Below are 63,709 nucleotides of genomic sequence, written 5' to 3'. Positions count from 1 at the left end.
AGTTTTAGTCTATTTACAGAGTTGTGCAACCATCACCACAAAAGAGTATTTTTATCACCCAAAAAAGAAACCCCAAATCCATTAGCCGTCACTCTCCAGGCCTCCCCTCCCTTACCCACCTCATAACCCTTGCCCATTCCCATCCTAAACAGCAACTAATCGGGGTCTATAGATTTGCCTATTCTGGACATTTCACATACAAGGAATGGGGTATGTGTTCTTTTGTGATATGCTTTTTTTCACTTGACATAATATTTTCAAGTTTCAACCATGTTGTAGCATGTATCAATACTATGTTCCTTTTTATGGTCAAAAATAGTCCATTGTTAGAAAATGCCACATTTTATTCATCCATTAATCTGCTGGTAGACGTGTGAGTTGTTTCCACTTTTTGGCTATTATGAATAATATAATGCTGATATTAACATTTTGTACAGGTTTGTGTGTGGACATACAGTTCCAATTCTCTTAGGTAGATACCTAGAAATGGAATTGCTGGGTCCTATGGTCGCTGTGTTTAAACTTTTTGAGGAACTACCAAATTGTTTTCTGGAGTGCTGTCTCACTTTACATTCCAGTTGGCAATGCAGGAGGATTCCAACCTCTCCACATCCTCTCCAACGCTTGTTATTGTCTATCTTTTTGATTACAGCCATTTTGGAGAGTGCGACGTGGTATCTCATTGTGGTTTTTTATTTGCATTTCCCTAATGACGTCTTAAATTCAGCATCTTTTCACTATTTCGAAAGAAGCCACGTACAGAGACCTCAGCTCAATGCAAGTTCTAAAAGGTATTATTAATCCTAAGCAAAACAGTTTTATAGACTTTGGCTTTGATTTGCTAGAAAATGATGGTGTTTCAAAATCACACGCCTACAATTTCGGTTCGGTGAGATTTTTTTGAGTTAGTAACAGAACAAATTTAAGATGTGTAGCAGCATTCCAGGGATCATGAAGTGATTCTATACCAGGCAGGTAAGACAGACTTAGTGCCTCAGCTTGCAGAAAGGAAGCAAAACCAATCATAATTATAAGTTAGAAAGGAGGATTTAAGATAGGAGGGTTTTACATATCAGGATGGATAGCACTAGCTGACCTTGAATAAGCAAAGCTCTTTATAAAAATGGCCCGCAATGTTGCTGCGATATATAACCATAAATCTTAACCCAGATTTAAAATTTTTAAAATTGCAGTATGCTATTTAAGATCGTCTTTGAAAGCTAGATAAGGAAATAAATAACTTATCTGGGTCCCGTTTAGCCCTGAATCCTATAATTATATAATCACTGGCTAACATCAAGTTTTCCTTTAAGAACATAATAAGAGCATACTGTTTTAAACAACCCAGCGATTCATATGCCACGAGAATAATCAGCCAAGAAACTTATCTTTTTGTTTCAAAGCTGTTGACTTTTATGTAAGAACGCTATACTCCTTCCAGGTTGTGCTCTGGTAATTTATTCATTGGTATTACGGATTTTAACAAGTTTCTGACAAAGAACAGGTGACATAAGTTGGGAGTCATTAGAAGTTCAGCATAAAGTTCTTTTTGTCACCGTTCAAAATCCCCGGACAAGAGGAAACAGATGGGTTTGGTTACATTAGCCTTGCTGTGCCAAATAAACAGTCAAAGAAAACGTTAACTATCCTTTTGCTGCATGTCTGTAGCTAGGCTAGGAATGGTGCTTGATGCTAACCACGCTAGCTTGTCAGCTGCTAAATACTTAACAATAGAAGCTGGAATTTCAAAAATACGCAACATTAAAAAGCGTGTTTGAATCCCCATTGGATGAGTTTATTTATTTATGAAGTCATCATAAAATAGACGCTGATTAAGGGTGGAGACCCTGAACACATTGAGTAGAAGAAGGGGTCTGGATTCTTAGGGAAGTCTTCAGGAATCAGTTAGCATTCCAAGTGGGCTTTTAAACATGAGTACAATTGGGATTCTCAGAGGGAAGACAAAGCTAAGAGTGGCATTTACATCTTAAAAAAAAAAATCGTACATAGTTATGAGTAAAAGCTTCCTCTCGAGAAAGAGATGAAATAACATTCTCACATCCAAGAAATAGGTAAATGTCCATCGAAGTCGTTCAGGCAATAAGCAGAGCAGTTAAAAAACCACCAACAAGACAGAGATGCCTGCCTCTATAGGGCTAGAGGAATACACAGAGCAAATGAGACATAGTCCATGATAGTGCAAATGGAATGGTGTGGGCAGAAGCAGAGTCCGAGATGGGGGTGGAAGGACAGAGGAGAGTTGCGGGATGAAAGCCAAGCCAGCTCATTGTCCCCTCCTGGCATTCAGTCACATTCAAAGCAACAACTCGACAAAGACAAATCAGAAGGCTTTTGAATCTTTCCTGCGGTGTCACAAAAAGGTCAGAAGGAGAGTCTCATTTTCAGTGTATTTTACCAAGTTACAATTTACTGCAAAGGAGAGAGTTCTTAAGCTACAATGTTAATGGAATTTCAATTAAATTGATGGCCAGATCATGCTTATTTTTTTCCTCCTCTTTCTATCCCAAGACTCCTTTAATACCTGAAAGGTATTAAAAAGGAATCAGTTCAGAAGGATGAGAGATTTCAACAGGAAATGTCTGGAGGACAGAAAAAAATAAGCTGGACTGCATAGATGATAGATAGTCTGATAGAGGATCTGCAGTGAAATGAAGCCGTGTATTTGTGTGCATTGTGTGTGTATAATGATGTAAGCAAAAAACTAATGATACTGTTAACTTGAGGCGAAATAACAGCCATAGAAGAAAGGAACCTACAAGAAAGTAAACGGAACCCGTATGCTGCGTGGTTCTGCAATGAACAATATGTACATACTCAGGCTGATGTAAATAGTGATGAATGATTCAATCAAAATCAACGACAGGGCGCTATAAGGAATGAGGAAAGGGGAAGGTGTGAGAGACAATGGCTACATCAGCTCCCTGTTGAAAACTCTACCACTGCTTCTGACAGAAAAAAAGTGAAATTCCTGGCTGTGGTTTTGAAACCCCCACATCATCTGGTCCCTGTCTGCCTCCCTGATCTCATATCCTCCAGCTCTCCCTTTTGCAACCACCAAGGCATGGCACCGACGTCTTTCTCTTCTTCAACACGTCAGGGTCTTTCTCTCCTCAAGGCCTTGGTTCCTGATCGTTTCTCTGTGTGAATTGTTCTTTTGGCTGAGAATAAGTCCATCCCCGATACCCATTCTCCTCTTCTTCCACAGTAACAGAACTTTAGCTCAGCTCATGGCTGCCCAGAAGAGAAACCACATTCCAAGCTTCTCTTGCAGCTGGGTATGTCTATGAGACTACATTCTAGCCAAAAGGAGGTAGGCAGAAGAGGTGGGAAATTGCTGAACTGTGCCCTTACAGAGAGGTGACTTGCCCTTCTCCTTCTCCCATGTTGCTATTGGAACACAAATGTGGTGTCGCCATCTTGGACCATACAGATGGTGGAGCAAGAAACTAGAAGGGGCCTGGACCTCTGGAAGACCTACCCTCAGGCTATTATATAAGGCAAAAAAATAGACTTCACTCCCTTAAACTACTGCAGTGTCTGTTACCTGCACCCAACCTGTATCCTAATTAACACAGCTCTTACCATAGATCTTCACAGTGCAACTCAACTCAGATGCTGTCTCAGAGGAATGTGTCTTGACGACCTTACCTTTGGTCTTTTTAATCTCTATTACCATGTTTTTTTTCTTTATAGCACACAACAGCATACTAAATTATTTTATCTAGTTATTCATTTTGTAATTGTCCTCGAATTTTTCCTAGAATGTAAGTTTTGTGAATGCATTGATCATATTTGCTTTGTTCATTGCCTGGAATAGTGCCTGGCCCTCTGAATAATATATATTTGTTGAATGATTGACTGTATCACACTGCAAGTTAATAGGTAAAATAGATGAATCAGTTAAAAAAAAAAAGTGTCAGGGTGCCTGGGGATGGCAGAGTCGGTTAAGCATCTGAGTCTTGGTTTTGGCTCAGGTTGTGATCTTGGGGTCATGAGATTAAGCCCTGAGTCAGGCTCTGTGCTCAGTGCAGAGTCTGCTCCAGAATCTCTTTCTTCCTCTCCCTCTGCCCCTCCCCCTACTCAGGCAGGCTCTCTCTCAAATAAATAAATAAATCCTAAAAAAAAAAAAAGTGCGGGGCGCCTGGGTGGCTCAGTGGGTTAAAGCCTCTGCCTTCGGCTCAGGTCATGATCCCAGGGTCCTGGGATCAAGCCCCGCATCGGGCTCTCTGCTTGGCGGGGAGCCTGCTTTCCCCTCTCTCTCTGCCTGCCTCTCTGCTACTTGTAATCTCTGTCTGTCAAATAAATAAAATCTTTAAAAAAAAAAAAGTGCTATACCCATAAATATAGAGATAAGTTTGGAGAAATAGCAGATAAAATATTCTTAAATGGCTGCTTCTAGAAACCAGGGCTGAAATGGGGACAGGTGACACAGGGTGCTGCTGCTTTTTATTATAAATGCTTTAACATTATTTGATTTTTTTTTAAACTTTAGAAGAGGTCAAAGTTAGAAATAAATCAATAAAACACTGTGGAGTCATCAAGTGATGTGTGGAAGAATGGCTAATAACGTGGAAAGACAGCCACGATGTGAAAATAAAGCGAGTGGGTTACATAACAGATCGGTATGTAGAGCAAGATCCAGTTTGGTATATGTACAAAACACATATGCATAAAAAAGACCATATTATAGTCAATGCATATGGCAAATTCCTAACTTTAGAGGGAAGTGGATATTCAATTTTTTATTAATAGAATCAGTTTTTCCTCATTAACAATGTTGAATGAATATAAGACTTCAGGTTTGAAGGGATACCGTGTTGCCACAGGCCTTGGCCAAGCCCTTGCTTTAGCCATCTAATGAGAAGTTTTACCCATTCTAAGAGCAGTAAGGAGCCACTGAAGTATATTAAGCAGAGCTGATGCGGAAAAAAAATCGGTTGTAGGTAGATTTTTCTCCCCTGTATTGTGGAAATGGTTTGGAAAGGCAAGCTTTGAATCACAGAAATGAATTAGGAAGCAGGTAAGGCCATCAAGGCAAGAAAGGAGGGATAGGAACCTATTATAGGAGAGTAGCAGTCTGGTAGAGAGAAGGTGGCTGTCTCAGAAACAAGAGGGTGCTGGTAGCAGGATGGGTGGTGAGAGTGAGAAGTGTCCAAGGCTGTGAGCTCCTGGAACGCAAAGACCTTCTTGACCTCATAGATTGCTCCATCCCTGGCCCACCTAGCACCGTCTCTGGCCCATACTGCCATGAGTAAACGTTGTGATCTAAAGAAGAGGAAAGAATCAAAGATGAGGCTCAGAAGTCTGATGACGTGGGGCACCTGGGTGGCTCAGCAGGTTAAAGCCTCTGCCTTCAGCTCAGGTCATGATCTCAGGGTCCTGGGATCGAGCCCCGCATCAGGTTCTCTGCTCAGTGGGGAGCCTGCTTCCTCCTCTCTCTCTGCCTGCCTCTCTGCCTACTTGTGATCTCTCTCTCTGTGTCAAATAAATAAATAAATAAAAATCTTTAAAAAAAAAAAAAAGAAGTCTGATGACATTACGTGGGTGAGGGATGGGGTGTTCGCTGAACAGTGACACAAAGACCGGCATGGGTAGAAGGAGACCAGGGAGGAGCTTGGACTTGCATTGTTGAAATTCCTGATGCTCCTTCATCGTGAACACCTACCATGATCTCAGCTAGAGATAGGTTTGCGGTCACCAGCATAAAGATGGTGCCTTGAGTCAGAGAAGGGCATAGTGCTTCATTAGAAGAGTATTGGGTGAGAGGAGAAGATAGGACAGACCCTCTGAGCAGCTCCCAAATTAAAGGACAGTTGGCTAAGGAGGAGAATCAAAGGAAGTGACCTGAGAGGCAGAGGCGGGGATATCTGGCATCACAAAAGAAGGGAGAGTCCGCAGTGAGAACAGTTGCCAACAGAGCATCGGGATTAGTCCTGAAAAACACCCGTTGCGTTTAAGACAAAGGGGTTGTTGGTGACATCGAGTGGGGGATTTCAGGATGTCCAGAGCAACTGGAGATTGGGAACCATTTTACTTTGTTAAGGAGACTGGTGGAATGATCTACGACCTTTCCTCCTTTTTAGTTTTCTCCCCTTTATTTTGAATGTGTCTCTGAACTTGTACCCACCGCTGCACTGTCACCTTCTTATCAACGTTCCACAGGGAGGTTTGGCAGCAGGGAGGTTTTTCCACTTGGTCACACTGGTAATCTGTGCACTATCAGGAGGCTGACAGGGACTTGTTTGTGGTGGTTCTGCATGGGGCTGTTACAAAACCAGTCCTCCAAGTACTTGGCTTTTCCCGCTGCATGATTATACCCGTAGTTCCTGCATGTCCTTTCCATCTTTCCTGGAATAAAGACACATACACATGCACAAATCCAGAAAAAGGATAATCGACTTTGTGATATCAAAAATTACACTGCCAGGGGTGCCTGGGCGGCTCAGTCGGTTAAGCAGCTGCCTTCGACTCAGGTCATGGTCCCAGGGTCCTGGGATCGAGTCCCACATCGGGCTCTCTGCTCAGCGGAGAGCCTGCTTCTCCCTCTCCCTCTCCCTCTCCCTCTCCTTCTCCCTCTGCCTGCCACTCTGCCTACTTGTGCTCGCTCTCTCTGTGTCAAATAAGTTAGTAAATAAGTAAATAAATAAATATTTTAAAAATTAAAATTACACTGCCACCATAGTCTAGATTATTATTATTTTTAAATATTTTATTTATTTATTTGAGTGAGAGACAGAGAGACAGCATGAGAGGGGAGAAGGTCAGAGGGACTAGCAGACTCCCCGTGGAGCTAGAGCCCAACGTGGGACCCGATCCCGGGACTCCCGGATCATGACCTGAGCCGGAGGCAGTTGTTTAACCAACTGAGCCACCCAGGTGCCCCCATAGTCTAGATTATTATTATTATTTTTAAGATTTTATTTATTAATTTGACAGAGAGAAATTACAAGTAGATGGAGAGGCAGGCAGAGAGAGAGAGAGGAGGAAGCAGGCTCCCTGCTGAGCAGAGAGCCCGAAGCAGGACTTGATCCCAGGACCCTGAGATCATGACCTGAGCCGAAGGCAGCGGCTTAACCCACTGAGCCACCCAGGCTCCCATAGTCTAGATTATTGATTGACATTTCCGTTGTGTATTTTCTAAACTTTCTTGCCCAAGGATGTTCTCATGCCTGGCTATTTTCTAAATATAGCCTTTTCCTCTTCTTCTTTCATCCCTCAAGCCATTATTTCTCTTTCTATCCTAGCTCCGTAATATTATTACTTTTCCTTTATAATCAACCAACCCTGTTTCTTGATTCTCCTTGAACAACACAAAATCTCTATCATTTTTCTCATCTTTCATGATTTCCTCTTTGTAATAAGTCTTGGAAGCGGTGATTTGGAAAATTATATTGGAATATTAAGGGCATGTTGATTTTGTGGTAGAGTGTACTGTGTTCAAACGAAGTGCTTCTAATTATATACTACCTGTTTTATCATCAAAACATTCATTCAAAAAACACTTCACTGAGCACCTTCCTACTGGTGGGTCCCACACATGGGCCGTAAATACCCATAGCAAATACAAGCCCCAGCAATTGTGCGATACATTTGTGAATGACTGAGACCTCAAGCAGCCACTGACAGGCGGTTTGGGGGACAAGATGAGATGAGATTAGTCTTCACGCTTGGAGAATCCGGGAGATAAAGCCACGGTCGGTCGCATTCCACAGGGGGAGTGGTGGTCTCTGTTACAGCAGCCCAGACAAGGGCAGCTGAAGCGATGAATGGCAGGTCTTGAGTACCTTTTAGTGATGAACAGGAGTGGATAAAGCACCCCACAATCCACCATGCCTCTCTGGTGATGAACACCTCTTGACTGGAATAGCGACCAAACAAAGGGAAAGGGGGGGGTTTCAAGTTCCATTTAAGCCTGGTGAAATTAGCCAGAGGAGCTGGGAATATAACACCATTTTTTGATGGTCTGAGGGGCCAGGGGTTAGCTCTGCAAAAATTGTCATCATACAACTTATAATTAATGTAGGGCTCTTTCAGAAGAAATCTTGCTTAGGCCTCAGATATAGTAATGAAAACCTTTGGCTTAATGTCCTGAGGCTATAATTTAGGCCTGGCTCTGCCACTAATTTTGTGACTTTTAGCAAATTAATTCATTTCTCCAAATTAACGAAACCCAGTCTCAGTTTCCTCCACTACAGTTGAGAGAGCAGATTGCTCTCTAGATCATGCTTCTACAATTCTGTGTGTCTTTTAGCTCAGTTTCTTTCTTTCTTTTTTTTTTTTCCAGAGTGTTTCATGTTGGTGTTTCATGTTTCATTTTTCCAGGGCTTAGACATAATGGTATTTATCAACCTAATTATTGCAATGAATCTGTTCTACAGTATTAAAATATGTCAGATGAGAAAATGTTTTGTGTACTCCTCACTTAATATTTACCTTTTTTGTGTATAAACAGCAGAACTCCCCTGGCTTAGATATGGGATCACGGAGGTGGACCAATGGGGAATCAGTCCCTTGTAAGGGTATTAACTACAATATGGTTATATTAACTCTAAAATCGGGCCAGATGCCCACAGCAACAGAACAGGCTGTCAGTAAGTGGTGGAAAGAGAGAGCAGAACACATTCATTCTTTAGTATTCTCAGGGTATAGTCAACACGTAGGAACAAAACAAACCCACAGAGGTAGATTATTGATTTTGATCAATAAGGTGTTGGTACAGATCATTGGTAAGACCTATGTATTATATCAATTGCCAAATGATCATTTATGGTTCAGAACTGCCATTTCCAGAATCACCTAGTGATGCTTTGCATTAACAGGCTTTGGCAGGACTAAGGGACCTCTTTGATGATTCCCTGCGTGGATATCACACCACAGTATCTGTGTGGTACATAAAATAAAGTGATGGTCCAAGAGGCATCAAAGAAAAGGATGCATTTAAAGGTTTGAGGTGGTTATGGGGAGAATCAAAAATTGAAACATAAGGAAGTTGAATGGCCCTGAATAAGAACTGCTCATTTTGACTCGTAGGAGAAAACTTTTGCATCCAGGATTCCCTCTATAGGCTTAAGATAGTCACGTTTCCAGAGGGGGGATGGGTCTATTCGCAATCAGGAAAAGCAAGACCAGGCAATGGCCCCTAGTAGGGGCACAAGGAAACAGAGCTATTTTGCTTTTGAAAAAAAGAGTAGCTTTTAAAAGTTGCATTTCTCTCTCTCTCCCCTTTCTTTTCCTCCTCCAGATTATTCTCCAGAGGCAGCTCCTCAACCACAAAAATCAGGGCTCCAAACAGTGCCAAGGGTCAAAGCCCACTGCTAAAGCTCACCCATTCTTGCAACTCCTTTCTTCCTGACCACATAGCTAAATGTTCAAGAGATAATAAGCATTTCCCTCTGTTTTTACCTAAAGGGGTCCATAGAGACATTTTTTCATCATTTCCTGGCTTGGTGAGAGAGGATGTTGTCAACCAACTGCCATTTTACTGGTGAGATTACAGTGTCAAGACCGAAGGGCAGCTGGTTTGCTTCACCGATAAAAGAATGAAAGCCCTTTCTTGTAAATAGCTTTGTCTGTGTTAGCAACCTCTTAAATCGTCTTGCTACCCTCACATTCCCCAACTGCAGCTTCAAAAGCTCTGCTCCATTCCTAGGCTATGTTACCCTGGTGACTAATCTTGATAATCAGCTCTTGGAGTTTTCCTTGGAGACAGTGTCTTAGCACCTGTGTATGATGGCTTTGAATGCGGTGGGACAGATGACTGTGGCCCGTGGCAGGTGTGCCTGTGCCTGGTAATGGTGGTGATGGGGTAGGGTGGGGAGTTGAGGGGGAAATGCTCCCTTGCTATGATCCGAACAATGGTGTGCTACTGAATTTTGCCACCACTTTGTATCACATGTATGATGGTTAACTTAAACATGTGAAAGGGGATTTATTCCCAGCCAATGCTGAGGTGCTGGAGAGGCGGCCTCTTGGCTTTTTGGAAGTTCTGAATCTCACGTCCAAGTTCTGCTAGTTGTTGACACTGACCTACTTTGTCTTCTAAAAATGGTCATGTGACAGAGTTTGCAACAGTTTCTGGAAAAAGAGGTAGGGTGAGAGGAGAAAAGAGTATAGTGCCTAAATGAACCAAAAAAGGAGGAGTCAGAGGAGGAGCGAAAGAGAAGAGGAAAGGGAAGAGGAAGAGAGGAAGGGAGAGGGAAGAGGAAAAGGAGGAGGAGGAGAAGGGGGGGGTAGTAGAGAGAACAGGAAGGGGAAGAAGGAGAGGGAGGAGGGGAAGGAAGGTAACCAGATGATGAAATGAGGCCAGTTTGTGGGGCGGGGGGCGGGGGGCATTTGCCGTTATATCTTCCCAAAGCTTCCAGAAACTTCCTACTGTGTAATGCTTAGGTCACTCACAAAGGGGTCTTTTAACTCCTCATGGGTTTCTTTCTGAGCTTAGGCAGAAATTACTCCAGATGGCAGCTTAGTAAGTGGGTGGGAAGAGATAAACCAGCTCTCCCTTGTTCTAGGCTTTCTCAGAGCATGGTCCATGGGCCTTTCTTAGAGTCACCTAGGGCTCTAGTTATTAAAAAAAAAAAAAAGAAAGAAAGAAAAAGAAAAAGGACAGATTCCTGGACCTAAATCATATCTTCTGGGGTGGATTCTGGGGATTTGTAATCTTCTGGTGTTTTTACTTCTGTATTTAAGGAGGAAGGGCCCCAGATGCTTCTTAATGCCCATAAAAATTCACAAACCACTGCTTTAATCCATAGGACTCAGAGCTCTGTTTTTCTCTCTGTAAAAGATAGCATTTAACAGCTTTTTAGCGTTTGAATCATCAGCCAAGACACGTGGGTGTTGCTTAGCTCTAAGCATCGTGAAGCATTAGAGAAATATGTGGGTACAAATACTGAAAGAGAAAACTGTGGCTACATCGTTATGACACAGAGTCAGAGAGCATAAAAGATATTAGTTTAATAGGTCACTTAAAACAGTGGGAACCAGGAACCACATGAGCCAATGGCTTAAGCGCCTAAGTAAGCACAGGTCCTGAGAAAGATGGTGCACCTGAAAACGGAGCTCCAAGAAGGAAGTGGCTTTGCTGGGGATCCCTTCACAGGCTGCCCTGCAGTGAATTTCCAGCACATGGCTCAGCACGCACAATGTGTGGGCTGCCAGGCCAGCTACTGTAATCTAATGCAGAAACACATCACGATCTAGTGCCTAGCCAGTTGGCTGGCTTATCCCCATCCTACAAACCCATACTGCCATGTTTTCTCTGGTGGGCTCGATGGGCGTGAGCTTCCGGAAGCTACTCATAAATGACCCACAAAGCAGAGGGAAATCAGGATCATGGAGGGGGCCCAGACTGCCAATGGTGTGGTGAAAAATAAAACACAGAGTGCATGGAAAGCCTGGTGTCCTAGAATACTGAAGGCAACAGACAAAACAGCCATGTAGAAGTCCTTATGCTTTCCATTTTGTGTCCCATAAGGATACATCCATTAAACATCATTTTTCTCTGGTAGGAGTTGAACAAAGAAATTCCTGTATGCGTTTTAGCTTAAACCAAACTAAATCTATTAAAAATAGGATCTGAAAAACAATCTGAGGGTTTTGAAGGGGCGGGGGATGGGAGGTTGGGGAGAGTCAGATGGTGGGTATTATGGAGGGCACGTATGGCATGGAGCACTGGGTGTGGTGCATAAACAATGAATTCTGTTTTGCTGAGAAGAAATTAATTAAATAAATAAATAAAAATAGAATCATTAAATAAACAGGATCAAAGAATCAAACATTCTGAGAAGAAAACAGTCAATGGTAGCTTGCTTTTGGTCTCCAAAATTAAAGATTTTTGGCAGTCAATAATTCCCTTTGAGTGGATTAAGTGAACATTTTGTGAGGTGATGAATAGAAAACAATTCTGGGGGCGGCTGCCTGGCTCAGCTGGTAGAACATGCAACTCTTGATCTTGGGGTTATGAGTTTGAGCCCCGCATTGGGGGTAAAGATTACTTAAAGATAAAATATTTTTTAAAAAAAGAAAGGAAACAATTCTGGTTTTTTGTTTATGAAGGTTTATGTTGATAAATCAGTCCTCTGCTTTTCCTTCATCCTAGTAGGGTTTGATAAATACTGCTTACCTATTGACCCTACATCCTTTTGTTGTTGTTGTTTTCTAACAAAAAACCTAGGTAGGTGACTAGGGAGATGTGCCCAGCAGGGACAGAGGAAGAAAAAGCTGGTTAGGAAGAGGGAACAGCAATGTGCATACATCTCGAGGCAAGGAAGAACTTAGAGCCTTTCAGGAGCTAAGGGGAAACCAGTAACTGGAGTGTGGGAAGCTCAGGGACGGTGACCTTGATAGTGGGACTGCCATCGCGTGGGGCCTGGGTGACGGTGACAAGGCAGCTAGTTTCCATGTGGGTGATGGAATGCTGTCAGAAGTGCTGGGAGTGACCTGATCCACATGTTCAAAGATGTGACTTTGTTTCTCAAAATTTGCAATAAATAAAGGTAGAAGAAGAAGAAAATAAAATAGTCCATATTTTGTTGTTATCCTGATTTTTTTGGTTGGTCAACTATTGTTGCTGACAATTAATTGATTAGACTTTATATTATTTTATTTTATTTATTTATGTTTAAAAGATTTTTATTTATTTTATTTGACCGAGAGAGAACGAGCACAAGCGGAGGGAAGCAGCAGAGGAAGAGGGAGAAGCAGGCTCCCCACTGAGCAGAGAGCAGGACAAGGAGCTCCATGCCTGGAGTCGTGACCTGAACCGAAGGCAGACGCTTAACCGACTGAGAGACCCAGGTGCCCCTAGACTTTGTATTATTTTTAAAAGTAATAAATACAGGTACCCCCCACTTTTCAAAACTTCACATTCCACCACTTTGCTTTTCTGAGGGTCCTACCTGAGTCCTGCTCTCACTAACCATAAGAAATCCAGAGGGGCTTTTTGCTTTTGGGAAAAAAAAAGATGGAAAGAGAAAACGGGGGTCTGCATTTCTTTGGTGTTTGGTGGCAATCCCTTACAGAGGCAGCACACCTGAGCAGTGAGGGTGTCGATGCTAACTTGCCCCCCTGGGGGTGACAATCAGCATCTTGGCATGAAGCCTCCAGAGCTCTGAACTGTGTCTGTGAGCAACTGTGCTTTATCTCCGTTTATTTTGTGCACCCGTTAGCAGGATGAGTCTGTCCTGGGCATCAGAAAAGCCTAAGGAGTATCTGGCTGGCTCAGTCACTTGAGCGCTCCACTCTTGATTCTGGCTCAGGTCACGATCTCAGGATCCTGAGATCGAGCCCCGCATTGGGCTCCACACTGGGCGTGGAGCCTGCTTATGATTCACTCTCTCCCTCCCTGTCTGCCTCTCCCCAACTCACCCTCTTTTTAAAAAAAGAAAAAGAAAAGCCTAAGGGAGGTTATCTTTTGATTCTGGAAATGCTCAAAAATTTTCCATGTAAATGAACGGTAATTACCTCCAAGCTTTACAACATTGGCTCACGTAGGGTTTCATAGGAGCAGTCTACTCTTGGTTGGTAGGGGTGGGGGTGGGGGAGTGAGGGGGTGAGCAACCTGTGCTTAAAACAAGGACCACACTTTGGGGTGACTAAGCATCCATTGCCAGCCACCAGCCCTGGACCCCCAAGTCATGATAGACACTCGATGATTTCTTCTTGCTAATGCTGCTTACTCTACTTCTGTCTGGAAAGGAAAAGATCCAGATAAGGAATATGAATCCATGATGTCTGTAAAACATTATTAAAAGGGATACAAAAGGAGGCTAGGAACTCAGTGAATAGAAACCACAGAAAAACTTGTCATGGAATAGGCGTTCAACTTCTGAGTTGTTGACTACACACACGAAGCCACTGTTAATGATTTGTAATACTCCTTACGACATAAGCTTTTTATCTCTTTACTTGTTAAATTTTGCTGTTATCAGACTCCATTAAGATTACTGACTAGGGCTCCTGGGTGGTTCAGTCAGCGAAGCGTCTGCCTTCAACTCAGGTCATTATGCTGGGATCCTGGGCTCCCCTCTCAGTGGGGAGTCTGCTTCTCCCTCCCTCTCTGTCCTACCCGCCCCCCCCCGCACTCATGCTTTCTCTCTCATTCTTGCTCTCTATCTCAAATAAATAAACAATATCTTTAAAAAAATAAAAATAAATTTTGAAAGTTTACTGACCATTCATCACTTACATATTTTGGAAGAAAAATCCATTGTATTTCCAAATATCATCCCTTTCCTCCCTGCTTCTTGCCATTTCTGTATTTATCGTTGCTTTGGTAATCAGTCCATTCATCAATTTTTCAGGAGCCCAGCTTCAAAATTCCACCCCCCCCATACTCTCCCAAATACAATTGTTGACACTCAGAAACATAAAGAAACTTAGGTAAAAATTTTCCATGTACATGTGACCCTAATTCATCCAGTGTAAAAATGACCTTTGAGAGTAAAAATAAGAGAAAAAAAAAATCACTGTTGAGAGGGAATGGGATTTCAATGTTGTACCACTTCCAAAGCATTAGATATGTCCCTTAGACATTCCCGGTGTCTTTTATTAATCCATTGGGTATTTCACTCAGAAACTTACTTAAATCCTTTTTGAGCACAATTATGCTTTCAACCTGTACCTCTTAATGGGGTGAGGAATTCCTTGATTTTATAGGTATTTGGAAATGTGTTTATCTTAAATTCACTTCCTTAAATTATACTTTCAAAATGTCCCTAGTGCTCTATGCTGTCTCCACCTTAGCTCAGTGATCCCCTCCTTCTGGGGTGACTTTGCAGGGGGAGGGACAACAGCATTCCTTTGTACTCCTAGGAGAGGGGTTGAAGAGGCGCACTCTGGGGAGAGGGACACCACCCAGACACAATCAAAAAGGAGCCTGTACAAACTGTAGCCTGGGTTTCTTAAGAGAAAGGAAATTAAAGCTTGTTGGAAAGCCTAAGGACAGGAGGTGACCATAGTCACAGGCTGGGGAGTCAGGCAGCCTGGGGTGCAGTTCTTGTCCTTGCTAGCATGTTGTTTAACGTCTCTAAGCGTCATCCCTTCTTCTGCAAAATAGGTTAAAAATTAGTCCTCATTTCCTGGGGTGCCTGTGTATAAAAAAACGAGAAGATGGGTGTATACTAGGTGCTCAGCACAGGGCTGCTGTGTCAGAGGTCTAGAACGTTCATCTTGATCGGCTCCAGCTGGCTCTGACTTTACAGAGGGTCATCACCACGGCAAGCTTTCATCTATAGGACTCTGGACACGGCAGCCCCCCAGGCCCGTCCCGTGCAGCTCTGACCCCTCTCCAGTGAAGCTTGGAACATGGCATTGAAATCCCCTGATGGTGTCTTGAGTGTGCTATGGTTTGTACAGAGTTTCAGTTGCACACGCCTTCCCCAGGACGTGATGTTTCATTAGTATTTGTTTTCACCTGTGGGATTTTTAGCCCATGCTTTCAGAATACTCCATTACGACTTCGCAGGAGTCGAAGTGATCGCTGGATCCAGGGTTACTGAAGCATGGTTGCTTACACTGAAACTTTCTATTTCCATTCTGTCCACTCTTGGAACTCAGCAAGCCCTTCTACCATTTATCCTTATCCACTTGGCATTCCGCTTCTGGAAAAACTTAGCATGATGTACGAACTTGGAGATTCCAATTCTGGGTCATTTGTAAAAATTTAGGACTAATTCAAGCACACATTCCTAAGAAGTCACTAATATTGGCAGTTTCTATTTAGAGAAGAATCATCCATCTATCCCTAATCTTTGAGTTCCCAGCTCTTCTGGTCTGGATTTATTTTATTTTAGGACTAAAGCCATGGGTCCAGGCTAATTTTCATGTTAGCTTTACATGGTTAGGTCCATCTGTATTTGAGATTTGACTTTTTGCACAATTAGCTTTTAGCTCCTGAGAACCATTCCTGAGACTCAGTACAGACCTCAGGTTGGAGACACCAAGTCTGACCCCCAAATACGCAGCCATATTGGCTCTTCTGCTGACTCTCCTTTGCTGGGCATTGTGCCAACATGCATGCTCGGACTTCACTAGGGGACACAAATTGCAGTTCTATTTGTCTTAATGTCTTTATGCCCCCGAGAGTTCTTGTCATGAATTAAGTAACATAGCTGAAATTGATATCTAACTTGATCAACTTCAAGTGCTGGAAAGCCTGAAATCACCAAATTCCATGGGAATCATTCGCAAAGCTTTCCTTCTGTTGTTGTGTTTTGTCAGTCCTGAAATATTAGCCAGGTGTGGGTTTCAATCCAATGAAAGCTATGTGCTTCCTGCATACAGCAGAGTAAGGAAGTCATGAGCTTCCTTCCCTGCTAGCAGCTGGGCCTTTACCCTGATGACGGGAACAAGTGCGGCCACTCTGGTTTTTTTTTTTTGTTTTTTTTTTTTTTAAATTTATTTGACAGAGATCACAAGTAGGCAGAGAGGCAGGCAGAGAGAGAGAGAGAGAGAGAGGGAGAGAGAGGAGGAAGCAGGCTCCCTGCTAAGCAGAGAGCCCGATTCGGGGCTCAATCCCCATGGTCCCATGGTTGGGACCATGACCTGAGTGGAAAGCAGAGGCTTTAGCCCACTGAGCCACCCAGGCACCCCCGCTCTGGGTTTTAAAGATTTTATTTACTTATTTATTTGAGAGAGAGAGAAAGAGAGAGAGCATAAGGGGGGTGGGGCAGAGGGAGAAGGAAAGAAACTCAATCCCGGGCTCAATCTCATGACCCAGAGATCATGAGCTCATGGCCTCGGCTTATAAAGAGTCCGAGCTTAACCCACAGAGCCACCCAGGCACCCTGCCATTCTTCAGTTTAAAAGCCAAGAGTGAATCCTGCATCCTTGATACTTTTTGTTCTGACTCCAAATTCCAACAATATACATGAAAGCCAAGCCTCTCTTGCATTAAAATGCATGATGGACAGCAATCTCCCTCTCGCTTGTCTGGTGCACCATTATTTACAAATCCCTGTCCCACTCCCACTGCTTCCCAAATCCAGACCAGTATGGGCAGATAACCCATGAGCCTTGACTCAGAAGAACCAGGTCTGGACCAGCTGGGAAAGTTCCTGGGGGGAAAGCTGGGGTAGAAGAACCCACCTACTGTTTCTCTGTATCCTTCTATCCTCCTGAATGCCACCAATTCTCCCTTTGTGTGTTCTACTCAGCAACCTAATGTCCTTCCATCACAGGGGACCAGCAAGGTGCTAGGGGATTAGACAACTCCACACCTCTCACTCCTTCTCCATATCAGCCTTTGAAACCCTCGAGTCTTCTGTGAGCTTTTCAAGGTTTCTTGTTATTTCATCCAATGAATCTGGGAGTGAGGAGTCCTAGGTTCAAGTTCTCATTTTGCTACTAACCGAGCTACCTCGGGCAAGTCCTTCGACTTTCCCCTCCCCCATCTTTCAACCTCAGTCGGGAGATGAGAATGTTAGATCTGATGGCATCCCACACTCCCTTTAGCTCTGGGACTCCATGGAGGAAGAATCTTGGAGTGTCTGCTCCGAATGAGACAGGGAAACAGAAGTCCTAGAGCCCCCCCATCAGTAACTATGGTATAGTCCGTGCCCGCAGGCATACCAACGAGAGTCAAGTTTATCAGTCTCAGGCTATGTGTTATGAAATGCCTGAGCAGCTAACTTTTGAGGCTCACAATTTTGACTGCAAAGCTTGAAAATAATACTGATTATAGTTTGTAAACAAATCTGTGAGCTCTGGGGAGGCCAAATATCAACAGTCTTTTGCAATTTGTTGGCACAGGGACAGACATCTGCAAATTGTAGATATTTACATAGATGAAATACAATACTCGAAGGGGATTAGACGGCATTTCAGTAAAAATGAAATGTCCAGTCACCATATTATAAATTTAATTCCAACCAGAATCTTTATTAAGCCTTTTGGGGCAGGAGGACATGGGGATATAAACATTTTAAAACTCGGCTGCTCTCCAGAAGCCCGCAGTCTAAAATGCAGCAATGTTCTTTCCAGTTGCTGAGAAGAGAATGTCCTATTTTAGTCACATTTAAGTAACTTTAATTGAACCATTAACTCCTTGTTAGCTAGTTCTTGAGATACCGAGAAAAAGTCAAGGCATGTACAGGTATCTAGAAAAATGGCTACATTTTGGGGTGTGTATTCTCGGCCACACTTGACAACAAGTCAGGGTCGTCATTTGACCGTGGCCCTTAGGGTAAAGCTGTACACATGGGAAGCTCTCGAAAAATGATTGCTGATGGAATGACCTTGAAATTCCAATATACCGGAAAGTCAATTTTAATTAAAGGAAATGATCAGCACTTATACACTTCAAAATTGTATAAATCGTTTGGATTTCCCTTGCTTTTCTACCTAATCTCCATTTTACAAATAAAGAAACTGAGGCTCGCGGAGATTCATTTGCCCAAAATCACCTTGTCAGGGCATCAAGAATCCTCCACCTTTAATTTTAAACTCCATAGTTCTTTCCAAAGTCCTGATGGTGTAAACCATAGATAAGCACAGACATAAATACGGATAGAGATATTTCTCCCAATAACTGTATGTTTTCGGAGGTAAGGAAGTCCTTGAGAAAGAACAGCATTTTTCTTCCGTGATTTTTTTTTCCCCCTCTGCATCCCCTCCCCTATCTTCCAGGCTTTCCTATATACCTTGTTTTGATTGCATGTGTCGAATTTTTTAAAAAATTTATTAATTTACTTGATAGAGGGAGACACAGCGAGAGAGGAAACACAAGCAAGGGGAGTGGAAGAGGGAGAAGCAGGCTCCCTGCTGAGCAGGGAGCCCAAGGTGGGGCTCAATCCCAGGACACTGGGATCATGACCGGAGCCAAAGGCAGACACTTAGCAACTGAAGCCACCCAGGTGCCCTGCATATGTTGAATTTCTGAAATATCGTACCCAGATAAAACTTTCAGAAAAGCCAAAAAACACGATCTTGAGAATATATTTTTTTGAAGATTTATGTATTTATTTATTTGAGACAAAGAGAGAGAATGAGTGGATGGGAGGGGCAGAGGGAGAGGACTGAATCCTCAAGCAGACTCCCCACTGAGCAGGGAGCTCGACAAGGGGCTCCATCTCAGGAACCTGAGATCACAACTTGAGCCAAAATCAAAAGTCCATCTCTTAACCGACTGAACCAACCAGGCCCCCTGAGAATAATTTTTAAAAAGTCCTTCAATCTTTAAGTATTCCTTTTGGGGCCGCCTGGGTGGCTCAGTGGGTTAAAGCCTCTGGCTTCAGCTCATGGGATCGAGCCAGGCTCTCTGCTCAGCAGGGAGCCTGCTTCTCCCCTCTCTGCCTGCCTCTCTGCCTACTTGTGATCTCTGTCTGTCAAATAAATAAATAAAATCTTAATAACTAACTAACTAAATAAATAAATATTCCTTTTGTTGCCCAATGTGCATTATTGACCTGGCTTCTTAACCAGCCTGGCATCTGGCCTGTTTTTTTATTTCCCTCTACTGCTACCTACTGGTGGTAGGTCTGCAATGGCATCTTCCAGAACATAGACCACGTGATCCATCATGTTTCTAGGGTCAAATTCTCCATGAAGACCTAAATCAGTGATTCTCAACTCTGGTTGCATATTAGAGTCAGATGGGATGTTTCCAAAAATGCTGATTGCCAAGCCCTTCCTCCCCACAAGGGATTCTGATTCAATGCGGTCTGGGAGGGGGCACATGCATTGGTATTTTTTGAAAAGCTCACCAGAGAATTCGAATACGCAGCCAGGATTGAGAACTACTGACCTTCTCTATCAAATGTACTAGTACAGAGACAATTAGGAAGGTTAATGTAACCATGAAAAATATGCATTCAATTTTGTCATATATAGACTGGTTTTCTAATTTATGAACAATTTGCTTCAACTCTATGTGACTTTAATGAATTAAGAAAGATTGAAATTATTTTCTCTGCAAACTTTTAGGATTTTCCTCGTGACTAAACAGGAGTCCAGCCTAAAATGAGTCAGGCTTATTATTTCTCACATTTCATATTTATAACCTATGATATAAACAAATGCTAAAAATAAAATGAATTATGAAAAATGTATGATTCAGAGAGATAGGCTTGCATTTCAAATTCGTGTTCCTATAAAGTTAGTGTTCCTTTACCACGAGTCTGGGTTAGACTAAGAAATCAGAGGCTTTCTTACTGTTTTACGCAGACAGATTGAAAAGGTAATTTATCAGAGATTGAATTTCTGTTCGGTCATGAAGAAAACCGAAATTTGCAGAAGGAGAAAATAATATATGATTTAAACACACACAGACTCACACACACACACCATACACACATCATGTATAGATCTCATGTATTTTCACAAATTGCAAATGAGTGGGAATAAGGGTTTGATCTTCTTGGAAATGAATTTAACAAATGATTCACAGAACATATGTTAGAATAAGTAAATATTTATGCTATGTTCCCAGGAGATGTTCCGTAGGCCTGCAGGTTAGGAAATGTCTCCATACCATAGTCGACCCCAATCCCAGACCCAAAGGAAGACATGTCTTACTTATTCTATGAATGTCAGAATCTTTAATCCTTACCTGTACCTGCACGGCCTTGACCCTTTGACCTGCTACACTCCCTGGGATCAGGGAAACTGTAGCTGGGGCATTTTCTCCCTCACTGTGTGAACTTTCTGGGAAAAAAACCAAAACCTAAAACTGAACCCAAACCCAAGAATCCCACCCAGTATCTTCTTAGCTTAAAACATTTTAAGAACACACAAGGGATTCATAGTCTTGTTAGGGGGTGTTTTCGCAGTCTAATGGGGGAGGATTGTCACTGTTATTAGTCTCCATGACAATTTGTACTGGAAAAAAAAAAGTTACATAATATAATCCATTCCTCAGTAAAATGAATCTGAAATTTCCACTGAACTTAAAAGATTTCCAATAAATTCAACTCTTAACGAAAAAATAAGGAAATGGTGAAGAGAGGCAGAGTAAATTCAGTTGGTTTTAGTCTTATTGCCTGATTTCAACCAGATTTAAGTTCTGAAAATATTGTGCAATTATTTATTTCCATGGCTGAAGGAATGAGTTGCAAAACTAGGGAGATGGGATCTTGAAATAATCTGAAAACAATCCCCCAGCCCGGTCTCATCCTTTTGTTATCTATAGGATTAGACTGTAGTTCTGTGACTTTCCTAATGTTATAATTTTGGATTGGGCAAGATTCTATTTCTGATCACTCAAAACAGATCTCGGGGAAGTAATGTGACTTTGTGAACTTCTGTTAAAATCATTTTGTACATGGAAGGAAATAATTTCAGTGCCCTGTGGTACCAAAAAGTAGACAGCCAGCTCTACATTCCTGAGATTATAGTGTGGATGTATCAACCAAAATGCTATCACTAAGATAAATTCTTCCACCTGGTTCCATTTAAAACCAAATGGGATTACTCACAGAGATCCAATCTACTTGACTTAAACATCAATTTCTTTGGGAGGGAAGGTTCATTATCTGGAATCCAGATGTGGGTTTAAAATGGAGCTGGTGGGGAACCAGAGAGCTTATCCCTTAGCTGGGGTCTTGACAGTGTTGGAGCTCGGACTTAATCCAGATGTTTTGCTGTTCGCCAACACCCCACCGCCTTGGGAACCCTACTGGTTGAGTTCATGGGTAACATTACCCTCTTTTTGGTTCTTCTGAAAAATGCCAACCTCTGCAAGTTTTTTTTTTTTTTAAGATTTTTATTTATTTATTTGACAGAGAGAGATCACAAGCAGGCATAGAGGCAGGCAGAGAGAGAGAGAGAGGAGGAAGCAGGCTCCCCGCCGAGCAGAGAGCCCGATGCGGGACTCGATCCCAGGACCCTGAGATCATGACCTGAGCCGAAGGCAGCGGCTTAACCCAGTGAGCCACCCAGGTGCCCCCCTCTGCAAGTTTTTAACTAATTTCTTTCTTTTTTTTCTGGATGGTGCACTGTATCATGTAACGTTAAATTCAGAGCTCTGTGTATCCAAAAGAGATTGCTAGGAAATGTCTGATCCCTTCCAGCTTCCTTGCAGAAATGCAGCAAAATTATGAAGTGAAAAATGCCTGAAATCTTTACAAGGGTACTCATGTGGGATTACTACTTCTCAGGACAAAAACAAGTTATTTAAGAGATTACATTTGTCAGGAAGGGAAAGATTAGGCTGACAGTAGAAACCACAATCCAGCAAGACCAAAGATTTTAGGAATAACAGAAAATCTGTGAAAGTGTTTTGATATAGTCAGCATGTTAAGTGTATTAATTATTTTCAAACAATTAAAATATATGTATTTCAATGAATTCTGGACCACTGAAAAGAAATTTTAAAAAAGAAAAATGTTAAAATAAAATGAATAAAAAATAAAATAAAATATATGTATTTAATCAGTAGCATAGTTATACTTAACTATAGAGTAAATACATTACCAATTTTTAAAATATGTATACAGTTAAATAATAATCAGCATGCACAGTGATTAGAAGAGTTTATTTTCAATTCAGAAGTCAGTCTTAGGAAAAAAAGTTGTAGAAAATATACTGTCTCTGTCAACTTTGATGGAAAACACATCTATTATTATAAATTCTTTCCTCTTTTTTAAAAAGATTTATTTATTTATTTAAGAAAGAGAGTAAGAAGGAGAGAGATAGAGAGCATGAGACAGAGTAGGGTCAGAGGGAGAAGCAGACTCCCCCATTGAGCAGGGAGCCTGATATGGGACTTGATCCTGGAGCTCTAGGAACATGACCTGAGCCTAAGGCAGTTGCTTAACTGACTGAGCCACCCAGGCACTCTATTATTATAATTTCTATGCTGGAGGAGATGATTTTACCAAAATACAAGCTCTATGAGAGCAGCAACTTGGGCTTTTTTCGTTTATTGCTATAGCTTTGGTGCCTTGAATAGTACCGAGAAGGTAACAGGTGCTGGAAATTACTTGTTGAACCAATGGCTTTTCTTCAACAGGTGTAAGTTAGTCAACGAGTAGCCAGGACTAGAAACTTGGGAGGATTTACCAAGGATTAAGAACATTTCATACTTGGATCTTGGTCTTACTTTCAGGTTGAGGTTGATCCTGCATTTGGGAATAAGGAAGGGATTTCAGCTTTGACTCTGATTTCTGTTTTCCAAATCTTCAGCCCCTATGTTTACGGGGCGGTGTTCACCTTGACGATCTGTAATGCCACAGATGACAATAGTCTCTACTCCTTCTTCCTGTCTCTCTTCAGTGTTAGGTATTTACTACATATTTGTAGAGTTGCACTGGACTGTGGAACTCCTGTCTTAAGGGTTGCTTTCTATTTTTCTTGGCAAATGTTAACCTGGAAACAAATCGACATCAGGCCTCAACACATAGACATCTTGTTATTCAGGCCTGCCACAATGATTAAGTTTGGTTTTATTTCCAGACCTGAAACGAAAAGCAGTTAACATATGGAGAAATGCTGCACAACTCCTTTGCACTTGCCAGTCATTTTCAAAATAAGTGCTATCTGCAGAATTTCCCATGCAGTTTGGTGATAGATCTATGTTCTATCAAGATGCTCTGGTTAAGGGGCGCCTGGGTGGCTCAGTGGGTTAAAGCCTCTGCCTTTGGCTCAGGTCATGATATCAGGGTCCTGGGATGGAACACCCCATCAGGCTGTCTGCCTGGCAGGGAGCCTGCTTCCTCCTCTCTCTCTGCCTGCCTCTCTGCCTACTTGTGATCTCTCTCTCTGTGTCAAATAAATAACTAAAATCTTTAGGAAAAAAAAAAAAAACCAAAACAAAAAATCCCCCACAAGGTACTCTGGTTAAGTATTTCAACAGGAGGCCCCCTGCAGGGCCAGGTGGTTGACATCAATGGGCTAAATTTGCTCCATGTAACCCCCCACCCAACCAGGAAGACTCTTGTGAGACCCTGTGGCTGAATTTTTGCAGGACGGTGCCAGGGGGAGTTGGGCACCCAAGGAGAGGGTACAGAGAGTGCACTTCCTTACCTCCCTGCCACACCTTCTGTCCTTACATAGTCCTCAGAGTAGGTACAGTCGTCATCATTACATGCCAACTTTCAACACCCTTTACTTCCTTTCCAGGTAGGAACCTTCACAATCTAGGGTCACGGGATATCCAGTTTTCCCATCTGAAAACACTTATGGTTTTGCTGGGTATTCATCTTGCTTTTTAATAATGGATGTCTTGAGAGAGTCCAAGCAAATGCAGTGTGTGATAGTAGAAGTTGTACCCGAAGGGTACTGAGTCTTCAAGGGATTTGCTCCTGCCATACACTCTGGCCACAAAGTCCCCTACTGGCTGGGAGCTCCAACTTGAAGGCACAGTATTTTTTTTTTTAAGATTTTATTTTTTTATTTGACAGACAGAGATCACAAGTAGACAGAGAGGCAGGCAGAGAGAGAGGGGGAAGTAGGCTCCCTGCTGAGCAGAGAGCCTGATGCGGGGCTCAATCCCAGGACCCCGGGATCATGACCCGAGCTGAAGGCAGAGGCTTTAACCCACTGAGCCACCCAGGCGCCCTGAAGGCACAATATTTATGCCATGAAGTTGGGTGGCGGGTTAACGGAGTCTTTGCCACCTTGGGGGAATAAAAGCAGGTAGGGATGCTTCCTACCTTAATGGTCATCTAAAGAGTGTTTGGTTTTTTTCCTGAACTAAAAAGGCGCATGATCGAAGGAGGCTTAATGTGAAGCCAGATCACTTCTTGACCCCCCAAACCATAAATTCACAGCCTCTGATTGTTCTATTTTGTACAAGGAGGTGAGAAAGTGACTTCTATCACGCCATTGCTATACGAGAGGTCTCGCTTTAAATTCTTGAATTGCTTGGAGCACATGGACCAAATACATGCTAGAACTAACAAAGCCTCTAGCCTAGAAATTTTCCGATACAGTAACACATAGAAAGAGTTGTCTTAGTTACACAGCACAAAGAGAATAGCGGAGAATTAAAAACCTGAGAGAAAGAGATAGAGGGGAAAAAATGCCAATAGGTACATAAGAAATGCATCTAGGTAGTAATAATAATAAAACTTGGGACTCTTTACTAAACCTAATGAAATTCAAGGAAATTTAGACAAAGATCTCAAAGACCTATCTTCCTCTGAAAAATCCCTGAGAGATACATTCTCTGTAAAAATGATTCCTGTGACTGCAGTCTATCAGATGGTATTAAAGGAATAATCCTGCTAATTCAGTTACCAGCCAACCTCCCATTATTGTCTTTTGATACAGAGAATAGCCAATTTTTTTTTTGAGAATAGCCAATTTAACCAGCAAAAAAAAGTTTTTAGATAGTAACCTTAAAAAGGGGAAGAAAGGATAATTTTCCAAAGGGAAAGTAATTACTGGAAACCACCTTGATTTTATGTTGACATTAGGACTTAAAAACAAAACATGAAATCTACTGACATCAGCAAAACTGAAATGATTCGGGGAATACCCAGAAAAGGCCAAGTTAGAGGAGTTGGATTTGTCATTCCAGCAAAAGGTAAGGCAAGTTTTAGGAATTTGGGGGAGGTATCTATAAGGTTTTGCATTTCTTAACATTTTGTGGGGAATATCAGCTCAGGTAGACTATCACCCCAGTGCGTCAGAGCCCCCGGCATATCCCTCTCGTAACCCATCTGTAATGTGCGCCCTGTTTCTGGGTCGGTCAAGAGCGTGGAGCCAGATTTCTCCTGCAACTTAATAACTATGTGACCCCAGGCAAATAATTTCACTTCTCTGCTCCTTCATTTTTGCAGGAGTATAATGGAGGTTATCAAAGAGGTAGGTAACCGCTTAAGATTGATGTGAAGATTCAATGAAAGTATGCTTCCAAAGGGCTGGGCACAATGCCCGCTGTACCCCAAACACAAAATAAATGGTTTGTTTCACGGGGCGTCTGCGTTCCTCAATAATCAAAATCTTTCTAAAAATGGTAATTTTCATTATTGTTATGTACGCTGATATTTTCACTATCTTGCTTATTTCAAACTCATCTTTCTCCCTTTACTCAACCTGCTTTCTCCCTCATCTTCCCAAATATCATTCATCGTTTTAGGCCAAGTTTAAGCCTGGTCTGTTCCAAGGGGCTTTAGACATTCCGTTGTAGGCACCTCTTGTTCCTCTGAAATCCCACATTGCCTGTTGTTTGTACGTAGATTTTAGCATTTAAATACATTCTTTCTTATGTTACTTAGGTTACTCCCCTCGGGATAGACATATCTCTCTGAGTGGATTTAGAATGACAGGCCTGAGGGTAATCAAGGATTCCTTGAAAGATTAGATGATCATTTCTCCAACAAGGTAGTATTATTTCCATTTTACAGATGCAGTAACTGAGGCCCGAGAAGCAAAGTATACGCTCTAGGCCCCAGGTCAAACTAAATGAAAGGTCGGTAGGACTGTTCCATGGGCTTGGGAGCCAGGCCAACCAGGGTTTGAATCTGTGACCTTGGGACATGACTTATCCTCTGTGAGCTTTTGCCTCCTCTCCTACAAAATGAGGTTTTTCACGTGTGAAATGATAGCACTTACCTTGAAGTGTTGTTTGAAAGGTTAAATGGAATACCGTACATAAAGACCCTGGGAAGGGTCTACGTTGTTCAATAGATGCTCCAAAAAACAAAACAAAAAACAAACAAACAAAAAAACCCCAAAACCAGACCCTTTCCATTCCTTTCTGTAACAGTAAGAAAAGAAAGCACTTTAAGGCACCTTTTTAAGCTCCAAACCTGTAAAGCACTGAGTAAATACTTGTTTATTGACTGAGGGCCAAGTGGAGGATATTTGCTAATGAAGAATGTGAGAATTCTATTATCCCAAGAGTGTCTGAGCAACATGCCTTTCTCCTGAGTTTGAGCGCTCTCAAAGACCCTCACACAATAGCAGTGACAAGACACAGCTTGCTTGCAAAGAATCCAGACTTATGTGCAATAACATGTTTATTGACAAATATCCTTAATAGATTTACGTGCCCCAGAGGACGTAGGTACAAAGTGATGTGGAAACACAGACAGGCAATCGGTTCTACCTGAGCCAGACGAAGGATGATACTTGGTTAGACCTTGTGGGGGCAAGTGTTTAAATGATAAAAAGTGAGTAAGTGCTCCATTAAAAGTGCTCACAGCTCTGGGGTTCGCTTTGCTTTTATTCTTTTCCATTAATTCCTGAATCCTAGAGAGTTAATCAGGCAGTTCTGGTATGGTTTTAATGATGCAGATTGTCTACATTCTCAAATTCAGCAAAATGGGAGGGAAGGATTGTGGGAGGCAGAGGTGGCTATGGAAAAGCTCTGAAGCAGTGAATGATGGGCACATGCCTCCCAGCCCCCGTCAGACCTGGCGAAGAGAAGCATCTTTCCTAAACCCATGATGACACTAGTATCAAGTCTATTTATACAGCTCAGTAAATAAATAGTGCATTAAAAATGGTCACAGCACTGCCTAATAAATCCACAGCCCAGCTCAAGCTTGGCTTATGTAAGCTGAGAGAGTCCTGGCAGACTTCTCCACGGTCTCACCCACTTTGTTTGGAAGTGTGAGATATTAATTAAAGAAAAGCGGGATTATTGCATGCAGGCTGATTAGAGCTGGCAGCGGCTTGCTAGCCATCTGCAATTGGCGAAGAATGATTCCTCCCCGCATTTCTCCCTTGACTCCAAGCCTTACCCCTTCTCTGCTTTGCTCATTGCTAGAGCTTCTCCTCTCCTCACTGTGTCCTCATGATTTGGTCGTTGTTCAGGCTCTGTGAAGACGTTTCTACTACAACGTTAAATTTTGTGATTTTCGTGGTTTTTGTTTTGTTTTGTTATTGTGGGTTTTTTTGTGTTTTGTTTTGTTGTTACTGCTGTTGCTGTTAGGGTTTTTTTGTTTTTGTTTTTGTTTTTTTGGGTTTTTTGGTGCTAAGATAAGTTTATGAGAAAGCAGGATCCGATTAGCATATAAGGCAAAAAATATTTGATCAAGGAGTTACCTTTCTTTGGAGCACAAGAAATCCTACCAGTCCTAAATATGACTGAGCAAAGATAGCAGTTATGCTTTCAAAACAGCTCCTAGACGTCTTTAGAGTAGGGAATATGCCTTCTGGCTCCTCTTAGACGGGATCAATAGCTACTTAGCTATTTGTAATTTGAGAAATAATTTGCCTTAGACGATTTATTAGTATCTTTCCTCTTTCTTCTGCTCTAAGTTAAGACTCAGTGTTATTTACACCTTAGTATGAATGAGTCTTTAAGCAGTTTCTCTAGTCCTTGAGGTACTTTTATTTACTTTTTTAATTTTTAAAAATATTTTATTAATTTATTATATATAGAGAAAGAGAGTGTGAGTAGGGGAGATGCAGAGGGAGAGAGAGAATCTTAAACAGACTCTACCCTGAGTGCTGAGCCCAATATGTGGCTCAATCTCACGACCCCGAGATCACGAACTGAGCCAGAATTAGAAGTCGATGCTTAACTGACTGAGCCTCCCAGGTGATCCGAACTACTTTTAAGATTTGATAGTTATAAGAATTATTACCTATAAGAGAGTTAAAGATTTTTGTTAATCAGGTAATCAATTGTTTCTTACATAGGGATGCCCTTACCATCTTCACATTTGGTAATGTTTTAGAAAAGGCTGCTCCATCTGTCCCTGGGGAAGACTGTACTGCCTTTAGTCTTCATCAGTTCTAAATGGAGCCTGTCTCCAAGGTTGGGGGAAATGCCTTGGTATCCAATATCCAATTTCCCTACCCGAGTTGAGAGTTTATAAGTGAAACTTTTTTATTGTTTTTAAAGATTTTATTCATTTATTCGACAGACAGAGATCACAAGTAGGCAGAGAGGCAGGCAGAGAGAGAGGAAGAAGCGGTCTCCTCGCTGAGCAGAGAGCCCGATGAGGGCCTCGATCCCAGGACCCTGGGATCATGACCTGAGCTGAAGGCAGAGGCTTTAACCCACTGAGCCACCCAGGTGCCCCATATTTTTGTATATTTTTGTTGAGATATAATCTATATATCATAAAATTCACCTTTTTAAAATGTACAATTTGGTGGTTTTTAGTGTATTCCCAGAGCCGTACACGCATCCCCACCATCTAATTCCAAACATTTTTTACCATCCCAAAAAGAAATCCCATCAGTATCCACGGGCAGTCACCCCCCTCATTTCCCTCTCTCCCCTTAATCTACTTTCTGCCTGTACAATTGTGTGAATTCTGGGCATTTCATATTAAACAGGATCATATAACATGTGGCCTTTGTGACTAGCTTCTTTCACTCAGCCCAATGTTTAGAAGGTTCCTCCATCTGTAGTGTTTGTCAGTACCTCATTCCTGTTTCTGACTGCATCATATTTCTGCATATTATACGGACAGATCACATTTTACTTATCCCTATATCCGTTGATGGACACTTCCATTGTTGCGCCATTGTGAATAAAGGTGCTATGAATATTTATGGACAACTTTTGTGTGACTATATACCTCAGTTCTATTTGCCAAGTTTTTACCCCTGAGCAATTTTCACACCCGTATCCTTAATTAAGTTATCACCTCCTTGAGGTCCCATCTTTTGTTCTTGTTAATATCACCAGTGTGTGGCACTGCGCCCTGCTCCCAGAGGCGCTCCAAAGGTACTGACTGGTGAGAGTTCAAAGAGCTCGAATTGTATAAGGACTAAGGCGTCCTCTACTACGGACTTTGAGAACTTCTCTGGTCCTGACAATTATATTGTGATGGTTACACTGGGGGATTGACCAGAGGTAAAATTCTAGCACCTCCCCCACCTGTAAGAGAGGAAGTCACCTTTCCTATGAAGCTTTTCCCAAACCTACTACATAGGATTAGTCTTTAAATTATTTGCTCATTTAAGGGGCACCTGGGTGGCTCAGTCAGTTAAGCATCTGCCTTCGGCTCAGGTCATGACCCCAGGGTTCTGGGATTGAGCCCCACATCAGGCTCCCTGCTCAGCGGGGAGTCTGCTTCCCCCTCTCCTTCTGCTCCTTCCCATGCTCGTGCTTTCTCTTTCGCTCACTGTCTCTCAAATAAATAAATACAATTAAAAAAATTTGTTTACTCATTTAACACTTAATTTGTACTTTAACAAAGGATTTAGGATCACGGACTTGCCTCGTAGCTCTCTATGTGTATGTTTGTATCACCCCCACTCAAGGAGAAGGTTTGCAAAGTCAAGGATCCTTTCATTACTCATCTTCTGTCCAGGACCAGCCCAGCAGACTTTGTTAACGGAGCTGGGCGTTCATCACTGGTTAACGTGAACGTTACATGGATGCAGATGACCACCTAAAAGGAGAGATGTGAAAAATGCTGAACAGTCAAGAACAGGAGCCTCCAGAGAATTCTCCCGGGTCCTGAAACATACGGTGTGGACTTTTAAGGTTCTCCTGGGCGAGCGGCCCAGAAGATGAATGGATATTCTTGAAACCAGTGGTGGATGAAAAAACTGAGTCATTCCACACATTCCCTGTTTTCCCTGGGAAAGTGCGCTCCAGGCTCGCCGTCTACATCTCTGAGCCTTGGGGGTTATCCTCTTCCGGAGCTTGAGCCGCCTCCTCCTCCAGGAGGCTTTCAGCGCGGTGGAGAGCTCAGCTTGCGGCCTCCAGAGCTAATCCATCTGGTTTAACTTTTTGCTCTGTCATGTACTAACCACGAACGAGTTCTTTAACTGCCCCATCCAAAACATGGGGGTGACTGTACCTCTGGTGTCACAAAGCTGCAGTAAGATTCCATAGCGTGGCCACGCTGGACGGAAGTCACGACACCAGCCCTCCTTTCCACCATCATGGCTTGCGTCTCCGAATGCCTGCATCACCACACGGTTTGGTAGTTCATTGTTCTGTAATTTTTCTCACTGAGTACTTTGTACTTGGCTTCTGATCATGTTCCTGGTGGTCTCACCCACGCGGACCACACTTGGAAACCAAGAGGCAAGCAAATGACAGCACCCTAGTCATCACTGTCAAGAGAACGGAGCAGCCCACATCAGTGTCACGGAACCCTATACCAGAAGCAAGAGGGCATTGGTCACAAGACCTCTCACACTCCGAGCCTATACTGACTCTTTGTTTGCGGAGGTTTAAAACAAGCCGCACCGTCTGCTTCCCCAGCCCCCAGCACGAACACAAGCAATCCGGGATCACTTGGTAGAGGAGGAGATAATCTTCAGGTCTCAGTACTCCTTAGGAAATATGCAGGATGTGGCGAAGGAATACCACCGCCGAGGTAGAGGAGTTGAGAAAGGGAAGAAAGGGCTGGCAAGTTTTAGAAAGATGATGATGAACATAATTTAAAAATTAAACTTACGGAATAGTGCTTCTTCAAATGACATCAGGTAAACCAGAAATCATGACGAGTCATTTTTCCCTTCTTTACCACGTCATAAACTCTTGTGAAAGGGTTTTAGATCTTGTGTTTGTGTGACTGTGTTTGTGTGTTTATGTGTATGTGTGTGTGTGTGTGTATCTCTACAGCTCCCAAGTCAATTTACTCCGAGAAATCTGCAAACTCTTGAGAAAACAGATTACCTTAAAAAGGCCCACAGTTTGGCTTTAAAAACCAATTGGATCTGGCCCCGTACCCCCAAAAAATAGGTTACCAGAATCATTGATGTATTTGAAAACACCATCAAAAAGAATGCTTAGGAATTATATAATATAACCCCCAATTTAGTGATTCCTTCTTTCAAATATATTGGTCAAGCACTCATCATGAATAACACACTGTATTTACATGCTAGGATCATGACGGTGAATAAGGCAGACGTAAATTGTTTACCCCTCTTGGGGGTTTAACATTCTGGAGTGCCGCTGTCCACCACGACCTCCTGTGAGGATAGTCTCTATCCGTGCTGTCCAATACTGCAGCCTCTTGCCATACAGGGCTACTGACCACTCCAAATGTGGCTAGTGTTAACTGGAAAATGCAATTTGAATTTTATTTACTTTTCGTTAGTTCAAATTGTAAAAGTCACACGTGGCTAGTAGCTACCGAATCGGGCAGCTCCAGAGTCCAGGACTGTGAGTGCAAGATTCCCATAAACCCTTAGTTTTCCAGAATCATCTAGCCAGAGTTGGTATTGACAATGCCTTCTGAGATCGTTCCAGATCCTTGACCATAGACAAAGAATTCATTAACTCAGACGGTTTTAAAGAGTTTTTCTGATAAAACACATTTCTTGCATATCTGGAAATTCAGCTTCACTAAAGAACTCTGAGTTAATCCACATTCTGAATCTGAAAGGCCTCTCCCTTTGGGCCTGTTTATGATACTTTAAATTCTCCTTATCCTAAAAGAAACTCTCTTGGCATCAGCCCTGAAGAGAAGGGTTGGGGGTGGAGGGCCGTTGTGGGCTTGGGCTTCTCAGCTTGGTAAAGAATTATTGTTACCTGGCGCCTGAATGGCTCAGTGGGTTAAGCGTCTACGTTCAGCTCAGGTCATGATCCCAAGGTCTTGGGATTGAGTCCTGTATCAGGCTCCTTGCTCCCTGGGGAGCGAGCTTCTCCCCCCGCCCCTCTCCCGCCACTCATGTGTGCTCACTTTCTCTTGCGCAAAAATAAAAGCTTTAAAAAATAAGGAATTATTTCCCACCTGTCTTCTCTATCTCTCTCTCTCTCAACACACACACGTACCTATACATGTGTGGCTCACTCTACATAACCCCAGATGCCTTTCTGGAACCCACTCGAACATGTCAGCAGCTTCAAGGAAGGGTGGATGTGTTTGGCCCGGCGCATATCTCACCAGCTGCTGTTTAGAATTGACTGAGCCGTTTGTGTCCTCAGCAGAGAGACAAAGTGGGAAGACAGAGACTCCCTCTGGTGTGGGTTCTAGAGGCGAGAGGCCATGAGGAGCAGCGAGCGCCCAGGGAGATGGTGAAGGCCTTGAGGTGAAGCTGTTGGCCTGGGAGCTGGAGGCGTGGCCCGGGCCTCAGGGAGCCCAGGTCAGCCTCTTTCCCGTCTGGGCTCTGGTTTCTTCCCCAGCCAGACTGCAGCGCTGCACCAGAATAGCTTATAATCCGTTCTTGTTACTGCCTTTCCTCCACAAGGATGCCTAGAACAGGGCCTCCCCGTGGGGATAAGGGTCAGTCACTCTGTGGGCCCAAGCCCCACCTTTGCCCATGTTTATCCACCTGGAACCAAGTTAGAATGAACATCAAGACAGTTCTGGAAGCAAAGAAGTCACAGGTGGCATCTTGCCCTGAGGAGGGGTGTGGATGTGGCTGGGGGTGGGCAGTGTGAGGCAGTCTGCCCCATCCACTCTGCTCTGGGAAAATTATATGAGGCACACATCTGTTCAGCCCTGGCCTGGAGACCTGCCCCCGCCTCAGCAGACCATCCTCCAGCTCTCAGCCGAGGGACAGAAGACAACTCTAAAAGCTGGGGGACACATGCCTTGATCACCAGACTTCCGGGCCAGTTCAGTCAGCAGCTTTCCTTGGGGTCATTACCTTTGTTGGGAGGAAGAAAGGCCCCTCACTGGGCAGAGACCTAGGTTGAATCCTGGGGGAGAGTGGCTGGCCCCTGGCTCGGGGAAGGGGAGGCACGGAAGAACAAAGCCTGAGGAGGAGGAATGGCCTTTAGGAATGGCTTTATGGGAAGCCAAGCACCAGGTTCCTGTCTCCACCCAATGCCAGCTGCATCTAATGGCCTGTGGCAGCAGGGTCAGGATCCCACGGTCTCTGGCAGGCCCTGGTTAGGACATCTCCCCACCCTCACCCCCCAGCTCCGGGGACCAAGAGCAAGGAGTGACTCTGGGCTTCTCACCTCTGGAACAGGTTTCTCTTTGGAGGAGGAGGCAAGAGGTGGCCACCGTTAGCCTTTTCCAGAGTTATTGAGAACTGTGGGCCCTTGCCCATCAAAACCACCCACATGCCTACTCCAGGTCCTGCAGCCTCTCAGAAGCCACTTTGCCTCTTACCATGACCCGGGAGCTGATGCCCCTCAAGGGTTCCTTGTCCACCTAATCCAATCATCTGGACGTGGTCTTTAAAATGCAGATTTCAGGACCCAACCTGGACCTAAGGAATCAGATTGCATTGTGGGTGGGGGAATCTGGGAATGTGCCCTGAGGCTTCCTCTTGGAAGCAAAGCCCTCAAGTGGGAGGAGCCCCTAGAGCAGGACCCGGCTTAACATGCCCCCCCCCCACTCCCGGCTTAACATGCCCCCCAGCTGATTTGGCTACAATAGGAGGGCTGGCGGGCCCAGGGCTGGCACTGCGCTCTCATGCTAGAGGGCAGAGAAGAGCCTGGGAAGGATTTAGTTCATCCCAGGAAGGGCTTAGGGCCTGGTGGCTAAGCTCTGTCCATCTAATTTTAGCTTTTATTAGCATTGTGGTGTAGACTTCTGAGCAAAACAACGGGAGGACCTTTGGGCTTCAAAGGAGTGTCTCTCCCCACATTGCTGGTTGCTGGACAGTTTTACTTTGATGGTTTTGCATTTCCTTTCCTGAAGTGGCTTGGTTTCTTACTTTGAAAGATTAAACAAATATATATATTTATGTAAATTCTCTGTTTTTATATAAACCTATTTATTTAAATGTATGTTTATATAATAAATGTAAATAAGATATGATCTATTTCAATAAGAAATATGAATTTATATAAGTATATAAAATTTACTTATTTTCCACACTTGTATTTTTTTAAATAAAAGTGACATGCTCATTGCAAAAAAAAAAAAAAAAAAATTCAAACATAATAGAAATGCCTCCCCCACATGGCCAACTGTGCTCCTACTTCTCAGAGATGATTCTTCCCGAACAAAACAGCATTGTCAAAGCAGCAGCTGCGTAACCAGCACTGAGTGCTCACTGCGTATCAGGCAGTGTCCTAGCTGCCGACCACACCTCACCCATTTAAACCTCACGACAACTAGATGAGTTAGGCATTTCTCTCTTATTAAGGTTGGGAAAATTTTGTATACATATATACATATATGTAAATACCAATAATTTATTTTTGTAAAAATAGGACAAAGTCATGCCTGCTGTTCTGCAACTTGCTTTTTTCTTTTTCTTTTTCTTTAAGAGTCTATTTATTTATTTTAGAGAAAGAGAGAGAGCACAAGCAGGGGGAATGGCAGATGCAGAAGGAGAAGCAGGCTCCCTGCAGAACAAGGAGCCCGATGCGGGGCTCAATCCCAGGATCCTGAGATCATGACCTGAACCAAAGGTAGACACTTAACCGACTGAGTCACCCAGGCACGCCGCAACTTGCTTCTGTCATTTTTACTATATTGCAAACATCTTTCCGTGACTCACATGTAGAATATTTAACATCTTCAGAGCACCCAATACCAGGAAGTGGGATTCCCAGGAAGTCCTCATAATTAAGCAATCCCTCAAGAATTTATTTTTTATTACAAAAAGTGCTGCAGTGAACATTACAGAACAATCTGGGTTGGGTGAGTATTTCCATTGGACAGATTTCTGGAAGTAGAAACAGTAGGTGAATCCACACACATCAGATCATTACGTTGTATACCTTGACCTGATACAATGCCATGTGTCAATGACATTTCAATAAAACTAGGGAGAAAGCAGAGTCTTCAATCCAGCTTAAAAAAAGAAACAGGAGGTAAGGATTTTTAGACAATCTGGATAACAGATCTGTATTTGGATGTGTCTTCTGTCTGCTGAAGGTCTTTTCAAACCTCAGTCCAAAAACAAAGTGAAGATCAGGACATCTGTTTCTCAGATTCTTAGATTTCTTAGATTCTTGTTCTGCCACTACACAGCTATGAAACTGGGAACCACAGAGGATACAGCTTTACTATTGTTCCTTTCTGACATGCTGTGTTCTGTTAGTTTTGGGCCTACAACAGAGTGATTCAACAATCTTGTACCTTGCGCTCTGCTCACCACAGTTAAGTGTGGTCACCAAACAATATTATTGTGGTATCATTGATTCTATTCCCCAGGCTGCGCTTTCCATCCCGGAGACTGCCTTATTTGATAACTGGAAGTTTGTACCTTTTATTCTCCTTTGCGTACTTCTCCTGTCCCCTCCTTCTGTCTGGCCACCACCATTTTGTTCTCTGTATTTATGAGCCTGTTTCTGTTTTGTTTGTATTAAACGTTTGGGGCCTTGATGTCTTCTGGCACAAAATGACAACGTGGTAAGACATATTTCCTGAAGCCTCCTTATGCTCTAACATTTCCAGATTTGATCAGTCCTTTCACTCTCTGCCTCTGTTTTCCTGTTTATGAAAAAAGACTTGATGTTTTTGGCCTGTAGGATCAATTACTGTATCAATTAGTTAAGACTTTTCCAAACTCAGAAGTGTTAAGTCATTGCCTTAATTCCTTGTAGAGAAAACAGATCTTTACTGTATATGACCTGAAATTTCTTTGACTTCTAGAATAGTTACTGGGTCTTTAAGAAAACAAGATAATTATGGAGTCCAAGAGGCGACTCTGCCTGGCATTTTGGACCAAGGGCATGACAAGGAGCAGGAGGTGTTTGGGAGGACTGATATGATATCACATCTCTCTGGAACCTTGCCTTCCTGGAATGAGCATTTCCAACCGTATGTTCCCAACAGAGAAGGGATTAAGTGGGGGTACCGCCTCAGAGAGCACACCATGTTCATCTTAGATGAGGGACTTACCCAGTCTCGGTGGTGTGGGGGACAAAGTCTGAGATATTGAGGCCTTCCATTTCCTCAGTGTTCCACAGTCATTACCACCCTTGGCCCTCTCAACATCCCGGATGCAAATAGCCAGAGAGGGGAGTTATCCCCGCCGTTGAGATGTAGATGCCGAAAATCAGAGAGCTGTGTTAACTTGCCTCCTCTCACACAGCGGTGAGGGGCAGAGCCCCTGCAGAGTCCAGGGACCCTCTTTGCTCCTCTGCGGGTCTTGGCCTGTTACTCTCCACTTCCTTTGCACTGACCCTTTCTAATGGCCGGACTCCTCTTCAGTGTCTTCCCGGGTCCAGACTTACCCAGTTGATAAGGTACAACATGCTCATTTTTTAAGGAGCACGTGCAGGAGACAGCATGAAATTTCTCCGAATTTGGGATCCGGCCAATGGTGAGTTTTATTTTCTAAAACACAAGAAAGAAGGAAACTCAATGACTAAAGATTGTCCTTATGATTGTTTGTTCTCAGTCTGTCCTCAGTAACACCCTCTGAAGCTGGTTTTGAAGAAAACCCTACCATGAACCACAAAATCTGGCCAGAGGAGCCACGATGACTTATGTATTCAGGTGGAGGATGGATTTTACTCTCTGGCGGCCGCCAGCCTGAGCCTTTAGGGTAGACCCGATGGGCCCAGTTGTACCAGGATGTAAAAGCCTCTTGAAACTAGATAATCAGCACAAACAAGGCTGGACAAGCCCCAGACAAGATCAGGGGGAAATTAAAGTTTGATGTGTCTCCCCTATAATCTAGCATCTCCTCCTTTTTTTTTTTTTATACACACCCCTTCCCTCCAACCCTTTAAATCTCACATGGTGTCCTCTCAATGTCCCTACCTTGTCCTCAACCCAACCTCCTCGTCTCTCAACTGTAGCCCAACAGGAGGGAAAGTGGATGGGATCAGTCCAAATGCTCTAAAACAATTAGGGCCCTTGGCTGCCCCTCCTTTGGTTCCACACATCCCCCTCCTTCCAACATTCTTTTCCCTTCCAAGGACCAGCTATTTGAATTTTTATAGAGAACTGGACATCCATTTTAACATAAACAATAGTCAGGAATGGGAGGGGGGATGGGAAAGTAGAAGTTTTTGATCTCCCAGATAACCATGTTGGCGAATGTCCCATATTTCTCCGTAACATCTAATTGTTATCCAGTAGAAAGGGACAGGCAAAGTCAGCACGGAGAAATGCTGTTGTCACCTCCCACACAAGATGCTTCACAGTCTAGAAAGGAAGTCTTGGTGCTCTATAGTCAGGAGTGCCCAAGTGAACTTGCTGCATTTGCTCCCCAGAAAACCCTTCTCCACACCCCTGCCCTTTTTTTGGCTTCAGAGCTGATGCCTTGCTCTTTGGGTCAGAGTAGTGTTTGGTAACATTCAGAAGATTATATTGAACACTTGGCTGCAGGGTAGGTTTCTGGCCAAGAAAATATATTTTAGTCCCTTGATTGTTGGACTGAGCCCCTGACATCTACTTCTTTTCCAAACTTCTTTCCGGTCTTCAAAACCCAAGCCAGACACCACCTTCTCTGAGACGCCTTTCTGGTCTTCCTCAGATAGATTCACTCCTTTTCCCTCTCTGTTCCCATGTCCCTCTGTTCACATCTTAAAGCACACACTGTACTGTAACTAGCACATAACATGCCTATTTGATCCATAATATGTGAGCTCCTTAAGCTTTGGCCGAGGCCATTTATGTAGCTCTAGGACTTAGCCCAGGATCCAGCATAAAGGAAGTGTTCAATCAATGGTGAATGAGTGACTGAAGGGAGGAATGAGTCCTTGCCCTGCCACTAACTAGTTATGTTCCTTAGATAATTCTCTCACCCTTGCTGGATTTCCCCATTTAGAGAATATGGATATGTTTTTTGTTTAACCAATGAGGTTATTGTGTAATGCAGAAGAGATAAGAATTGTAAACCCTGGAAGAAATTGGAGAGATCATCTAGCACAGTGGTTTTCAGGAATTTTAAGCCAAGGAACGTTTCTTCCGGGAGAGCTAACAGAGCCCATGTGGGAGTAGATAAATGACAAATGTAGATCATTCTTGTTAAAGTCTTATATGCATACTGTCCCCTTCTTCACCTCTTCCTCAAGTCCTTGTCTCTTACGGGCCCAAGGATCACAGGTTGAAAACCAACTATCTCACTGTAGAGAGACAAAGGTGAAGCCCAGAGAAGAAAATGATTTTCCCAAGGTTATGTGGCATGTTAGAAATAAACATAGGCCGGGGAAGGAATTTGCCCCACCGAACCAGCACCCACAGGCAGAGCCATGGTGAGCCTTTTGAAAACATACATAGTTAATACACACTCACACGTTCTGTTTAATTCTTCCAATAACTCTGTGAGGAAGATATGGCAAGGCCAATTTCTGAGTTAAGGAGCCTGAAGAGTTAAAAAGGGGATCCTGGCCAACATGCCCCAGCCAATAGTTGGAGAAGGAAAAGCAGTAAACGCAACAGAGTGTCTAGTGTGGGCCAGTCCCATCTGTAAGCATGTGATACCAATTATGACAGTTAATTCTCCAACAATGAGTATGAGCCTTACCCCCAATTTTGCAGAAGAGAAAGTTGAGGCACAAATTGGCTAAAGGAAATGGAACACACACCCTGAGCCAATGGGATTCCCTTGCAAGCTCCTTCCACCACCTCATGCTGTGTCTGAGGTCTCCACAGTCTCCTACCCCTGGCCGTCTCCAAATACTCCTTTATATGAAACAATTTTAAAAGCTTCTAAAATAACATTCTGTTATTTGCAAGTATTTGCATGCACTGTTTAGGCTCCACCCAAGACCTTGGTCTTATTCCTGGCCAGGGCCAGGCAGCAGGACTCACCTCCTTCTGGACAGACCGGCTGAGAAACAAGGAGGCCTCGTCCAGACCATGGGGCTTCAGGTCGTTCACGGCCAAAAGATGATCTCCGTGAAAAAATAAGCATCCCAGGCGTGGGGGGCCTTGCCACTGAGCCACACTGCAATGAGACACGGCATTCAACTCAAGTGTGAGACTGTGCCCGCAGGACACAGACTAGGGTTCCCTGATGACCATCCTAACAATCTCAGCTTCTTAAGCTATTGTGCACCACATCTGACGCAGACAAACTCCACTTTCTTTCGGAATATTCTCATCTGTCACTACTGTTGGACCCGACCCTTCTTCCAAAACCAACTTGAATCATAACGACTCGACATAGTCCTCCTACATTCCCCTTCCTTTAATGACTCTCCCTGCCTCGGGACTTCTAATGCACGGTGGGAACACCCATTCCCATGCATTTTATATTTAAATCACATGCATTTTATATTTGCTTGTTTATGTGACTTTTTCACCAGGCAATGAGACCCCAGAAGGATAGCACTACCTTCAAAAAATATTTTTTTACAGCCACTTAACTCCAAATAAACAGAAGATGTTTAATAGGTATTTACTGAAAGGGAGCACGTGATGATTACACAATGACTATCTAATGAACAATATGTGAATGGAGGATTGAACAAGCCCAGGCACAGAGAAGTCAATGGTTTTAGTCAAGTATTTACGGAATCTCTGAGATTGTTAGGAAATTTGAAAAGTGGAAGATCGCGTTTCCTGCCCTCTTACAGAACTTGTCACCCCTTTACATTAAAGGGGTTTCTTCCCATGTAAAAATGTAATCGTCCACCCAAACAAATTGCAAAGGTTTTAAATCAAAGGTTTAGAATCAAATAAACAGTGCTGATTTTAAGAAAATTCTCTCTTTTGCTTCTGTCCCTGACCAAGAGGTGTCTGGAAGTCTTTGACCTTGGTCCTACCTTTTCTTTTAGACCTTAGATTCTTGTTGACTTCACCCATTTCATTCATTTATCCCATAGTCATTGCTCAGTGATTAATGACTTAAGAGTCATTGCTCAGAATGATTTCCCTGGACCATAACTATTCATTTCTGCTTTTCTTTACCTTCCAAGTATCAGAAACTTGCTGCTTACTGGACTTTTGGGTCCTTCTATCTGCAACCCACAGCAACACCCTTCTTTCTGCCTCTAACCAAAGACCTTTGGTGATAACAGCAACACTACCATCCAAGCTCTCTGTTTTGCCACATACAGAGTTTCAAGATACAATTGTTGTCTCCAGATCTTCCCACCCCATTTATAATCAAGAACCCTCAGATCTCACACCTACCATATCTGACCTGCGGCTTCTGTGAGAGTGAGATAATTGATGATGTCCGAAGGAGAAAGGAACACGTTTAGTTCCTCCACTTTGCCTTCATCAGGGATGTTACTATGAGATAAAATGTTTGTAAAAGTCACATCAGGCCATAGTCTCTGGTTCTGAACTGACTTCCTGAGTAGACTTTTCCCTCTTACATCTAAGATGGTACTTTCCAGTTAAAGATTGTCCCCCAAATTTGCAGAATATGAATTTAAGTTACTCATTAATGCCCTCCCTACCCCTCTTGGAATGTGGTAGTGCATGGAAAACAAGTAGAGTAAAAAATGGACTAAGTTGACAATATATCACATCTATCTGCTCATTTCTCCACTGGAAATGATTCATAGAAACGACAATGGAAAGAGTGAAAATGGAGAACAATCTCATCAAATACTCTTGGCATCACACTTAAAGCCTATCACTTCCCCCTCCTATTCTATAACCAAACATCATGCAACTTGTGTGCCCATGATTTTAACTGTAGACACTGGGGGACATGCTACCTAGGTTCAGCGTGATCCAAAGTTCCAGGGCCTGAATTACTAGCCAAGGGAGAATTTTTAGAAATATTTGAAAATGCTACCCACAGCCCAGGGGACCACTTTACTTCTAGCTCTGTTACTCACTGTCCTTGGCCACCACATCAGTGAGAAGGGGAAGCTGGTCAAAATGTTGGCTGACTTGAAGATTTTTAGGAATTACTTTAAAATTCGAATTCTGAGTTAAAAAAGGAAAGCTGCCTTGCTCTAAGGGCCCATAAAGTTTTATAAATTAGAACTTTACTTGATTAGAATAGATAATTGCACAACAGTAAGCGAGTCCAACCCCTTTATGTCATTCACGGTCTGTGCTTCCATATTGGCAGGTGGAAGACAAGAGTCATGTTGTGAGTCTTGTTCTTGTAAGTGAAGTCCCCCGTTCTGGATCTCTGGAAGGGCCTGGGATTCCTTGTTGCTATCAGCAGTCTCGTGGGACATCTCTCTGAAGACACTACAGTATGAGAAATTAATACAATAATACCCTTTTTCAGCAGGTCCGTTTACAACTTTCTATGGTCTGTGAATCAGATTTCAGTAGCTAGGAGCCTTGTGGAAACTAACAAGGTCTTCAAGTCTGCCTAGCCTTCAGAATCACAGAATCAAACTTGACAGACTTTTCTTCTGAAAAGGGAAATGGCATCAAAGTAACTCTTGAGGGGCGCCTGGGTGGCTCAGTGGGTTAAGCTGCTGCCTTCAGCTCAGGTCATGATCCCAGGGCCCTGGGATCGAGTCCCACGTCGGGCTCTCCGCTGGGCGGAGAGCCTGCTTTCCTCTCTCTCTCTCTCTCTCTCTGCCTACTTCTCTGCCTACTTGTGATCTCTCTCTGTCAAATAAATAAATAAAATCTTTAAAAAAAAAAAAAAAGTAACTCTTGACATTGGGAGGACTTGGAGCGCAGAAGGGAGAATGCGAGTATACATTCAGAATAGAAAATAAGTTCCCCAGGAGATAGGATATGATCTGAGGTGATCACTCCGTGGTTTTCAGGAGGTAGAGAAATCATTCTCATGTCTTCTTGTTTTGAGACTATGGAATAATGGAGTGACTTGGTCTATGGCAATGCTTTTGAATTAATATGTCAACAGTAATGGTTCTAAAAGAGTGTGTTGGTTAAAAATCAGTTTTAAGAACATGGCAATTTTACATACCAGGATTTCATTGACATGTAGTGATTCTCAGTTGTCTCAGAGAACTGGTTTAGACTGTCAGCCTCGGCCGATTCACCAGAGTCATTGGAAGCAACGAAAGTATTCAACTGCAGACAAGAAGAATGGACGTAAACGCAAGCCTACCAATAGCCAGGGACCTCTTAAACCTTCCATGATGGCCCGCGCCCTGAAATGGTAAGTACATCCCCTAGGGGATGAACAGTGGCGTTCATTCTAGGAGACTGAACTCGTAAAGCCTCTCCATCTTCAAGTCTGTTTCCTCCTCCTGGATTCCCCCACACTCCCAATACAGCGTTTTATTGGACTGCATTGCTTGACTGCATTTATTTTTCTGTTTCATCAGTAGGCACTTAATGATATGAACGTTTTTTCTCAGCCGGTGCAACTGGAGGACCCTGTCACCTGGCTGGGCCAGACTCCCACACAACACAGGGCTGCAGGGGGCTACAGAAGTCCTAGAAATACGTCCTCCCCAACCCCAAGAGGCTCTCCACAAACCCCTCATGACTAAGTCATTGGGGGGAATGGTTGATCCAGAACCCTGAGGGCTTTTAGCTGCCTGCCTAACAGATTAATCATGAACCCATACCTGGAAAAATCAGTTTTCCCGCTGTTCCCCCATAAATGGTGGACTTCCAGGGCCGGCTTTCGGGCCCCTGGCTTCACCTGGACGGCACCTTTGCCCTCTGGCCTGATGAAGCTGTGTTCGGGCTTTGTGAGGTCCCACAGCCCCCTCTGACCTCCTCGCCTTTGCCCATGTATCTCCTCCTTCTCTGAACTTCTACTGCACAGTTTTGTACTTAATTTGTGGGGGCAGGGAGGGGGATCTTTTTACCAATGGCCTTTTAGCATAGTTTTACCAGCTTTACTAGCTCAGTTTTATGTGATCTTCTCTCTGGAAATCACCTCCCCTGCCTTCATTCCCTCCTGCGCTCCATGCATTTTCTGAGCATCTCTCATCAGCATGGAGCCCTTTCTGTCTGGTCTCCTGGGCGCTCCTATTCAAGAGTCAACACTGTGACACATCACCTGTGCCCCATTCATTGCTCTGTTCCACAGAAGCCTGCCTAGTCCCCCAGGAACAGCACGCAGCCAGGGCCCAGCAAATATCTGTACAAGGATTGAAGGGTTAATGGAAGGAGGGGGGTTACCTCTGAAAGAATGCTTTGAGGACTAACATAATAACTCTCTTCTTCTGTATCTTCTGTAGTCTCTGACAAGAAATCATGTAGTAAATAGGCTTGTCTGAGTCCTGGAGAATTTTTTTCCATTAAATGCTGGATAAAGAGATGAAGACAGAATTAATTATTTTCTTTCTTTCTCCCTTTCTCCATCTTTCTTTCCTTCCTTCCTTCATTCCTGTCTTCCTTCCCGCCTTCCTTCCTTCCTTCCTTTCTCTCTCTCTCTTTCTCTCTTTCTTTCTCTTCTTTTTGTAGGGGACAGAATTAAACCATATGCTCTTTGGAAAAGCCATCCTTGATTAATTGGATTGAGAAGATCAGAGGATCTTCCAAGATTACAAGAAGAAGCCCACCCAACTTGAACTTGCCTCTTGCATCTGGATCACCTTGGTGATATAAAAATATAAGCCCATCTTTCCGGCTTTCTCTAAAATTGGGATCTGTAACTCAGAACAAGTGGTTCACTCTGGCAGGGCTGGGGGAGTTTGGGGGAGTGGTGTTCTAAGGCACTTAGCTCTGCCATGGAGGCCCCCACCACAACTACTAGTTTTCACCCAGTGCCATCTGAGAAGGTAATTAGCCCATGGTCAAGGCACCACACCTTCCCTCTTCCTGCTCAATATTCCTCTTTTGTGTTCTGCTCACATACTTCTATTGTTTCCATAGAAATGGAATTTGCTCATGTTGATCATGTGATAGCATGAATTATAGTCTTCAAGGTAATGTAGGTTCACCTACCACCTTCCCTCCCCAGCAGATACAGGATAGTCTACTAAAGTAGCTGCTGTGCATGGCAGGAGAATTGTTCTAAGTACAACTTAATTCTTCTAAGAACAATGCCTGGGAGCAGGGGGTTTTGAAAAGGTCTTGAATGTGTTCTAAGAAGTCCTTGAAGGAAAGGGATTCTAAAAACATAATCCTTTCAACTGTGTGCATTTCTCTGGTGCCAAGATCATGAAGCCAGACCATGCTGAGCTAGGGGTGAAGAAGGGTTCCCACTTAGTTTGGGCAACAAGCCCCAACAAGGCAGACAGTACTTGTAACTGGAGCTGACTGAAAATTCACGGAGTTGGAACACAGTGTGTGAAAAGGCAAGACAACCCCCAACATTATCTTTAGGGAGAGGGGTATCGTGCGTGAAAAACAAGAGGTATTTACTGGAAAGAGTTATCTTTTGCAACCCATTTCCTGCAAATACCAAATGAAGTGTTTGGCCTGGTGAATTTGATCCACTATAGAAAGCTTTTAAAAATAGTTGGAGAGCTCCCAGCTAAATAGAACAGGAGCTTATGCTGAATTCACACGTGCTGTGTACCCAGGGAGAAGGGAAAGTCAATGGTTACATCTCTGAAGGACAAATGGTATCCATGGCAGAAAAAAAAGCAAGCAAACAAACAATTACTCAGCCCACTTATCCAGACTTGGGAAGATTGCAAATCTGAGCATACCAGAGAGTATAATCACAAATCACTTTCAAGGGCTAGGTGTATTTTTTCTCCTCAAATGGATTTCACTAGAAAGAAAGATGAAGTCACAGGCACACACATACACATACACACACACAGGGAAGCAAGACTGATCTGGGTAAGTGAAGGAAATTAACAAGAACCTTGGTGTTCCTTCCCCCAGAAGTACAGATGATAGGGCAGAAAACCAAGTGGTGTTTCAGGAATCTTTTCACAGAGGTACTCTGTGCCCTCTGTGTGAAGGGGAGGAAAAGGCTGGCAGCCAGACTTTTGGTTAGCTGGAGGGCTCCCCAGCTCACATATGTGGATGCAGGGCGAGGGGCACCCAGAATGAATGAGTACCTTTCGAGGTAGGCAGAGCAAGCGGTAAGGCTCATTGTGGTACCAGAAACAGACTGAACATAAGACCATCACCAGTGCTAAGAGTCATTCTTATGGTGGGTTAGGCTTAGAGCAAAGTGTCAGATACATTGGTAAGACTTCTGAAGCATCAGCGGATCCCCAGGCAGGGCGTCCTGAGAGAGAGAGAGATGGGAGTCTCATTACCATGTCTGGAAGACTGTTTCTTGGTGTGGTGGGGCCAACAGCCTCTGATGTGCTGGGAGAACCAAGGAGAGGGCTGGGGTCTGAAGAGGGCCTTTTACCGCCCAGTGAGGATTTCTCCTGCTTATGGAAAAGGAATATTGCAGTCAAGATTGATCTCTTCCCTGGAATTAAACAACAGCCTTGTGGCTGGGCTTCCTACCTCCCGTCTTTTACCACGAACATGTTTACCCCAGCCCGCCTTCTCTCACTAAGACATGACGCAATCATGCCTCTCTGCAGTTTCCAAACCTTTGAGGACTCCCAGCCTGGTCTTCAGATGTCCTGAGTTTCCCTAGACCCGCCTTTCCAAACCGACTCCCACCCCTTGGCTCTAATCATGTGATTCTACTCATAGACACGTCTCACTTTTCTTCCTCCTTGGCCTCTGCTTTCTTTGTCAGCATCAAAGAACTTAGAAAACACGTCAAAACAATGCCTAGAGACCGAGTTTCGTTTATAAAGGTCTGCCCTAAGAAAGGACTTGTGTAAATTCGTGAAGGTTCTTGGGAAGTAAATGAAACACTTAAACCTGTTAGCCTTTACATGAAAGAGATATTGCATTGAAAACGCAAGAGTTAGGAAAAAGCATTTTTACAGAAACCGCCCTAGACATAGTCATTCAAAAGGTAGCCTAGCATAACAATCATGGAAAATACTCTAGTTTCGGCGACTCTTAATAAAATGCCACAGTTCCCCCTTCACTCCTCCGGGCCCAGTAATGAAGACCTGAAGTGTCTTGCAAGACACAAAAGTATTTCTTCCTATTGTTACTCATAAAAATGACAAGGATGTGCATTCTCCCACTTATTTATTCCCCATATTAGGGCCAGTGGCTGAGGAGGAAAGGAAAAAGCTACCACTGTTGCCTCGTGAAAGAGGGGGTGCTCGCGTGCCCCAGCGTTTCATGAGGGAGGGAGTCACCTGTGGGCTGTGGCGTGCTGTCTCTCCCCCGAGGCAGAACGATGACACGAAGGAGACCCAGTCTTTAATCTTCCCCCTGTCGATAGGAAGAAACTCAAGCAGCCGGTGTGTGGCAACAATAGCACCTGTGTTCCTTTTGAACCAGAGAAGGGTTCTTTTATTAAGGTCGGAACAGGCAGTGGGAGCAGGTACCGGGGAAATAAAGATTTTTTTCTGAAGTAGCTTCAGAGACCCATGGACTCCTCACCACCTCCACGCTTGTGCGCTAGCATTAATCTTCACGCCGCCTCTATGAGGCGAGCGCAGGGAAATGGGGGAAAACGCTGGAAAATAATGGTAATAATCACAGGGTTTGGAGCTCTTGGCTTTGACACTGATTTCTTTTGTGTTCTTAAGCGAGCCCCTTCACCTGTCAGTGCCACTTTTGTGTAGCTATTCTGGTGCACCTCCCGTCGGGGAGGGCATGTGTTGATGAAGAATGGGTTTGAATGCATTTATATAAATCACATTGTCTTTTCTATTGACTTTTCACGACAACGTAAAAAGCGAGCCTTTGGCCTTGGGCTTCACCTGCAACAGATCAAGGGTCTTCATACTTTGGGCGTTCGCTACCTCCTCTCACAGCTTCCTCCCCTGACCCTGGCCTTCCTGCCAGGCAGATGACCATCTATAAAGGATCCATTAGGCACTTTGCTAGCGCCAGGAGCCCCTCTTAAAAACTGAAGACCCCCTCAGGGAGGAGTACTGCCCCTCCCTAACATAGGCGGCTTGTATAGTTGTTTGTGAATTTTTTTTTAAGATTTATTTATTTATTTAAGAGAGGGGTGACAGGGGTATGGGTTGAATTGGGTCCCCTCAAAAATTTGGATACTGAAGTCCCAACCCCCAGTACCTCGGGATGGGACCTTATTTGGAAATCGGGTTGTGTCGTTGTAGCTGTGATTAGTTCAGATGACATTGTACTGGCCTCCTAATCCAATAAAACAAGCGTCCTTGTAAAAAGTTTGAATGCAGAGACACACACTCAGGGAGAATGCTGTGTGAACCTTAGAGTTCTGCCACCACGAGCCCAGGAACTACCAGAAGTTAGGAGAGACCTGAAACAGACCTTCCCTAGGACTTCAGAGGGAGCATGGCCCTGGGACAGCCCGATTTCAGATGCTTAGCCTCCAGAACAGTGAGACAATACATCTCAGTTGTTCTAGGACACCCAGTTTGTGGTCCTTTGGTATGGCCATCCTAGGAAATGGATACTGGGATTTTTCAAGATATTGTCACAGGGACGCCTGGGTGGCTCAGTTGGTTGTACGACTGCCTTCGGATCAGGTCATGATCCCGGAGTCCTGGGATCGAGTCCCGCATCGGGCTCCCAGCTCCATGGGGAGTCTGCTTCTCCCTCTGACCTTCTCCTAGCTCATGCTCTCTCTCACTGTCTCTCTCTCAAATAAATAAATAAAATCTTTAAAAAAAAAAAAGATATTGTCACAAATGAGGAAGACTATCAAGATGGTCTTGAAGGGTGTAGCCATGGGCTTCTGATCAAAGGGTGTTTCATTTGTCTGTGTGTCTATTTTTTATTGGGCGCACAAAAAGCACTCTGGGCTGTCTTACGACTTACCTGTCCTGCCCAATGAGGAAGTATTCCCTGTTAGTAGTTCGTATGGACATCACCTCATCAGGGAGACATTTAAACATCTTCTGTACAGATTGCATTTTTTCCTGGCCATGTATGCCAACTTCTACACTGGAATTCCTGTCAGATACAGACACAAAGTGTTAAACAGATTCGAACATGAAGACTAGCATTACATATTAGGATTCAAACTGAATAAAATTTAGATCTGTTTGATCAATGTCTGATCATTTCAGAAAAGACGTTTAGATCTGGTTCACCACCGATAGAGAATACTTTACTCAGCCTCAAACTTAATTCAGAGATTCTTTTTTTGGTTGGGGTCTTTGTTCTACAAAGTATCATGTTTTCTACTTTTCTTTTTGTACAAAATTTCTGAAAGCAAAGACAAAAAAAAGCTAATCTAAATACTTTTTAAAAATCCATGTTGAGTTTATGAAGTGATGATTTTATCAGCCCTCATCCATAAATTAAGTGAATCAAAATCTTTTGTCACTAGATGCTTATTAAGGAATAACTTATGAACTATAGTATACAATACAAAATAAGTATTTTGCTACGTTTTACTCAAAAATGTTCCTCATTTTAGCTTCTTTTCAACAACAACTACTGTTGAGGGTGAAGCCTTTGGTTCTTTCAGTCAATGATTTAAATTTCAATTTGCAGGCAACTTGTTTGTTTTCTCGATTGGATACACACCGGTCGATTTCAATGGACCCTCTGCGATGCTGTTCTTTGTAATAGGAAAGACGAAGGCTCCTTTCCCCACTCTTGGAAAGAATGAAAAACCTCCTTTTCCAAGAAGACTGAAAAAAAAAAATTTGAAACCATTTTGCATCTTAGTTAAATCTCGGAAGAAAAGAAAGGATTTTTAAAATGCTCACAAGCCTGTGGGAGGCCTGCTCAATCATGGTGCACACTTACAGCAGAGAAGAAAAGCTGAGGAGGTGGGGATTTAATAAAGTAATCTTGTTTGCAGACTTCATTTTCATAATAAAATGCCAATGGTTTGCCTAAGAAAAGAAAGTGAACAGATTCAGTTTGTTCCCTGTAAATTTTGGAAAAGAGAACTGCTTTAATCGGAAAACACTATTTACCTCTGGAAAGGTCTGCAAATTATTCGGTTATGGGAAAGAACATCTCTAATAGGGCCAGGAAAACAAAGAAGCCAAAGGACCACAAGCGTTCCTCTTACTCGTCCAGTCAGGACCTTCCTTCAGAAGACATGTGGAAGCTCCTTAATGTCTAGCTCTAGCGTCTGGGGGCACCTTGCTGGCTTTCTAGCTATGAGTCAAGGTTTGTCTCTACTCTTGGAAGAACCAGGCTGAGGAGCCGGGTAATTCTGCCTTGCCTTGGCTTAGCAAACAAAAGCAAAACCACCTGCTATTGAAAATGAGGTGGCAGAGTGGTTAAATCACAAGGTTTCCAAAATGTTAACTGCTTCTCAGTAAGTACTGAAATGTATAGGGTCTTTTTTTTTTTCCTGTATTTTCGAAAATGTCTGCCAGAAATCTGCACAATTTTTATTATATAGAAAAACATAATGTTGTTATAATAAAATTTATTAAAAAGAGCTTGGTTTTGCTTTCACATCCAGGTTGTTCTGGTTTGTCCTTGATTTTATAAAAGACAGACTTTGCTAAAGAGTTAGAGCTTTTATATTAAGTGGAAACAGAGTCAGGATTAGGTAGCACAGTTGATGGGGCTATTATGCTATAGTCGATCTAGTAATTCTTTTTTTACACTTTTTTTTAGAATAGTTTTTTTTTCTTTTAAGATTTTATTTATTCATTTGAGAGAAAGAGAGAGGGAGCAGGAGCAGGGGGAGGGGCAGAGGGAAACGCAGGCTCCCCACTGAGCAGGGAGCTCTGGGCGGGGCTCCATCCCAGAACCCTAGGATCATGACTGAGCTGAAGGCAGATCCTTAACCAACTGAGCCACTCAGGTGTCCCTTCTTTAACATTTTTTTAAAAAGTTTATTTATTGGGCACCTGGGTGGCTCAGTCATTAAGCGTCTGCCTTCAGCCCAGGTCATGATCTAAGGGTCATGGGATGGAGCCCTGCATTGGGCTATCTGCTTGTTGCTTCTCCCTCTCCCTCTGCCACTCCCCTTGTTTGTGTTCCCTCTCTTGCTGTCTCTCTCTCTCTCTCTGTCAAATAAATAAATAAAATCTTAAAAAAAATAAAAAGTTTATTTATTTAAGTAATCTCTACATCCAACTCAAATTCATGACCCTGGGATCAAGAGTCACATACTCTGGGTCACCTGGGTGGCTTAGTGGGTTAAAGCCTCTGCCTTAGGCTCAGGTCATGATCCCATGATCCTGGGATCGAGCCCCACATTGGGCTCTCTGCTTAGCAGGGAGCCTGCTTCCCCCTCTCTCTGCCTGTCTCTCTGCCTACTTGTGACCCCCCCCCCTCTCTAAGAAGAAAAAAAAAAAACGAGTCACATACTCTTCCAACTGAACCAGCCAGGTGTCCACAGAATTGAGTAATTCTTAGGCAGCTGTCCTCACCTTGCCTCCCTCTTGTCCCTCTGAAGCAACTCTGTCTGCTCCCCATCCCTCATCCTTAAACACACACTCCCCACACACACTGGAAAAGGAAGAGAAAAAGAAAAAAAGAGAAGGAAACAATATTGCTATTAGCTCCTCTTTAAAATCATCATACAGCCTTGGATGAACACAGGTTTATTTACTGAACAAGTATTTGTAGAGCAGCTTGGATCACCATCTCTCTGTTTCCTCATCTGTAAAATGGAGACAATAGCACCGACCTTACAAACTTGTGGTGAGGACTGAAGGAGTTAATACATGGAAATCTCTCAGCACTGGGCCAGGCACACAGTAGGGCTCTGAAGAGTAGCTATTATTAATAATAGAGGAAACTTGAGCCTTTGTCATTTGCACGGTAAACCAGTCTCTCTTCTACCTATAACATAGGTGCTCTTTGGTGGTACTAAATTTAGAGGGTTCAAGGGATGTAGGTATTTTATGAAAATTTGGAAGTCTCTAAGAACATTGTATACAATTAGCTGAATCTTTTTTTTAAGGAGGGGAAGGGCAGAGGGAGAGAGGGAGAGAATCTCAAGCAGGGTTCATGCCCAGCATGGAGCCAGACGTGGGACTTGATCTCATAACCTTGAGATTATGACCGGAGTTGAAATCAAGAGTCAGATGTCCAACTAACTGAGCCACCCAGGTGTCCCTACAAGTAGCAGAATCTTAAAGTAAACATCTGTGAAGACGTTGCCCAGTTTAGACATTCCCAGGGTGTCCCCAGTATTCACAAGGACTACCAGTTCCAGGGCACAAAACCTCTGATAGTGTTTGTTGACCATGGCAATGGTACTGTTTTCTTCAGAACTGATGCTGAGGAATCACCAGCTCTCACCCTTCCATCACCCTTATGGCCAGTCAATGATTAAATCATGCCTGTTTCACTTCCCAAATACTCTAGGATCCATCGCTATTTCCCTGTTCCTATCAGCACCACCTTCAAGATCTTCAGACGTTTCAGTATGTTTCAGTTCATGTGAATTCGAGAACTTTGCATGTTTTTCACTGTACTGTTTCAGTAACTGTCCCGTTGGACCCCCTAATTCCAGTCTTGACATCTTCAAATCCATTCCTGACATACCCTTGAGACTAAACACCAAATCTGAATGATCTAGGGCTTTGGGCAAAGACAGAATAACAGAGACTGGGTCTACCAGACAGAAGGTATAAAATAGTGGTTTTCAAGACACTGAGCATGGGCAGCTAATGTCACTGATCCCTAAGAGACCGGAAACAATCCCCGTAGGTCCTATAATCCCCTTGAGAGAGATTCCAGGCTACAGCACAGGAAAAAGGAAACTGAGGTGGAACCAGACGGATGGCTGGGTTGAGGAGACAGAGCTAAGGGTTCAGGGAGATCAAGGCACTAGGGTTCACAGGACAGAGTTCTGGAGAGGGAAGAGCTTCACACAGAAAGAATAACGGAAACATGCATCAAGTTCTTAAGTATTCAAGAGTATAAATCAATATGTGGGTGTGAGGAAACTACCCGAGGCCAAAGAACCACTAGGAAAGATTAGAGGGAACAGTGTCTGGTGCTCATACAGAACCAGAAGAATTAACTGTTCCCTCCAACCAGACTGATAACATTTATAATTTATGGGGCATTGGGTAGGGTGCTTCAAGAGGTCTTGACTCAGTAGTGAGGGATAATTATCTCTAGGCTGAGGACTGTTCCTTAAAAGGATCACATTGTTTCCAAAAAACTTAACTGTCTCCCAGGACAAAGCTCAAGGTTTGTTGAAATACAAAAATATGCAGCACCCAACATGGTCAAATTTTCAATGTCGGGCAATGAATCAGAGACTACCAACTATGCAAAGAGGCAGGAAAATCATGGCCCATAATTAGGAAAATAATTGATTGAAATGAGCCTAGAACTGACACAGATGTTCCAATAACCAGAGAAAGCCATAAACACAGTTACTATAACTGTGCTTTATAGATACGAGAAATTAGGTAGAGATACAGGTGATGTCAAAAAGATCCAAAGTGAACTTCTAAAGGTAAAGACTGCAATGTCTCATCAACAAACAGACAGACAAAAACACAGAACAGATAGCATGAACAGCAATTTAGTGCACATGAAGACAAAGTATACTAGGGACTATCGACATGAATGCAGAGGAAAAAGAATAAAAAAACATTAACAGAGCAGCAGGGCACCGTGGGACAATTTCAATGGCCTACGATATAAGTAATGAAATCCCTAAGTGGGAAAGTGGACAGGTAGACATTTGAAGAAATAGTGCCGAAAAGTTTATCAACTTAAGGAAAATTATAAATCCATAGATCCAACGAGGTCAGGAACCCCAAATACAAGGTACATGAAGAAAATGGCATGAAAGCACATCGCAATCAAGCTGCTCAGAACCAGTGATAAAGGAAAAAAAAAACTTAAAATCAGCTGGTGGTGGAGGGATGGTGGTGGTGTTTGGAATATGTACACAGAAGGAAAAGGAAAAAAAAATCTAAGATATTAGATTTCTTACCAGATACAATGCAAGCCAAAAAAACAGTGGAGCAACATATTTAAAGTACTGAAAGAAAAACACTGTCATTCAAGAATTCTAAATGCAGCAAAAATATCTTTCAAAAATAAAGGCAATTTCAAGACATTTTTCAGACATACAAAAGCTAAAGGAATTCATCAACAGGAGGCCTGCATTATAAGAAACATGAAAGGAAGTCCTCTGGCTGGGGAAAAAAATGGTATTAGTGGAAATCTGAATTTTATTTCCTCTTTTCCTTTTTATTCTCTTTTATTTTTTAAAATTAACATAAAATGTATTATTTGCTTCAGGGGTACAGGTTTGTGAATCATCAGTCTTATACAATTCACAGCACTCACCATAGCACATACCCTCCCCAATGTCCATCACCCAGCCACCCTATCCCCTCCCCCCACCCAGCAACTCTCAGTTTGTTTCCTGAGATTAAGAGACTCTTACGGTTTGTCTCCTTCCCCGAGCCCATCTTGTTTCATTTTTTCCCTCCCTACCCACGACACCCCATTCTAACAAAATCCTGCCATTCGCAAAGATGTGGATGGAACTAGCAACTGGAGAAAGACAATTATCATATGATCTCTCTGATAAGAATTTTTTGGTAATAAATGCTTTTTATTTTATTTTAAGATTTTATTTATCTATTTGAGAGAGAGAGAGAGTGAGTGAGAGAGAGCATGAGCAAGAGGTGGGGAGAGGGAGAAGCAGACTCCCTACTGAGCAGGAACCCAATGGGGGGCTTCGTCTCAGGATCTCAGGATCATGACCCAAGCTGAAGGCAGGCACTTAACTAAGACACCCAGGTGCCCCTAGAAATCTGAATTTATATAAATAAGTGAAGAACACTGAATGGTAACTGCGGAAGTAAATATTTGAATTGTTTTCTTATTATTTAAAACATTTAAAAATTCAATTGTTCAAACAAAAATACTAACAATATGTTGTAGCATATGTGTAAGAAAAATACAGTTTCAATAAGTAAAATGCATGAAGGTCAGGAGGGGAAAATAGAAGTATACTTTTGTAAAATTCTTGTATAGTATGTGAATTGGTATAATATCACTTGTAATAAGATAGACTGTGTTATGTTAAAGATATACACTATCATCCCTAAAGCAACCACTAAAATAACAAAACAGTTACAATCAATAAGCCAAGAAAGGAGATGAATAGTATCATAGAAGTACTCAATTAGTTCAAAAAGGGGCAAAAAGGAAGAAAAAGGGGAACAAAGAAAAAACAGAGACAAATAGAAAACAACACTATGATAGACTCAAGCCTGATCATATCAATAATCACATGAAGTATACATATCTAAACAACTCAATTAAAAGAGATTAGTCAGATTGGACAAAAAAGTAAGACCCAACTGTATGATACTTACAAGAAACATATTTCAAATATAAAAAATATTTAAAATATATAAAAATATATTCAAATACAAAAAATTTTTTCAATTTTTTTGGAAAATATTTTCAAGAAATATATTCAAATATTTAAAAATATATATTCAAATATTTAAAAAAACAACTATATGGTACTTACAAGAAACATATTTCAAATATAAAGACATGAATAGGTTATAAATAAAAGGTCAGCAAAAGGACACACTATGCCAACAGCAGTCCAAAGAAAGCTGGGTTGGCTATTTTAACAACATATTTCAAAGCAAAAAAATATTACCAGGGATAAAGGTCTTTTTATAATGATAAAGGGGTCAATTAATCAAGAGGACATAACATCCTAATTACGTACCTAATAATAGAGCTTCATCATACATGAAGCAAAACCTGATAAAACAGCATAGAAAAATAGACAAATCCACAATTAGGGATTTCAATACCTCTCTTCCATAACGGATAAAAAGAAATGGGCAGAATATCATAAAGATATACTGGACTTGGACAATTTGGACAGCACTATCAACAAACTCGCGCTGATTGATATTTATAGAACACTCAACGACAGCAGAATGAACACCTTTCTCAAGGGCACATGCAAACATACCCAGGCAGGTCTTGTTCTGGGCCATAAAACCAGTCTCAACACATTTGAAAGGATCCAAGGTTTACAAAGTATATTTTCAGAACATAACGGAATCAAACTGGAAATCAGTAACAGAAAACTTTTGGGAGGGATGTATATGTTCATTATCTTGATTGCGGTGATGGTTTCCCAGGCATATACACATAGAAAAACTCATCCAATTGTACATTTTAAATATATGCGGTTTATTGTATGCCATTTTCACCGCAAAAAGCTATTTCAAAAAAATATGACCAGCCTAAAACGCAAATCTTATGATGCCTTTCTCTTGCTCAAAAGGCTACAAGGAGGGGCACCTGGGCGGCTCAGTGGGTTAAAGCCTCTGCCTTCAGCTCAGGTCATGATCTCAGGGTCCTGGGATCGAGCCCCGCATCAGGCTCCCTGCTCAACACTGAGCCTGCTTCCTCCTCTCTCTCTGCCTGCCTCTCTGCCTACTTGTGATCTCTGTCTGTCCAATAAATAAATAAAGTCTTTAAAAAAAAAAAAAAGGCTGCAAGGATTCCTGGTCTTATGAGATCAAGGTCAGGCACAGTAGAGTGCCATGGCCTCATCCTCTACTCTCCCCTGTCCTCCTTTCTACACCTGTTGTCCTTTAACACACCCTGCCTCTAAGCCACCCATTGCTTTTTGTTCACGCCGCCCCTCTCTGCTGAGACGTGCCCTTTTCCAATCTCTTTTAAAACCCTACACATCTGGTAGGGTCCAGCTTCAATGTCTTCTCATAAAACCTTTCTGGACTCCCATAACTACTCGTATGCTTTTCCTCAGATCCCCATCACATTTTATTTCGTGATTCCTAGCATACCCTGATTATTTGTGTTTACTCTCGTGTGTTTAACTTCTCAACAAAATTTATAACTCACCCAGAGCAATGACTCTATAACTTAATCTGTATAATCTCTAGAGTATGAAGCATTAGTATGACTTTACTAATAATAAGTGCTTTGAATAGGTATTCAAAACTATTTACTTCTAAGTTGATTTGGATAATTTGCTTTCTAAATTATTTCACCCCACACTCAGCTTTCCTAACTACCCACCTGCAATGAACCATGTTAACATGAACAAGGACCTTTGAGTAATATACCTTGAGCTACCTCTCTGACAACAATTTAGGCAGTTTCTTCAAGTGTGAATTTCCTACTAAATTACAAAATATCGGGTGCCTGGGTGGCTCAGTGGGTTGAGCCTCTGCCTTCAGCTCAGGTCATGGTCTCAGGGTCCTGGGATTGAGCCCCACGTTGGGCGCTCAGCTCAGTGGGAAGTGTGCTTCCCCCTCTCTCTCTGCCTGCTTGTGATCTCTCTGTCAAATAAGTAAATAAAATCTTAAAAAAAATAAGAGGGGAAACAAGATGGGATTGGGAGAGAGACAAACCATAAGAGACTCTTAATCTCACAAAACAAACTGAGGGTTGCTGGGAGGAGCGGGGTAGGGAGAGGGTGGTGGGGTTATGGACATTGTGGAAGGTATGTGCTATGGTGAGTGTTGTGAAGTGTGTAAACCTGGTGATTCACAGACCTGTACCCCTGTGGCTAATAATACATTATATGTTAATAAAAAAATTAAAAAATTTAAAAAAAGGATTAGGGTCGCTAGCATCCTTTAAAAAAATTAAAATAAATTACAAAATCCTCTTCAGTCTTTTCTGGGCTAGTGTTTGTTTCAGTAACATCTCCAAGCAATAGATGGAACAGCTGGTTGATGAAAATCAGAAAATGTCAAATTTCTAGACAGGTGAGCTCTTACAAAATAATGAACCGAATTTAACAGCCCCTGCCACACTCTCCATACCAAGAATCATTGTCCTAGAATGCCACCCCTTAGCCTCACTAAAACTGTCTTCTGGATCCTGGTTAGCTTGATGAGAACTGTTTGTCACATTCAATAGTTTTTTTTTTTTACTTGGGAGAGTATATGCCCTGGGTACCTGGACTCTTCTGGGGTCTGGGTTCCATGATGGCTGTCTGTTCTCCTCTGTCAAAAGGAAGAGTGAAAGGCCAGTTAGTCCTCAAACAACAGTGTGCTTCATTGATGAGCCACTCAATCATGGAGCCTTAGGACGGTGCCCACAAATGTCCCTGATGGGTTATCAGCTTTCCGCTTTGGAAAGCTCCTGAGGCTGAGAGTCGCCACAGTAATAAGGACACATCCGGGCAACTTGTGTTCACCGAGGGCCAGTTCTGTGGAGGTGTTGGAAGGAGTCCTGTTCCGTGGACTTTCCTACTCCATAAGGGACTGTGGCAACAAAGTCCCTGCGGGAAACAGCACCAAGGAGGAGAGACAAAGGCAGGGCACCGGCAGGAGGCTATGGACCCAAGGCAGCTGAGGAAGCCTGTCTAGCCAAGAGGAAGCATTAGATAAACCCTCCTCCATGCCAGGAACTTGCTTTCTCCAGAGGGAAATTCAAGAGCAAGGACCAGGGCATAACCCTGTTCTTTTAACCCATCTCAGGTGCCTGCCGGGCTCCGGGGGTGAAACTGACTCCCGAGAGCTGGAGCTCTTTCCTGGTAGCTGTGGGGAGATCCCTTGACCACCGTGGCACGCTGCGAGAAGGGGGACCCCACAGGGGAAGGGCCTGGGGGCAGGGGAGATCTTTCAAACCAGGGATGTGTTGGTGATCAGAGCAAGACTCAAAATAGCGGGCGGCATCAAGCAGGGCAGAGCCAGAGAAGTCCCAGGAAGATGGGAGGAGGCCAAGGGCCCTTTATCTGTATTTTGCATGTTATATATAATACATATAACATATATAATACATATAATATGTATTAACATATTAATATGTGTTAACATGCAAAAATTGTGTCAACCAACTCTAAGGCTCCTGATTAATAATAGGCTGTTTGTGGTTTTGGGGAGGGAGTCAAAAGTTACCCGTGGATTTTTCCACTCTGTGGGGGGTCATCACCCCTAACCTCCATGTTGTTCAAGATTCAACTGTGTATGTATAGAAACACTGGATTTCCTACAGGACATATATTTCATATTATATGTATGAATTTCATATTACATATATGTAATCTATGTATACATACGTGAAATCCATTATATATGAAACCTATTATATAAATTTTGCTTATATAACATAAGCAGAACAAGCATAAGCTTATGTTATAGAAACAAAATTCTACATTATATATGAAATCTCATTCAATTCATATATATATTTATAAAATACATAGATTTCACATATATTGTTCCATATACTACAGAACTGACACTACTTTTCAATGGTGTAATAAAACACATGGATTTCACATATATTGTCACATATACTACAGAACTACTTTTACAATGATGTAGTACCCATTTTACAGATGAGAAACTGTTATCAGGGATACTAAGCAATTTGCCTTTGACCACATAACTAAAAAGAAGCAGAGTCAGAATTCTAACCTCAGAGTTGTCTGAACCACTTTGCTTTTCCTATTTAAGAAAGAAGAATTAAATCTCTTCATAGTTCGGCTTGCATTTCTTATCATTGCCCAGAAACAAAAAAAGCCTTTCAGATTTATCTCTCTGATCTATTCAGGAGAATCGACCCACCATCATTACCTATAACCTGCTTATTTTAACGTCATTTGGGATTTGATCGGTGTGATACCAAGAGGTCTTATTTCCTTCTGACTGTACAATTATGAACCAAGAACCCCAAACAGCAATTTTGCTCAATTAATATTTCAGATTACCACAGCCTTGAGAACCTAAAACATTCAAACCAAGTGGTACTTACTAGAAGCCGGGGGGTTGCTGGTTCAGTTCTCAGCAGAATGCCCCATCCGTCGGTCTCCTGACCATATCACTGTTCACTCTGAGCACTGACTGGTGAGGTGAAAATTAAATATAATCTGTTTGAAATGTAAACCAACAGGAAGTTCCTAAACTGCTACCTTAGGGAAGATTTTGTGCTGGCCTTTAGCTAGTGTGGAAGCTGATGTCCTAGGGGAAATCCCAGCCTTTCGTTTCTGTGGCTTGGCACAGAACTGCCCTTGGCATTCCAACTGTCTAGTATCAAAAAAATAAGAGCAAACAAATTTAAAAAAACCCCACAGCCTTTGTTCACAATCACAGTGTTTCTTATTGAGAACAGTGTCAGCCTTGCCTTGACCTCATACACTCAGTACTGTTGCAATAATGCCTTTGCTTCCCACCCATACATATCCTCCCAACATCCTCCTGGGGAAGGTAGGGGAGATTCCTTTGTACCAGACGAGGAAACAAAAGCCTGACTTCAACACACTTGCACATGCCAAGGGTCCCCAGGACAATTTGCTTCTTCATCCATAACACTTGTCACCAACAGGGTGGCACAAGGCAGACTCTCCTGTGCAGGCATCCAACAACTCCTAAAAATAAAAGTTTTGCTCACTCTCCACCCCCTCTCCACTGCTTGTGTGCTCTCTCTCTCAAATAAATACTAAATAAAATCTTAAAAAAAAAAAAAAGTGTTGCTCACAAGAGGCAATGGCAGTCAAACTTCGTTGAAATTCTGTTTTTGCTTCCAGTGTGTACTCTTCTCATCTGGTTCTCTTCTGCTTTGTCTCTTTGTTGGCTCCTCTACCTGCATGCACAGTCTTCATTTCAGAATTCCCAGTTCCTTCCTTATACATTCCACCCCCCTGCAAGTACTTCTTGATGCTGGGAATGTTGAGAGTCTCTTGAGAATGGTGACCTTGAATTTAGCAAGATTCCTGTCTGACTGATGTGTGGCATTCAGTTGTTCAGGAACAGAATGGGGGGAGCTAAGGGGTGAGGTTCATTTCAGGTTAATGGTTTTATTTTACTTACTTACTTACTTAGTCATTTATTTATTTATTTAGTGCCAGGGAGTTACCACAGATAGACAAAGGACCAAGGGAACTTACCATACTTGCAAAGCCTTCCCCAAAGGATGAACCATGGAATCAGAGGCACATACAGAGGAGAGAGAATAGAAGGGGACTCTTAGGGGGGAAGTGCTGGTGAGATTGAAGAAAGATGGAGCAAGTTGGCTGGAAAAGTATGAGGTCTGCAGAGAGACAGCATGACTGACGATCTTAAAAGTAGAGCAGTTGCAGGGAGTGGGTGGCTTTGCTATCGTGTAAAAGGAAGGTCATTGGGGATGAGGAGGTCAAGGAACTGAGAGGGTAGGGTGTTTGGTCATCCACTTGGATGTCCAGGTTATTGTTTTTGAAGGTCTCTAAAGGTTTTTGAAATATGAGAAAGAGATTAAAGGTAATCATCTACACACCTCCCCAACACATACACAACACTGTCTATTTTTATACTTGGATTCATTTGTAGAAGCAAAAGCAGACACAGATGTCAAAGGAGGACCCTTGGATCCATAGAAGATCAAAGTCAGAATCTTCTTTCTTTCAAAAGAATACTTTGGTCTAGCTCCTGGGGAATAGGGGATATCTATAGGTGATAGAGGATGGCCTAAAGATTGTGGGTTAGGGAGACAGATAACAAGACCACCACTGGGGCCAGATGAGGGATGATGGGGTTTCTTTTTTCTTCCTTTCCTTTCCCCTTATTGCCCTGAATCCTTATATGGCCCACTTGGCTGGCATTGGAGCAGTGAGATCAGGGTTGGTAGGAAAGGGGTGGCAATGTAGCTCACAATAGGAAGAGAGAGAAACAAGCAAAGTAGGATAAAGACTCCCCAAAGTTGGGACCCCACAGAGTAGCTTTTTTCCCAAAAGCCCATCTCTTGCATAGGGTTGGATGCAACTCCTGGCACCCTCTGTTTCTTAGATCCTCCTGTTGGTCAGCAATGGGGCTTCCCTGTTTCTCAGTTATTTGGACTTTGATTTCTATTGTAACAGAAGTAACTGTCATTCATTTCTGGGCTTGAAGAAGAAAAAGCCTGTTCCATATGGATTTTGAATAAACTGTGAATTTGAGGAATCAGGCAAAACCCATAAAGTCAGCACTTAGCATTATTTCATTCTTTTACCTTTGGATTCTGAGAGATGTGTGTGTGTTGTGTGTGTGTGTGTGTGTGTGTGTGTGTTTATTTTTTAATGTTTGTATCACTTTCATTTTGTGTTCATGTTGAAGGAAGTTAATAAGAAAGAATATTTTATTTCAGCATTTATTTATACCAATTGGATAGCAAGCACTATTGGGGAGAAAAGAAGAATTAAACACAGACATCGTTTTTAGTGGCCTTATAAGTTACTATGGGAGGTAAGTGGCAAAGCAAAACCAAGCAGTGTGTTAGTCAGCGTCCTAGCAGGGAATAGCACTCTCCAAGGATTTATGGAAGAGAGCTCTATTGTCTATAAAGGTGTGGGCTGGATCAAGAGAGCCAACAAGGGGTGGAGAAGCATTCAGTGTCTAGCAACAGTGGGAAACTTTTACCACCTCCAGGCCTGCTGGGGTAAGAGGAGGGGGTGGTGTTTCCAGATTCTGATGAGAGTGGTAGCTGTGAGTGAGGTGCCATGACACGGAAGCAGTGGTTTTAGGAAGGCAAATGTGCCAACTGTCAAAACCATGGTCCTCATGGAGAAAGCAGGGTTGGGTAGAGGTGGGATAGTAAGGGGAGAAGCCAGCAAAGGACATTAGAAAGGAGCAGGGGAGTACGTGACAACACAGAAGCATGTGGTATCTGAAAGTGGAAGCCAATGTTTTGGAAGGAGAGAGGGGTCATCCACGGCAAATGCTGTCAAGAGGGTGAGAAAGATGAGAACTGAGTACTGGTCACTGGATTTGGCAAGATGAAGGCCATCATGACCTTGGCAAGAGCTATTTTAGTTGAGTGGTGTAGAGTAGAAAGTCTGATGGGAGTGGGTTAAAAAGAGAAATGGTCCATCTGCTGGGATACAGAATGTAGCACAGAGGAGTAGAGAATAGTGGAAAGTTGTTTTGGAGAAGCAAGTGAAGATGATCCAAAAGGGAATCCAAAGTGAAGATTATGAAGTGGTGAGTGCTGTCAGAGCAATGCAGAGCAGAAGTAATGGGAATCCAGAGGAAGGACCTGTTCTTCCAAGGATGGAAGAACAGGAAACCAAAAGGGAGATCTCATGGAGGAGGTGACATGACACCTCAGCTGGATCCTGAAACCTTCTTACCCTCCCACTCCCCAATTATCCTGGTGCACATGTGAATCTGGGATAGTAGACCTCTCTTGATCCCAGCCTTGGCCTCACCCACTGGTTCAGAGGCAGAGGAATCTGCCTTGTGAGAGGGATGCTGGGTCAAAGGCTCCCTTTCTTCCTCTGGGAGGTGCAATGTGTGGATGGAAGAGCATTTTGCTTCGTTGAGGGAAGTCAACCTGAAAATGAAGCCAACACAAGGAAAGAATAGAGCTGAAAGAATCACAGAGACGCAGAGCATTCCTCTTGATGACTGGGACACTTAGGATCAAACCATGCTTGAATTCCAACCTTCCTCTGGACTCATAGATTAGGAGAAACTGATATTCCCTTGACTATCTAAGTCAATTACATTAAATGGTCTTATGCAAATGGAAATGATTTTGACTGAGAGATGTTATGATTTGAACATTAGGAATTAACCCAGGGATAGAGAGGGGAGAGGGAGTTTGGGAGGAAAGAAAGGATAAAAAAGGTATGGTAAAAAAGAAGGAGAGAGCACACTATTTTTGAGCATGGAGTCAGAATTTTCAGATTCATTGCTATGCTCTGTAACTTAGAGAAGGCACTTAACCTCTCCATGCCTCAGTTTCCCCATCTTGAAAGTGAGAATGATAATAGTAGTTACTTGATAAAGTTGTGATGAGGATTAAATGAGCAGATATTTATTTTTTTAAAGATTGATTTATGTATTTGAGAGAGAGAGAGAGAGACAGAGAGTGCAAACATAAACAGAGGAGGGGCAGAGGGAAAGGGAGAGAAAATAAAACAGACTTCCTGCTGAGAACAGAGTCCCCACATGAGGCTCAATCTTATGACCTGAGCTGAAATCGAGTTGGGTGCCAAACAGACTGAGCCACCCAGGTGCGCCTGAACTAGTTTTTGTTAGATGCTCTTTTATCTCTGTGCATGCTTAGTTACATTGCTCGGGTACTGGTTATAATATTTGGAACATCATATGTAGAAAGCAATTTGAAGGCGAAGGTGATATCCTCCTTGAGAGATTTTAATTTCTCTCTCTCAGGTCTCTGATGGTACAAGCTATCTAGTTTTTTCATCCATTCAGATGTGGCAAAATGAGCAGATATTTGTGAAGAGCTTACAAGAGTTCTCGGAAGGTGGTAAGTACTTTACAAGTATTTGTCAAATAAATCAACAGCATCGTGTCTGCAATCTGCAACTGTGCATAAGCCCCACATCTAATGAGAGGTGCTGA

The 63,709-nt window shown here is 42.8% G+C and overlaps 1 protein-coding gene across 4 annotated transcripts; it reads right to left on the bottom strand.

Moving 5' to 3' along the window:
- Positions 1-35,303: 35,303 nt before the first annotated feature.
- PLEKHS1 (pleckstrin homology domain containing S1) lies at positions 35,304-60,006 on the bottom strand. Of its 4 annotated transcripts, none has more exons than XM_044236666.1 (14): positions 59,868-60,006; positions 59,145-59,233; positions 57,342-57,388; positions 49,227-49,315; positions 49,002-49,108; positions 48,288-48,422; positions 46,670-46,745; positions 45,710-45,829; positions 43,668-43,793; positions 42,496-42,602; positions 41,592-41,798; positions 40,776-40,877; positions 39,450-39,585; positions 35,304-37,022 (listed from the first exon to the last, which is right to left on the bottom strand). In XM_044236666.1, exons 3-14 carry the CDS (start codon positions 57,367-57,369, stop codon positions 36,843-36,845), a joined length of 1,413 nt encoding a protein of 470 aa, XP_044092601.1. In that variant the 5' UTR covers positions 57,370-57,388; positions 59,145-59,233; positions 59,868-60,006; the 3' UTR covers positions 35,304-36,842. The 4 variants fall into 4 exon arrangements, with proteins under 4 accessions (XP_044092601.1, XP_044092603.1, XP_044092602.1 ...); XM_044236668.1 differs by having other exon boundaries at positions 41,634-41,798; XM_044236667.1 differs by having other exon boundaries at positions 45,710-45,826.
- Positions 60,007-63,709: the final 3,703 nt, after the last annotated feature.

This window comes from Neovison vison, chromosome 2 (assembly GCF_020171115.1).
Source record: "Neovison vison isolate M4711 chromosome 2, ASM_NN_V1, whole genome shotgun sequence".
Taxonomy (NCBI): domain Eukaryota; kingdom Metazoa; phylum Chordata; class Mammalia; order Carnivora; family Mustelidae; genus Neogale; species Neogale vison.
This window is presented reverse-complemented; position numbering and strand designations above follow the sequence as displayed.

Coding starts and splice junctions, on each gene's coding strand:
- PLEKHS1 (XM_044236666.1), bottom strand. CDS start 57,369: ATGGAACCCAGACCCCAGAAGAGTCCAG. Junction 45,830..46,669: donor CAGCACGCCACAGCCCACAG/GTGACTCCCTCC, acceptor CTTTTCCATAAG/CAGGAGAAATCCTCACTGGG. Junction 43,794..45,709: donor GAAACAGTCTTCCAGACATG/GTAATGAGACTC, acceptor CTCTTTATCCAG/CATTTAATGGAAAAAAATTC.